The 72,089-nt window shown below is 38.7% G+C and overlaps 1 protein-coding gene, 1 non-coding gene and 1 pseudogene across 2 annotated transcripts; 1 reads left to right on the top strand and 2 right to left on the bottom strand.

Moving 5' to 3' along the window:
• Positions 1-15,822: 15,822 nt before the first annotated feature.
• On the bottom strand, positions 15,823-18,162 carry LOC103967000 (uncharacterized protein C167.05). The gene is made up of 5 exons (XM_048580077.1): positions 17,317-18,162; positions 16,837-16,916; positions 16,096-16,214; positions 15,946-16,022; positions 15,823-15,848 (listed from the first exon to the last, which is right to left on the bottom strand). The coding sequence occupies exons 1-5, from the start codon at positions 17,537-17,539 to the stop codon at positions 15,823-15,825; spliced, it is 525 nt and encodes a 174-aa protein (XP_048436034.1). The 5' UTR covers positions 17,540-18,162.
• Positions 18,163-20,556: 2,394 nt separating this feature from the next.
• Positions 20,557-20,642, bottom strand: LOC125475371. Its single transcript, XR_007256751.1, has one exon. It is a non-coding gene; the product is annotated as a small nucleolar RNA U30 (small nucleolar RNA).
• A 26,814-nt stretch (positions 20,643-47,456) lies between these two features.
• On the top strand, positions 47,457-48,832 carry LOC108866098 (annotated as a pseudogene).
• The last annotated feature ends 23,257 nt before the right edge of the window (positions 48,833-72,089 follow it).

Below are 72,089 nucleotides of genomic sequence, written 5' to 3'. Positions count from 1 at the left end.
TGGGTTACAAGAATGGTTCGCTCGCTTGGCTTATTCTCTTTCAAGAGAGAGCTTTGATTTTGCGCTTGTTTTGCTTTGGAAAATCTGGAATGCTCGTAATGCAGTGCTTTGGAAGGGCTTGGCTTTACCACCATAAGAAATCCAACTGCAAGCTCACACTTGGTTGTTGGAGTTTAAGAAGTGGAATGAGGTGCAATCAGATAACAAGGCTGCCAATGTGCGGAAATGGAGGAAGTCGGAGGAATGATGGATTAAATGTAATTTCAATGGTACATGGGATGAACATGATGCAGTGGGAGGCGTTGGCGTGATCATCAGGAATACAGCTGGGGATTTTATAGCAGCTACGGCTTTGAAGTTGACTGGTATTGCATCACCTATGCTTGCGGAGATTACAGCTGCTCGTGAAGCTGCCTTATTTGCTCACCAATGGCAGACTGAACAGGTGATATTGGAAGGAGATGCACTATTGGTGATAGCTGCAATTCAAAATAATTTGGCGGCTAATCATGGGCCATTTGGGCATTTGATGGATGGCACAAGACGGATCCTGCAATATTTCCAACTGTGGAAAGCTAAATTTGTGCGAAGAGATGCCAATACAATGGCTAATCGGTTAGCTAGATTTAGTTTAACTTTGGAGCATCCCGTTTCTTGGTTTGAGGACCCTCCTCATATAGTTTCTGATCCTATTTTGGAGGATAGTTTTAATTATTAAGTTTGTTGGTGCTCTTTTTCTCTTAATTTGGGTTGTTTCCCGGGAAGGTTTTTATTAAGGCCCACTGTTAGCACCCTTTTCTCTGATTGTACGTTGTTCCCGTTATGAAATGAATATTGTACTTGAATTTCAAAAATAAAAAATAAAAATATCAGTGCAGCTCTAAAAAAATTTGTTTGGAGCTTATCAGAGCTCCCAAGTTTTCTGTGTTTTTCTTAACAAGAGGAATCCAAAACGCTTGCCATGTATAGGACTTCAGGAAATGGTTAACTGTGACAGGTGGATAACGATAACAAATGTGAACACTTAACAAGCTGGTGGAAGATGTTTCAGTTCTCCCCGAAGTTTATATGAATTTACTTTTGTTATCTTGTCATTTGAAAAAACAAGCTAGTGAAAGGCATTTTACTTGATCTCTAACCAGAAGAATAAATCTTTCTAAAACTCCTCTTTTTACTCTTATTTTAAACAAATTATCGCGGAGACTGAATTCTGCACGCTTTTTTTTACCTCTTACACTATTGTATTTTCCCTAGCTATTGAATTTAACAAATAAGATAATCAAGGAACAAAATAAAACATATGAGTGAGTGCGAAAATCACTTCACATTACCAACAAAGCATTTTTCTACGGTGTAGCCCACTCCATTGTTGGGCTTGTATTTAGAGGTCCAAGGTTTGACCAAAAGATGGTTTCTTTTATTTCGTAAAATACCGAATAGGATTCTATCCGAATTATCTTTGTGAGGATCTTGAAAATCACTTCATCGTATCCATTTATCTGTCATTTTGCGGCCAAAAATAATTTTGAATTATTTTATTTAAATTGAACACACACAGTACTTTACAAAAATTGACCGTACGATATACGATGAAATGATTCTCGATATCTTCACAAAGAGAATCCGGAGAGAATCCTCATCCATTTTGTTTACCTATATTTTCATATTTTCATAGAGGATCCTCAGGTTGTAATAATCTACCTGTAGTTTCATATGGCTTTTTATATTAGCATCCCACAAAATGTTGAATGCACCTAACATTAAAATTTAATATTAAATGGCTTATTTATCCTATTATGCAATAACAATTTTGACCTTATTAGGTTTTTAAAAAAAATAAAAATTTCTAAATACACCCCAAATCACTTTAAGCGTATTATTTACCTTTTCAACTATCAAAACCCTCCTACCCTCTATTGTTGAACAAAACCCTAACCAATGAAACTACAAACATGTTGATTGAGAAAAAAACTTTTTGCGCACTATCATCTTCAACTCTTCGTAAGGAAACATCTTCTCTTATATCTGCTATTTGGTCGGTAACATAGCCCGCAAGTTTCAAGCAGCCGAAGTGCAAAACGAGAGATGGCCGTTGCTTTTCAGAAGAATACTCTTCCCCTGTTTCATATCAGAGCTTGTGAAAGCAGATCAACAACTTCTAGCCGGACTCGTCGTCACAAAATTTATGCACACAAATGCATCACTCGGTCTTGTTAATGTTGTGGAGGCTAGTCTCAGTTGGTTTTTGGAGGTGGCGATCCGTGTGCTACATGACCTACTTGATGAGACGCATTCATTGCAAGCATTGAACAATACTGTTTACAGTTTGAGAGGCAAGTTGGAAAATGTGGGGTGTATGTACAAAATATAAGGTGTATATTGAGAATGTGGGGTTGAGGGGGGGTATTATGGGAAAGTATGTGGGTGTATTAAGATAATTTTTAAGTGAAAAGGTAAATGTTGGATGTATTAAGTATGTGATGTTTATTCAACAATTTATGGGGTGTTAATATAATAAGCCTTTTCATATTTTCTATTTTGTTTACCTCCTGGACATTGAATCTTTCCTTTCCACCCCTACTTAGAAACTTTAGTTTTAGATTTTATCCCTATTATCATACACCCCTATTCTATTCACACCCTAATAGTAGGCTTGGCAATTTTTTACATGACTTGTTAACACGACACGTAAATGACACGAAAATAACAGATTTGGAGTTAACACGATAACTAATAGTGTCATTATCGGGTCACACGATAAGAACTCGTTAATAACGGGCCTTTAACAGGTTTACACATGGGTAACCCGTTTTGACACGTTAAGGAAAAATTTATTTTGATGATTTTAATTTTTTAAACTACTAAAAAAACTTACTATAAAATGCGATAGTCATAATGTGTGTGTGTATATATATATTGTATATTAAATATGTATTATTGTATTATTTTTATATAAATTTAAAAAATTAATTTTATTTATTTATTTATTTTATAGTATACTATAGCCAAAGAGTGAGATTAAAAAAAAAAAAATCATAAAGCACATTAAAAATAAAAATATCAAGTCATTTAAAAATACCAAACACATTAAAAAATACCCGTAATTGCATCCTCTACACTTTGAGGATGGGTACATTGTCATTTGAATTTTTTAAAACCATACAAACCCTCATGAATAATATTTTTTAAGGGAGTTCAAAATAAATAAAATTCATAATCATTAATGTACAAGACCGAAAAACATGAAAGCATATATAAATGCTTGTGATTATATCCTCTACAGTTAGACGGTGGTACATGGTCGTTTAAGTTTTTAAAAACCCTCCAAATCTCATGAATAGTGTTTTTTTTTTATTATAGTGTAAAATGATAATAATTATTGTAGGAGTGTGAAAAAATATAAAAAAAAAATATATACAATCACTCTTAATGACAAACTTTACAACTTTCATGAACGGTCAACTCCAAAATCTGACGCCATAATCCATAAATATTATATTTAAATTTAACGGTCGATTGTTGTTTACGCTTTATTCTACTCACCGAATTTCAATTTTAAATTTTCATTATTTATTGATTTTAAATATATTTTCTTTACGGGTAACAGGTCAGATCATATTACATGATAATATTAACGGAAGTTACACGGCACGATTCGTTAAGATATCAAGTATGTTACGAAAACGATACGAATACAAAAAACACGACACAAATGCCAAATCTACCTAAAAGTCTTCGATAATTGCTAGTTTCCTGGCCATTCTGCCCAAAAATTTTGGTCTCCCCAGTTACAAAAGTTACTCCCCGAAACTTTCTCTGTTTTACTTGCATATTTTATTTGAGCATTCTTCAACAATTGCGCACGCAGCTTTCAAATTAGAGACTATGAGCTAAATGGAAAACTTGTAGGGGTGACTGAAGAAAAAAAATGTTTGGAAGGGGGTTTTTATAATTTCCTTATAATATCTTCATAGGCTTGAGGCCTTCTACATTGTAAAACCAGTGACCCAAATTGGGCTAAATCTTATACAGCATTGTTCCTATACCATTCATCACGCCAGTTTACCTAGTTATAAGTGAAGAGTGTATTGGCCAATGGGATTAGCACTGAGCCTATATCGGTTTTTGTGTAAATACTTCTACGATAATATGATGCATAATTTCAAAATAAAACTAGCTAAATTGTGATCTCGGTAATTTTACGTTTGGGTACACAATTGATGAGAGAATCTCATGTATCATTGGGATATATCCCCATGAGTCCGATGAGTCGCATACAAACGGGGATCTATCCGAAGATGTAGGTAAGAATCTTTCCTTGTTGAGGGTAGAAAAGATCCAAGTGAAAGTTCCGAACACAGTGATAAAAGGAGTGACTAGTGAGAATCCCATCTCATCTTAATACTAACATGATTACTCTTCTATATTTTTACCAGTAGAATCTGCTGGTTCACATTGTTCCGTAAAATGAGTTTAAGACATCAAGCAATGAGGCAACACTCGGGGAAAATCTAAATAATCAAAGATCTTGATTAATACCTGCAGCGTAAACATTGCTATGCATTTTTTTAGACAAGTAGAAACATAGTTAGAGTCTAGATATGATTGTAATCCAAATTGTAGTTGTATTTCTAACTTGTAGGGATAATAGCTCGATGTGCAAGGAATGTAATTGTATATATCCTTATTCATGTATCAATGAAATATACTCTTTAGCCCACATATCTTTTTCCACATGGTATACAGAGCAGGTTTCAAAACCCTAGCTTTTCTTTAAAAAATTTCGGCAGCCTTCTTCTACCGTTCCTGTTCTTCCATCATGGGAGACTCTGATAGCAGTACCCCCTTTTACATTCACCATTCTGATCACCTCAACTTTGTTCTTGTCTCCAAAAAATTGAATGGAGATAATTATACAACCTGGGAGCACGGTATGGAGATTTCCTTGAGCGACAAAAACAAACTTTGTTTTATTAATGGTGATATCAAGGAGCCGTCCTCCTCCGAGGATCTTGATACTCATGCCACTTGGCGCTGCTGTAACGACATGATTCTTTCTTGGCTCCTTCATTCTTTGGAGCCTAATCTTGCTGAGTCCGTCCTCTTTTCCACCATTGCCAAAGTCGTATGGGACGACCTTGGCTAACAGTTCTCCCAAAGCAACGCCCCCCGCATCTTCCAACTCAATCGCGAACTCGCCACCATCTCCCAAAGTATTTCATCCGTCTTCACCTATTTCATTCACCTCAAAGGCCTTTAGGATGAACTGTAAGAATATGAGTATGAGATAGAGAAGTTTTGAGAACAGTTGAAGGTATCCAATTAGGGATGGAAAGTCCTATTGATGAAAGGAATGCTGATTCTTTATAGTGAAGGATTTTGGTCAGCATGCGGAAACAAGAGGTTGTTTCCAATTAGGATTTTGATAGGGAATCCTGATCTGTCTTGGAAAAGTCTATATGTATATATATAGTGGCCTCTCTTCTCACAGATATATGCTCATACTGGACCATAACCTATCTGTGAGTCGAGCTCTTAACATTCTGCAAGAGAAGAGAAGGTTCACTGAGAGATTGCTGCGATGGCCTCAAGTGCTGGTGTTGCTGCAGGTATGATTCACTTTCTGGTTTATAATGTGCATATATCTGGATTAGTCCTTTTGTGTTTGTAGTTCATGTTTTGGTCTTGGTGATCGGTTGCTGGATAATTCTTACATGTGGTATCAGAGCCACAAGACATACAAACTTGAGTTCAAATCTGTAAAGGAGAAAAGATGTATGTGTTCAATAAAAAAATAAAAAAACATTAAAATTTGGCCCTGATAGAGAATCGAGGTTGGGTTCTCGAGACCAACAGAACGGCTGTGGAAGAAAACAACGGCTCTTTTTGAAATTAAAAAATTTTGACCGTTGGAGCCACTTAACCACAACCGAAAGGGATTTTCTCGGATTGGGGTTAGGTTTTGATCTGGGTTTTCATAAAATACGAAACCTTATGTTTTCAAATTCTACATTTGATTCCGCTATATTAATCAAGAATTTGAAATCAGTAATTAAAAGGTATGGTTGTGTTTTACAGGTTCTGAAATCCCAGTATATGGTTGAATATGTATAAATATATGTTGCTGCATTCTGTGTTCATAAATTAATCATGATATATGTTGCTGCATTCTGTGTTCATAAATTGATCGTGATAATCGATATCAAACGTAATATAATTGTTGGTTTTGGAAGTAGATTAAAGATTCTAGATTTAACCTTGTTTATTTTGCATCTATGTCATGATTGTGAGGACACCATGCTCAATAAATGTTTAAAGAACACATGGCTGCTGCGACATATTGATTGGATCCTAAGTATATCATTTGTTCTATATATGCTTGTCAACAATTTGTTGATTAAGACTATGTATATGAATCTATGATTATAGTCATGATGTGCAAAGGGATGTTGGAATGAAATCTGGAACTAATGAGTTCTTATTCGTGATTTCATTGTTGCTGCAGCATCTGCAATATCATTAAGGATTATGAACTTAGCCAATATACCTATTCTAACTGGAGGAAGCAATTACAAGAAGTGGAGACGAGAGATTGGCCTCTTGTTGACACTTAATGAATTTGACATTGCCCTTGACACTCCCAAGCCGGTTTTAACTGATCAAAGCACTCCGGGTTGAGAAATCTGATGCAGAGAGATGGGTTAGAGCCAACAAGGTGGCACTTTCGATACTTGAAAGTGCCATGACAGATACTGTCCATGGAGGGATCAAGAAGCATGAATTGGCTGTTGATTATTTGGGTGCAATTGAGAGGAAGTTCAAGGAATCTCAAAAGGCAGAAATCAGTCAAAATATGGCAATGCTTACCACGTACAAGATTGAAGGCACAGGTTCCATTAGAGATCACATCATGAAAATGACCGATGCAGCTGAAAAGTTAAATTCCCTAGATGTTAACATTGGAGAAAAACAACTAGTTTTTATGATTCTCCAAGCTCTTCCAATCAAATTCAGTCAGTTGAAGGTGTCCTATAACACTCAAGACAAGAATTGGGATGTTGATGAGCTAATAGCACAGTGTGTGCAAGAAGAGACTAGACAGAAGCAAGAAAGATCAAAGGATACTGAAGCAGTAAACTTTGTGCATTCAGACAAAGGGAAAAGGGCTTTCAATTCTTTCCCAGGAAACTATGGTAAGAATTTCAATACTAAGCCTACTTCTTTTAAGCCAATTGCATCTGCTAAAGTAAAAGACTCTGTTAAGGGATCTAACAATCTTAAAGTCAAACCTAAAAATATTGCCAAACTTAGATGTTTCTTCTGCAAAACTAAGGGACACTTAAGGAAAGATTGTCAAGTCTTCAGTGATTATCTTAAAAGCAAGGGTGTGGAACATGTCAATGTGTGTGTTGAGTCAAATTTGATTGAGATACTTGTGAATTCTTGGTGGTTTGACACTGGATGCTCAGTTCACATTACAAATTCTTTAGAGGGCTTCACAATGTCAAAACAAACTGGATTAAAGAATTATAATGTTTTTGTGGGTGAAGGTACTAAGGTTCCAGTAGAAGCCATAGGAACGGTATACTTGAAACTGTCTTCTGGTTTTATAATGAGTTTAAAAGATGTGCTTTATGTGCCTAAAATGAGGAGAAATTTGGTCTCTGCTTCAAGAATTGTCAAGGAAGGTTTTTCTTTTCTAGGAGATGATGAAAGCTTGAAAATTTTTGAAAAGGGCAAGTTAGATCATGTATTGGGAGATGCTTATTTGAGTGACAACCTGTAGTGTTTGAACTGTACTTTAGAGTCTCATAATCAATATGTCTTAAACACGAGTACTAAAAGGATGCATTGTGGTGATGATTCATTTATTCTTTGGCACAAAAGGTTAGGACATATATCTAAAGAAAAAGTCCTAAAGTTATCCAAGGAAAACTTGATTCCAGAATTGAATTTTGATACTGCAACTGAATGTGTTGATTGTGTCAAGGGAAAGATGACTAATTTTAGAAAACTAGATGCTAAGAGAAGTCAAGACTTGCTGGAAATCATACACACTGATATTTGTGGACCTTTTTCTACCAAGACCATATGTGGAAACTCTTATTTCGTTAACTTCATTGATGATTTCTCAAGATTTAGTTATACTTATCTGATATGTGCGAAGTCATCAGTTATTGATTGTTTTAAAGTCTACAAAACTAAAGTTGAGAAACAACTAGGAAAGGTCATTAAGATTGTTAGATCCGATAGAGGAGGAGAATACTTTGGCAAGTACACTGAGGCTGGACAGAAGAAGGGTCATTTTGCTCATTATCTTGAGCAACAAGGTATCATTGCTCAATACACCACACCTGGGACACCACAACAGAATGGAGTTTCTAAGAGAAGGAATCGCACTTTGATTGGAATGGTGAGAAGCATGATGACGAGGTCAAAGTTGCCTGGTTTTCTTTGGGGAAAGGCATTAAAGACTGCAACTTACATCTTGAATAGAGTACCTTCCAAAGCAGATTCATCCACACCTTTCGAAATCTGGTGCAAGAAGAAGCCTAGCTTTGATCATTTTCATGTTTGGGGATGTAAAGCTGAGGCTCGAATATATAACCCAAATGAGAAGAAACTTGATGCAAGGACTGTCACATGCTACTTTATCGGATATTCAGAGAAGTCCAAAGGCTATAAGTTCTATTGTCCTCAAAGTCACACTCGGATTCAAGAAACTCATAATGCCAGGTTCTTTGAGGATCAAGATGTTGCAGAATTGTCACAAGGAACTTTTATATTTGAAGAACAAAATCTCACTGAGGTAGCTTCTTCCGAAACTAACTATAAAGCAATCTTGATACCTTTCTCAGCTGCAATTCCATTGGAAGAGAATCAGTCTATTCAAGACAGAATGGAATCAAATCCTAGTTCTGAGCTTCAACAAGAATCAACCACTGAAGCTATCAATGAACCAACTGCTTCATTAAGGCAATCAACAAGAATCAGGAAGACTACCATGTCAAATGACTATGTTTATTTGCAGGAAGTGAGTTTGATTTTGGCGATATAGATGATCCTCTTACATACACTCAAGCTATGAACAGCCCTCAACATGCATTATGGAACACAACAATGAAGGAGGAATTAGAATCGATGTCACAGAATAAAGTATGGACATTGGTGGATTTTAATCCCCAAATCAAGGCTATAGGATGCAAATGGGTCTACAAGACCAAGAAAGATGTTCAGGGCAAGGTTGAAAGGTACAAGGGAAGATTGGTTGCCAAGGTTTCACTCAGAGAGAAGGAGTCGACTACAATGACACATTCTCACCTGTTTCTTCCAAAGACTCTATGAGGATGATCATGGCATTAGTTGCACATTTTGATCTAGAGTTACATCAAATGGATGTAAAAACCGCTTTTCTCAATGGTGAACTCCAAGAAAACATATACATGCTACAACCTCCTGGATTTGTTGAAAGGGGGAAAGAAAACAAGGTCTACAAACTCAACAAGTCCATTTATGGACTGAAGCAAGCATCAAGATAGTGGTTTTTGAAATTTGATCAGGTTGTCACAGGTTTTGGTTTCGTGGAAAATAAATTGTATGATTGTATTTACATCAAATGGTCAGGATCAAACTTCATCATTTTAATCCTGTATGTCGATGACATTCTCCTTGCAAGCTCTACTGTTAAGCTTCTTAATGATACCAAGGCCATATTGAGCCAAAATTTCGAGATGAAGGATCTTGGTAAGGCACACTATGTACTTGGAATTGAAATCATTCGGGACAGATCCAAAAGATTACTTGGACTATCACAGAAGGGTTATATAGACAGAGTATTGCTGAGATTCAATATGGAAAAATGCAATAATGGAGAAGTACCTGTGAATAAGGGAGACAAGTTCTCTAAAGATCAGTGTCCCAAGACGTCAGTTGAGGTGGACAAAATGAAAAACAAACCTTATGCCTCCTTAGTAGGTAGTTTGATGTACACTACAATCTGCACAAGACCAGATATAGCATTCATAGTAGGAATGTTAGGTAGGTTTCAAGCAAATCCAGGAGAGTCTCATTGGATAGCTGCGAAGAAGGTTCTGAGGTACTTGCAAAGAACCAAGGGATACATGTTGGTTTATGGCAAAGAAGAGAATCTGGAGTTAGTTGGTTATACCGATTCAGACTTAGCTGGTGATGTAGATGACAGAAAATCCACAGGTAGCTATGTGTTTATGTTTGGTGGTGGTGCAGTTTCTTGGAAGAGTGCAAAACAAACCATAATAGCAACATCCACTATGGAGGCAAAGTTTATAGCTTGTTTTGAGGGAATGAAACAGGCTGTGTGGTTAAGGAACTTCTTAACAGATTTAAAGATTGTAGATTCTGTTCAAAGGCCGATTAAAATGCACTGTGATAATAATTCTGCAGTATTTTTTGCCAAGAATAATAGAAGAACTTCAGCCTCTAGATTGATGGATGTGAAGTTCCTTAAAGTTTGAGAAAAGGTGAGAGAGGGGGCTATACAAGTGGAACATCTGAGTACTAATTTGATGATAGCAGATCCCTTGACCAAGGCGTTACCCATAGGGGTATTTAAAGCTCATGTTTCGCGGATGGGGGTACATGAATCATTTGATCAGTGGGAGTGATCTCTTGTTGCGTATTAGACTGTCGAGTTGCTGCTGTGAAGTTCAAAGAGCTGGTGCAGTAATGAAAACAGGTTTTATGTATTTTAATAAAGCTTAAGGCTAGTATTTGGTTAGGTAGCTTTATTTTAGAGTTTTTATTTCCTAGTGAGACTTGTTACAATGGTCTATTGTTTTTCAGAAATAAAAAACTTGATAGTTCATTTGATGCTTGAATAACAGCTTATCTGTATAAGCAGTTGTTGTTGAACTATTGTTTCATATGTTGTCTGAAGCAATTAGTTATTTTGCTGTCAATAATGTGAAATAGTGGGAGCAAATTATTTTGCTTATCTGATGAAACTAATTGAAGTTCACAACAGTACAGATACAAATTGGATGTATGTGACTCGTGAAAAACCTTGTTGCATTATGGTTGTGATGAAGATTTTCAGAGTTCTACATTTTGAAATGTATGTAAGATTGGTTGTGATTGAAAACTTTTGTTAACAGGACTTAGTGTACACTTCTGTCTGAGTATGATTGAATAAACTGAGTGCTTAAAACTTTTCTCATACTCAAGTGGGAGAATGTAAGAATATGAGTATGAGATAGAGAAGTTTTGAGAACAGTTGAAGGTATTCAATTAGGGATGGAAAGTCCTATTGATGAAAGGAATGCTGATTCTTTATAGTGAAGGATTTTGGTCAGCATGCGGAAACAAGAGGTTGTTTCCAATTAGGATTTTGATAGGGAATCCTGATCTGTCTTGGAAAAGTCTATATGTATATATAGTGGCCTCTCTTCTCACATATATATGCTAATACTGGACCATAACCTATCTGTGAGTCGAGCTCTTAACATTCTGCAAGAGAAGAGAAGGTTCACTGAGAGATTGCTGCGATGGCCTCAAGTGCTGGTGTTGCTGCAGGTAAGATTCACTTTTTGGTTTATAATGTGCATATATCTGGATTAGTCCTTTTGTGTTTGTAGTTCATGTTTTGGTCTTGGTGATCGGTTGCTGGATAATTCTTACATGAACTTGCCACGTACAACGAGCATTGCACCTATTCTTGTGGCATCTAGAATGAAAGGCAGCAGCTTATGCAATTCCTCATGGGGCTTAATGAGTCTTTCTCCACCGTTTGGGACCAGATTATTTTGATGAACCCTCTGCCCATTGTTTGCCAAGCTTGTTCCTTTGTTTCTCAGGCTAAAAAACAGCACTCGTTGGGCTCCCTTCGTTTTGCAGACCAACCTGCAGCCATGGAAGTTAGTGGCTCTTCCCGTACTTCCTCCGACCGTCCTCCTCTCCACTGCACCTATTGCAACTAAGACTTTCACACCCGCAAAAATTGTCATAAACTTCACAGTTACCCTGTTCGTCATCCCCTTCATGGATAACCATGGCGGCCACCCCGTCGCTCATCCACGCCTACTGCATCTACTGGTTCTTCCCACAGCAATGGAGCTGCCAATCCCGCACGCAGCACCAACAATGCTAGTCCTTGGCCCAACAACAGCCCCCAGGCCCACAATGCTATTGTCCCTCCCTCAGTCCATCACGAGCAAGGACAAACCACTTTGCATGATGTACAGGTTGCAATGCCCCACTTTTCAACTGAACAACATTCCCGTGTCCTTGCTGCCCTGACTAACACTGCAGACTTTTCTTCGTCTCCTCAGGCCCATGCCGTTTTCAGTGATGACTTTGCCAGAGGTTTGTTACCTGTAGCTTCTTGTCATAGTCAATGGATCCTTGAAAGTGGAGCTACATATCATATTACTTCTTCCGCTTCATGTTTAGTTAACACTTCTGCTTCGCATTTGCCACCTATTTCTTTGCCTAGTGGTGCTACCACTCTATTTACTTTAACTGATACTCTTCGTTTAAATTCCTTGGTTAATTTGACAGATGTTTTATGTGTCTCTAATTTTAAAGTGGACCTTTTATCGGTTGGTATGCTTACAGATGGATTATCGTGTTGCGTAACATTTTTTCCTTCTTTGTGTGTTTTGCAGGACTTGGTTTTGAAGGTGATGATTGGTGTGGGTAAGCGACGTGGCGATCTATATTACCTCGTGGCCCTTGCCTCCTCTATCCCCACCTGTCACCCTTTCTGCAACATCATCAACATCCCGTCCTCCCTATGACATAAGCGCCTTGGTCACCTTTCATCTATTCGTTTGCAAGCTTTAGCTTCTAGTTTTCTTTATTGTTCTTTTGATTCTAGTCATGTTTGTCCTTTGGCGAAACAAACTCGTCAACCTTTTGGTTTAAGTTCAATTTAAACGACTTTTCCTTTTGCTTTAATTCATTGTGATATTTGAGGCCCGAATCTTTAATCTTCCCTTTCCGGAGCTCATTATTTTTTAACCATTGTGGATGATTTTTCTTGCTTTACATGGTTCTTTCTCATGAAACATAAATCAGATACTTAACAATTAATCAAGGATTTTTTTGCTTATGTCAATACCCAAGTCCATACTAAAATCGAATGCATTCGTATTGATAATGGAGGCGAATTTTTTTCTCTTCATAATTTTTCTCAAACAATTGGGTCCTTTTTCAAACTTCTTGTGTTATACCCGTCAACAAAATGGCGTTGTTGAACGAAAACATAGGCACCTCCTTGAAATTGGTCGCGCCCTTTGCTTCCAATTATATCTTCCTCTAAAATTTTGGGGTGAATGTGTTCTTACGGCTGCTTATCTAATAAACCGTCTTCCTACCTGTCTTCTCCATAATAAATCTCCTTTTGAGGTTCTTCATAACAAAACCCCAAGCTATGACCACTTCCGCGTCTTTGGTTGTCAAGCCTATGCCACCACTTTATTCCCACCATTAAATTTTCACTCAGGCCCATCATTGCATCTTCCTTGGTTACCTTCATGGACAGAAAGCATACAAACTATATGACCTAGACACTCATTGCACTCTGACCAGTAGGGATCATGAAGATTCTTTCTCTTTTTCCGTTAACCCCACCCCTACCCCATCGTCAACGCTTACACTGCCTCTTCCCTTTCCTTTGGACCTTTCCTATCCACCACCTCTTGACACCACGCCACCTTCCCATACTGCCACCTCACCCACCTCCACTTCCACGCCCTCTTCCCATGCTGGCACCTCACCTGTCCACCCTCCCACCACTACACTTCCGACCTCACCTACTCCTTCCATCGATATTGCCTCGGATTCTACCCAACTACCCACGAACCCCCCATCTCCCAGCCTATGCCCCATCCTGACATTCCCCACACCCAACACACTTTTTCCCGTACCTATAAACCCACATCCTATTTAAAAGACTACGTTTGCTCGCAGGTGATTTTGCCACCACATAAATCCTCGACTTTGCAACTCGATTCTACAAAAGGTATGCAATATCCACTTTGTAATTTTATTTCTTACATCCATTACTCTCCCAAACATCTTTCATATATTTACTCTGTTAGTCGAAAAGTGGAGCCATCATCCTTTGCCGAGGCTGCTAGTGACCTTAATTGTCATCGTGCCATGAATGAGAAGCTTCAAGCTTTACATGCCAATGGTACTTGGACTTTGACTACCTTGCTCCTGGCAAAGTTCCCATTGATTGTAAGTGGGTGTACAAACTAAAGTATAATTTTGATGGTTCCATTGAGCGTTATAAAGCTCGCTTAGTAACTAAAGGTTACATATAGGCTGAAGGTATTAATTATCATGACACTTTTTCTCCTACTGCTAAGATGATTATGGTGCGTTGTCTTCTTGCTCTTGCCGCTAGTCAGTCTTAGTCTCTTCATTAGCTCGATGTTAATAATGCTTTTTTGCATGGTGACTTGCATGAGGAAATTTATATGTCTCCTCCTCCTGATCTTCGGCGATAGGGGGAGAATCTTGTGTGTCACCTTCATAAGTCCCTTAATGGTCTCAAGCAGGCTTCTCACCAATGGTTTGCCAAATTCACTAGTGCCATTCCTTCCGCTGGTTTTCAACAATCCAAAGCTGACTATTCACTGTTCACCAGAAAGTTTGGTACTTTTTTCACAACCTTGCTCATTTATGTGGATGATATTGTGATTATAGACAAAGACATCAGTGCCATTGATTCTCTAAAGTCTTATCTCCAGATAAAAGTCTTCCTATGGATGATACAAATTATCTAATGAATGAGAACTTCTCAAGGATCCTAAAAGTATCGGCGTTTAATAAAACGGTTAATCTACCTCACCATAACTCAGCCGGATATCACTTATCCCGTGCACGTTTTGAGTCGTTTATGCATGAGCCACGTGTACCTCATATGGATGTTGCGCTTCATTTTGTTCATTATTTGAAGTCTACTCTAGGTCAAGGCTTATTATTCCGTTCTAATAACTAGACCAAGTTAGCTACATTTTGTGACTCTGATTGGGCTGGTTGTCCTATCACTTGCCGTTCGACTCTGGGTATTATGTATTCTTGGGAAATTCTTTGATTTCATGGCGGACGAAGCGACAGAAAACTGTTTCACTCTCTTTAGCTGAGCCAGAATATAGGGCTATGGCAGGTGCTTGTGAGTTAATTTGGCTTCAGTTTTTGTTGAAGGATTTGAACATTCCTTTAGATGGTCCTTCCGTTTTATTTTGTGATAATCAAGCAGCGTTACATATAGCTGCTAATCCTGTTTTTCATGAGTGGACTCGTCACATTGAGATGGATTGTCAATTTATACGAGATAAGATTGCAGATAGCACTATAGAAACCAAGTATGTTGGTACGGCATACCAATTGGAGGATTTGTTCACCAAGCCTCTCAGGAAGGAAAAGTTTTTTACTATGTTACGCAAGTTGGGAGTTCTTGACATCCACTTTCCAACTTATGGGGGAGTGTTAGACAAGTAGAAACATAGTTAGAGTCTAGATATGATTGTAATCTTAATTGTAGTTGTATTCCTAACTTGTAGGGATAATACCTTGTTGTGCAAGGAATGTAATTGTATATATTCTTAATCACGTATCCATGAAATATACTTTTCAGCCCACATATCTTTTTCTACATTTTGACCATTTCATCCGAATAACCATTTACGGTAGGACTTGGCCAATTGATTCCTAGTCTTACAACCATACCAAGTTCCAACTACTACTTCCAGATAATCCAGCAAGGTGCTAAAAGAAATTGCACAGCATTAATCAAGGGCCAAACTGTTCTATACATACCACGAGCTCCCCTAGCTATATCATCGACTCATCTCCAGCTTCTGCCAATTCAAGATACAAATATTTATGTTTCAAAAAAAAGTTATGTGCAATCGACTTTAAGCTGGTTCCATTCACATATAAGATGGAAAATAATACCTTTTCCTGGAACGATTACAACCGGAGATGATTTACAGTTGCGCATGCAATACTTACTCACACTTCCTTGTAGTACACTGAAGAAATCCCAGCAATAAAGTGAGTAAATGAATTATGTGAGAGAGAGAGAGAGAGAGAGAGGAAGGGTACCCTTGAATGAATCCTCTGCCTCTGGTACCTAGGATCACAGCTGCTGGCTTTACTCGTTCTGCTTCCTTGCAAATTACCTTACCAGGATCCCCTTCCACAATCCGGGCACTAGTCCTTACCTACTTCCATAAATATTGTTTAAAATTTTGGATGTGAGAAATTCCAAATGCAAGAAAATAACCTACAGTTGGTTCTCATAATTGTCCACATTATTTACCTATAGAATAACAGTAAATACGTTATCTTGACAAATCTGTATCGTCAGATGTTTATATTACCATAATATGAATATAAAAATCAGGCATTAATCGAAAGCTTAGATTCATAGTATGTAGGAACCACACATTTTATGTTCTCAGACAGTTTGGCAAGTCAACATTTGCCGATAAAAGCAGTTCAAGCTGCATTGGGGTATCCATTATTACTGTTATCATGCTATATCGGCATTATCCAATTAATTCGACTAGATTACACTTATTCATCACAACAATATAGATCGAGTGTAGGCAAATAATGGAACTCATTTATTTGATGCTGCAAATGACTACTCATCTTGCCAACTTTAATTGAGAAATTGCAATGGCCAAAAGTTGTTTAAGTGCAATTTTATGTGCAATTTTGGATGCCCCAAATTAGATCATCGACAGTTGACATATAAAATTAGACATGGCTAATGTTCCACACATGATTGAAAGGGCATTAAGTTACGCTTGTGCCAAGTACAACCCTTATTATACTCACCATGGCAACTTCAAAAGCCTCCATAGCAAGCTTCTGCATAAGCCCCTCACTTGCATTGTAAACAATCTCGTTTTTCACATCTAATCACGAAAAAAATAATAAGAGGTTAGCTCAAGATAACCGTCTAGGTGCTGCATGATAGGAGCTAACATACAACATGAGACTCATATGCATTTACGGTTGAAAAAAAAAAAAAAACAAATCTTGAATATGACACGTCCTATGAACTCTCTCAATACTCTCCTTGTAACAATGGGGTGGAACCCACGAAGATGCGTGCCACCCCATTGTTAAATCCAAGTCTCATAGGACATGTCTCACGGAAAAACCTCTTCACCACAATAATTATACAAAAGATTTAACACTCGAGGTGTGCAATTCATATTCAAATCGAATACTAACATAAAAAATAAAAATAAAAAAAAATGTAAAAATACAGAACAATATCAACAAAGTTTGCAAATGAAGAAATGAATTAGCTGGAAACGGCATGAACAAGATGGATGGTATCCGCTAGCCTGCAGAAATGGATGAGAGCCCAATCGAAAGCGTGCTTGCTGTTGGGCCCATGATCCACAGCTATGACAATGTCACGGCCTCGCCTTCTCACCAGCTTCTCTCTCTCCAGCTCTGCGATTTGAAGCAGCTGCACTTCTCTCCACCTGTAAACTTCTTCGTCCTCCTTCACCGTCTCCAGCGCCATTATCGTATGATTAGCAGAACCGAATTAAGGATGATTTTAATGATGTGGGTTTCTTATGGCTTTTGGATTTTTGTTGTCGATTTGTTTGTATAGGGATGTTTTGTTCGGGAAATCATGGGCTACGGGCAGGAGACTTTGGGTGTGGTGTGTACGTGGATTCCCTTCCTTTGCTTTGCGTACTTTTTTTTTTTTTTTTTCCTAATAAACGATATTACACTGGAGGGAGATGATAACTTAGCCTCACAATGGGTTAGCAATAATATGGTTCAAATTCTCTTTTAGTGAGAATTGAACCTAAAGCCTCTCCTTTACATGTGAAGAAGAATATTAGTAGAGTGTAGTACTAAGTGAATTTGCTCTGTGTACTTGGATTGTCTACGTTCACTCACTTTTCTTTTTGTTGCCTCCATTTCTTATGTTTGTAGGATTCTTTACAGTATTCACATTTGGAATGTGGGATGACAAATCTTATTTAATTGTCTTGGTAAAATATATGGTTTTCTCATTAACTCTATGCGTATTGATTTTAGGGTGGTGCTATCCACACTTATCATTTTACTTTTCATACATTCTTTTCAATTATGTGGTACATCGAGTGAAATGAAGGACAAAAAAATAAAAGGTATGTGTGCAAGGTTAAGGGGGTGTGAGAATAGTACAATCCTGATTTTAAACTCTTCTTATTTCTTATAGTTTAGATGAATTTAGTATATATATTATCATTTGTAAAGAAGCAAAATGGTATATAGTCTATATGGGAAGTAAACGTATGGATGTTATGACCCGTCCCTAAGTTTCTATTAATTTCGCCCATTCTATGTGAAATGAGTAAAATGACCCTAGAAGGGTTATTTTGTTTCATGTTCGACCTTTGAGCTCGAGAGATGCTCTGGAATATATCTGTAAGTATTTTGGAGAAAAAAATTACTATGGGATGAAAGTTCCCGTAACACTTTACAGAATATTTTTTGGAGCTCGAATAAATTTATACGAGAAATATCAATGCAATATGGTTGAGAATGAGAAATACATGGGATTTACAGGTATGTGGTCTAATATTCTAATGGATAAGGTGTTAAGTTTCTACCCATGCGTCCTGGGTTCAAAACTCCTCTCCTAAATGATTTTATTTTTGCTCCTCCGGCATCTTAAGGATTTTATGCATATATAGTTTCTAAACCAGAGGATTAAAGCAGGAAATTAGTATGTTCCAAAAGAGAAATTAATTTTAGAAAATTTTCGTTTTTGTCCACTCATTTGTATTTTGCCCCCTCAGGACATAGTAGTGGTAACTACTTTGACATTGAGGCCTAAACGTCGTCGGCCATGAATGCTCCTACTGAGGATGACACTTTTTCTTAATGTAATTCTCTATTATAAACATCTATCTTAGAATGGATCGTATGACTTGAATATATTTGTATCTTTCCTTGATTGTGGTACTCATAACTTAAAACTACGCTATGAGAATGTTGTTGTCCATGTAGTAGAGAGTCCGAGATTGTTTCTTACATGTGTTTAACTTTGGCAATAACTCTATAGTCAGAACGGAATTTTTGGTATATTTAATAATTTGTCACTTAATTTAAGTCATCATGCATGTTATAGTGTAGTTACTATTTTGGTGTACGTCAGCATGCATCAATCTTGGTGTTTATCTGAAAATATCTAGATCGAGGTGTGTCAATGAACATTATGTTTCAAATTTAGTGAATCATCGAAATTTAAATAAGTACAGGGAATTTGAATCAAAGTTACCGTAAGTGGAAAATTCTGTATTAAATAAGGGTGAGCAAAATTATTGAGTATTAAGGTAAAAGAAATAGAGCACAAGTGAACAGAGCCAACTAAACCAAACCAGTCAACCAAAGCGATTAGGTTTCTCAAATCATCGATCCATCCAAATCGAATTTTCCTCTATAAATAATGGAAAGGCTTCAAAAATTGATGCCAAGAGGTACACATAAATAACAAGTTTAGCGCTACACCATTAGCATCTCAACCAGTTGGTGAAAGGTAACGGCAATTGGATGGTAAGGGCCATAAAATTGCCTTTATTTTTTACTCTAAAAGGTAATTGTCTTTGTACAAGTTCATCAATTTGAAAAGAGGAAGGATGAAAAAATTTAAAATTACTAAAAAAAATTTAAAATGACGAAAATTAAAATGACATGATTTTATTTTCTAAAATCCGTAAATTTTCTTATTTAGTTAAACTAAAAAAATCAATAAAATTGAATACAAAATTTGTTATTTTACGCTTTCAATTATAAAAATTGAAAAATAATGCGGATTTACGTCAAAATCTCAAAAACGTGAATGATAGCCTTGACAAGAATGAAGGGGGGCAATCAAAGAAATCACTCGGCTACTCATATTAATCCGACTCTTGAAGATGATCGAACACTTGCCAATTAAAAAAATTAGATGCTTAAGTTGATTCACTTTTTGCAATAAAGTTCCATTCTTTATCAGTGACAAATTATTTAATTTATTATAAATGAATTTTTAAAAAATAATGTGAGATTTCTACAAATAAAAAATCAATGTTCTTATAATAAACACTTATCCCAAAAGCACCTCGTTACAAAGCACTTTCAAACACAACATTATTCTTGTTTAGGGGTTACGATCAAAGTTTAAAACCCCAGATTCTGACTAGTCCAATTCAAAAGACTCATGGCAATTAACTATTGCATAATATTTCTTCCGTTAAGATGAAATTTGTTGCTTCAGATTCTCAACTTCAACTTCAAAAGGGGTTCTGTGAATTAGAAAACAATTTTTGACCTTTTTCCACGAATTTTATTGACCAAAAAAAACACCCCCCACGATTTTTATTGACCAAAAAAAACCCCACGATGTCTGACCTTTTTCCACACAAATTCGACGCATTGTAAAATAAACCCAGAACAAGAAAAACCCAAAAAAAACTAAAACAAAATGAAAACAGAAGTACAGAAAGCAGGAAAACTTTGAGTTCAAATAAGATAAAGGAGAATAAGAAAGAAGAAGGTGCTCAGAAAGATTATGAATGGATGAGATAGTTTCTCCTCATACAAGATCAGATTAACGAGATTATAAATTTCTCATCATCATCGCACCTGCTTGCCTCCTACAAACCATAATAATAAAACGAAAACAGAGATTAGAGGATTTGGTTATGGAGTTTGGGGCGGCGAGAAGTTAGAACTGGGAAAGAGTGAATGAATAGGTTGGAGGGAGGAGACGAAGAAGCAGATTGGTGACATAGGTTTCGCTTCGTGGTGTTAGTATTTATAGCGGGGAACAGTGCCCTTGATTGCCTTCCCCTTGTAGGCTAAGAATTGGGTGGATATGGGCTACAAATGATAAATCTCAGCTGGGATTGTTTTTAATCGAAAAGGCTGAAGTTCAGGCCCATCAATTATTCTTGGCAGTCCTTAATTCAGAGGGTGTCTCCAATGCGGAAGATTCTTTTGGAACTTACTAAATGTAAAATCACCGATAAGTAGGGATGGCAACAGTAGATAACTGCCTGAATGGAACAGATGTGGGTATGAAAATTTGGGAATGGAGAAAAACCTTGAATATTATTTGGTTACGATTTTGGATATGGTTATAGGCCTCTCAATCTGTATCCGTCCTCGAATTCAACCCAAATAATATATAATATAATTTATATATTTTCTTTATTCACCGAATTCATTACCTTAAGAATACAAAAGTTGCATTTTATGAGAAAGTTCAAAAGTTTTGAATCAAATCAATGAGAACTCAATGGTTCTTATGGAAGATATCAAAGATCAACTAATGTCATCAATGTTTTAAATACAATGCTTTAATTTTTATAATCCACAAGATCTGAATTTTTTTTTTAACAAACGATATTTTTACACTGAAAGGGTGGGGTGGTAGTAGACCTGGCAATTTCTTACACGACACGTAAACGACACGAAAATAACGGGTTTCAGGTCAACACGACAACTAATCGAGTCATTATCAGGTCACAGGATAATGACCCGTTAATAACGGGTCCTTAATAGGTTTACACGAGAGTGACACGAAGGTAACCTGTTTCAACACGATAAGAAAAAAGTTATTTTGATGATTTTAATTTTTTAAAATACTAAAAAAATTTACTATAAAATACAATAGATATAATGAATATGTATATATTGTTTATTAATTATTATTCTATATAAATTTTAAAATTTAAGTTTTATTTATTTATTTATTTTTATAGTATATTATAGGCAATGATTGAGATTAAAAATCATAAAACACATTAAAAATAAAAATATCAAGTAATTTAAAAATACCAAACACATTAAAAAATTATAATAATTAATTTATGAAAAAAATATGCAAACACTCGTAGTCGCATCTACGCTTTGAGGATGGGTATATGATCGTTTGAACTTTTAAAACCATACAAACTCTCATGAATAGTATTTTTAAGGGAGTTCAAAATAAATAGAATTCATAATCATTAATGTATAAGTCTTAAAGATGTGAAAGCACAATAAACGTTCATAATTGCATCATCAACGCTTAGATGATTATTACATAGTCGTTTAGATTTTTAAAACCCTCCAAATCTCATGAACAGTGTTTTTTTATTTGAGTGTAAAATTAATAATAATTATTGTAGAAGTGTGAAAAATGTAATCATTCGTAATGAAAAGTTTTACAACTTTCATGAAGGGGTCAACTCTGAAATTTAGTATGTATATACTAATTTAATATGATGTTTTACATTTTTTTGGGTCAAATTATGTTTTTCAATTTCATTTTGGGAATTATTATTAGCAATTTAAAATTCTCATTTTGCACTCCAAACTTTCTATAATTAGAAAAAAAAAATATATATATATATATATATATATTTGTGAGGAGTGTACAATGAGATTATTGGAGTGCTAATAACAGTTCCCTTCATTTTTATTGATTTAAAATATATTTTTCTTAACGGGTAACGAGTCGGGTCATATTACCTGATAATATAAACGGGTTGATTTCGGATCGAGTCATATTACCTGTTTACTTTAACGGGTATTACACGACACGACCCGTTAAGCTATCAGGTATGACATGAAAACGACACGAACACGAGAAACACGACACAAATGCCAGGTCTAGGTGGTAGGCTAAACCTCACAATGGGCTAGCAATAATGTGGTTCAAACTCATATTTGGTGAGAATCGAACCTAAGACCTCTCACTTAGAAGTGAAAATGAATACCACTAGACCGTAGTATTAAGTGGCCATTAAATCATTTTACACATCCAATATTAGATGACGAAATTAATTTTTACTAAATTATAATGCGTAAATAGAAGGAATATATTTTTCGTATTGACGAAGATGGATATAACAGTTAACCGATGGGAAATCCATTGCCTTGTGGGTATAGTCATAGATAATCTCAATGGTTAATTTGCGGTTATGAGTATTGTTAATTTTTGTGGTTATGAAGCAAGGCAGGTCCCGAGCTTTTTGAGGCCCATAACGACATCGAATATGCCTTATAATAACTTCACATAAAATAATTATGTCTTAGTATTTGTATGCTGCACATCAAATATTAAAGAAAATATACCTTTTTCACATTATGGACTTTTTTGACAAATGATGAGATAATCTATACTAAACTCATCAGAACTATGGTGAGGAAATTCGAACGCGAGACCTTAAGTGCAAAGTTAAAAACTCTTAACTAACTGATCTATAATCCACTTGCACATTATGAAACCTCTTAAATGAATTTTTCATATTTAAAACCTCTAATTTTTATATGTATGAGAACAAAATATTGTTACTATCAAAGGCCACATATAGTAATTCAACTATTGTTTTCTTTTTTTAGCTTTCATGAAAAGTTTGCAGTTCATTCCAAATATGTTTTCTTTTTTTAGCTTTCATGAAAAGTTTGCAGTTCATTCCAAATATATAAAATCACAAGGGAAAAATTATACAAAGAAGGATAAAATAATATTTTTGGATTTTCAATAAAAAAAATTAACAACTTTATTATTTAAACATGAAATGATTATAAATAGATAAATAATAATAAAAAAAACCCTAATTATAACCTGATTTTGCAAACAAATTCAAACTGAAAACAAAAACCCCCAATTGGAAATGCCACATTTAATAACCTAATTACTGTTTCTTTGTTATTTTAAGTAGACATGAAAAAATGAAAAGCAAGATTACCCCCTTTATAGCGGGAATTGAAGATGGGTGGGAATGGAAGCAAAAATTATAGAGAACCACTCTGTCGGCTCAAATATATTGTTATCTATTATGAACGTTTATTATATATCTACAAAACCTTATATATACATATACATATATATATATATGTATGTATGAATAGGATTGGCTCTGATACCAAATGGGGTGGAAGCTACTTATTAAAAATAACGATGACGACAATTATACCAAGGACAATGATGATCATAATTGAATGAACTCTTAATTGAATTATTGGAAATTTGATGTGGAGGATAACCAGGATTAAATATGCCATGAAACCAACTGTTATAAACAAATAGAAAGAAATTTTGAATGGGGCAGAAGTGGCAACAAATGGGACTCATAAGAATAAGAATAATTGAACAAATGATGTTTACCTTGAACTTGAGATATTTGATGAATTGACTGTGAGTAAGGATTTTATGCCATTCAAAATCAGTTGTTATGAAAATAATGAATTCAAAATAATGATGCAAATATAGTTTGAAAATAAGTTTTATTGTAAAACTTACACTGTAACTTACAATTGATTTACTGACGATTGAGTCAGCAAATAAGAAAATGATTGATGAAAAGGATATTGGTGCACACAGCCATCCTTGACATTTGAAAATTAAAAATGTTTACAATTTTGATTTCTTTGGGTACAGTGTGAAATCAAAGAAAGTTTTTACTGAAAATTTGTGGAAATTCCAAACTTGAAGTCTTCTCCAATGAGTCCTCTTCATATAAACTTGGAAAAGAGACTTGGATGATTGATTGCTTTACTGTGGAAGCATGGGATAGATGGTGACTTTCTTTTACTGTTGATAATGACTTGCTTTCACTATTGATGAATGATGACTTGCTTTTACTATTAATGAACAGTGAATTTTGTTGGAATAATTGCTGCTTTCACTGTGGAATTGTGCAGATGACTGAATAATTCTATGCTATGTCGGAATTATTGGTGCAAATATTGTCTGAACGCTTCACATGGTGACTTGGAAAGAAGGTTGAATTTTCACATGGCAATTGTCATAGTGTTCACATGGTGACTTGTCATGATGATTGAACTTTTCATATGGCTTTATGCAAATGGGTCCTGTGAATCCTAGTAGTAGACCCACTTATCTGACTGTGTCTTTTGACTCGTTGACTTGGCTGGTTATTATGAAGACGCATCTGAAGATTCGGAGTCTGAAGCTTCTTCTTCTTCTTCAGTGTGGAGCATCGCTACTTCTGCAAGTAATTGTTGTGCTAAATCTTTGAGCTGAGTGGCTTTATTCTTCTTTGAGCCTGATGATTGGGAAGACTTGACTGTTCCTTTGAGGGATGTGGATGGACTAATGTCCGATAATGATTGTTCCGGGATGACTAGCAGTGATGGCTGTGTCGGAATAACTGAAGGTGGAGGTGGAGTAATGGGAAATTCAGTGAGGACCTGATTGATAGTCTTTTGATGGTTGAATTTATCCCACCACTTGACTGATCTGATTCTGTAGACGTCACCTGTTTTGACTTCATAATTCCACTTCATAATCCATTAGACTTTGTACTTGGCCATGAATATTGAGAGAAGTGTAATTCTGTAGTTGAATTTTCTTTTGTCAAATTTCTGTTGGAAATTGGTGGAGAATACCTGCATAAGTTCTTCTGGTAGGAGACTAGCTGTTAGGTTGTGGATTGACAGCCATTTTGGGAACCATGCAGGAAAATTCAATCTGAAACTCTTGTCAAAATTAATGAACCATGAATGACAAAAATCTTCTGTTTGATGGAGAAAGATGTTAATCCATGCATCAATGTAATCAAAGTAATTGTAATGGTTATTAGGAATGTGGACATATTGGGTATGAAGAGTTTTAATTTTGTAAAGGGGGATTCCCTAATCTGATTCGGTTAAAAACCAACCAATGTAAAGAGAATGGTAAAGAATTTTGTTTTCATGGGTTTTGCTATAAAGTGGTTTGAGAGAGATGGACTCTGTTTCGCTGAGAATGGCTTGATAATATTTCAGTATTTTGTGTGGTGTTGTAGGGTGATAATGGAAATATGGTTTTGGCTACTTTATCTAGTGCTTGTTATTGATTGAGATTGAAAGGGATGTTAAAAAGACATTCACTGGGATTTTTCTTGACATACGGTGATGTTTTAGTATAATTGACTGGTTGGGATGATGATGATTGGTATGTAGGGGTTGAATAAGGATCATATTGACTGATTAATGCCGTTTGGTGATTGGGACGTGGTGACTGGTAATTTGGCATATGGTTTCCTAATGTTGAGCCTAAGGGAGTGAAACGATTGGTAATGGCTAAGGCCGATAAAGAATCTGGGCTTAATTCTTGTTTTACTGGTGGTGGTGGTAAAGTGGCTGGAAGCCTCCTCTGATCAGGTCTTTTTGCTATCATTCTTCCCCTGCAAAAATTATCTGGTTAGGAAATCAGGGATGCAATTTTGACTACCTTTGATGTATTCGAATTCAAAATAAAAAATACTTAATATAGCTTGTCATCATGCAAAAATCTATTTGATGCAAAGTTTTGAACATCTTTTTGTAAAACATGTTTTGCAGATTTGCAATCAACTCTAACTAAAAACTTATGATTTAATAAATCATCTTGAAATTTACTAATACATAATACTATAGATAATATTTCTTTCTTAATAGTACTATAATTACTTTGTGCTAGATTCCATACTCCTGAATGGAAACGAACAATTTGCTTAGGAGATCCGAAAGAGATTGACTATTTGAAAATACCCCCGTAACCAATTTAATAGGCATCAGTTTCAACAGTTTTGAAGGAATTAGGAGTTGGAATGCCAAGACAGGGCAAAGTCTGAACATGTGATTTGATTTATTTGACTATGGAAGTATAAGTATTGGACCATTATGAGGGATTTGCTTTTAGATGATCAAACAAGGGTTTGCATTGTTGTCTAAGACGTGGATAGAATTCTGCAACATAATTTAAAGATCCTAAAAATTTTTGTAACTGGGTTTTATCGGTGATTTCATCTGGGAACTTATATGCAAACTGAATTACTCTATCTATTGGCTGAATGGTTGACTGATGGATATTGTATCCTAAAAACCTAATTTTGGTCTGGAATAACTTAATTTTGGTTGTTGAGATAACTAATCCATTTAAACTTAATTATCCTAGCAAACATATTTAAGTGTTTCCAATGCTCATCTATCGATTTGGAATAAATGAGAACATCGTCAATATAAACAATTGAGAAATGACTGTATTGATTAAATATTTCATTCATGATGTTCTAAAATTCTTTTGTGGTTAATTTCTTCTTTTAAGAACTTAACTTGTTGTGATTTTTTGGTAACTAGATTGATGGTTTTTGAGATGCTGTCTTTTCGTAACTGTCTTAATTTTTTGAGATCTGTTTCCATGCAGAACTCAAATGTGATTTTTTGTCCTAACATTTTGTTGGTTATACAGTCATGGTGCACCTTAAAAGGATATATGAGAGCTATGAAAGGGAGCCTTAGAATGACTGGGTCAGAAATGTTTTCGATTAAAACAAATGGGGGTTTAAAACAAACATTGTTTTAACAAACATGAGCTTTTGGAATTTCATATTTTAATTGCACTGAAGATTGGTTTGCTGCACTAAGGATTTCTGTTGATTTATGAAAATACTTAGTGGGAATTAAACCTTCTTGAATACAATTCAAGTCTGCACTTGAGTCGATTAAGGCAATTGTTTCTTACTAGAAGTCTTCAATTATTATTTTTATTTTAGAATACCATTTATGAATCCTAATTTTTTGTAGTAATCCTAAAACTAGGTGTTTTGTTGGGTTTTTTGTGGACTTGGATTCTGATTCTTGGTCGGAGGAAGAACTATTGTGTTCTTCATCATTATTGTTAAGGAATGCTTGTGTTTGGATACTACTAAGATGTGAGCGGATTTCTATGTTTTCTGATTTTAAGGACTTAATTTCTTCCTAAATTTTGTTGACTTCTCTTTGTAGGTCTTTGACCGTAATTTCTTTCTTAGCCTTATTAAAACTTTCCAGGGTTGTACTAAGACTGATTTTTTGGGTTACTTGGGGTTGATTAGTACTGGCTTCTTCTTGAAAGGCTAGCTTATTTAACTTCTTGAGATAAAATAATTTTCATTCAGGGTTGTTGACTTTACTGATTAATTCAATAAGAAGATTTTCTTGTTCTTCTTGCTTATTGAGGACTGAAATTTGGTTACAACAAGCATCTGTGCATCCTATCTTAATGTCAGGGGATGAGACACTACTTGAGGATTGATTGGAAGAAGACGAACCTAAATCATCTTCGGATTGACTATGGTCTGTGTCCCTAAGTTCTAAAACTTGGATTAACTTGGTTTTCTCCTCTTCAGAGATTTTTAACTGGTTGATCATTTTCTTAACTCTACATTTATTTGCATAATGACCGAATTTGCCACACTTGTAGCAATTTCCTTTTTGTTCTTGGTTTTTAGAGTGGAATTTTCTTGAGGGTTTCCTCTTCCACTTGCTGGACTTGGGTTTCTCATAAAATTTATTTGTTTCAAAATTCTTATTTTTGAATTTGTTATATTTGGGATGTCTCCTACTAGAGCACCTATTTGGGTACCTATTGTAGGCTTCTGATTTTATCTTTTTGTTGGGTGGAGCAGTAGGAGGTAATCTGTATTGTTCACAAAATGTTCCTAATTCGTATTTGTCTATTGACTTGTCTTTGTTGACTTGTTTCGTAAATTCATATCAATACACATTTTCAATCCTTCTATCTGGATAAGAATAATAATATTTCCATAAGTAAGGGTATGATATGGTAAGATACCTACTTTGTTAACTAAAACGTTTCTGATTTTATGGGCCAATAGATTTGGTAATCCATTAATGAATTTTTCTTTCCAAAATGGTTGATTACTATCTTCTCTAAGCATGACTCTGGACATGAAAACATCTTTGTACCACCTAAAATCGCTTAAGGTAGGAATGTGGACATGAATTAAACACGTGATCAGGTAGGAATGTGGGAAAGTTAGTTGTCTGGATGAATGTATATTACGTACACTAACTTTACACCTAAATCACATCTCTAACAATGACTACAGGTTTATCCAACCTGATTAAGAGCATTGGCACATTCCTCGTTGTATGAATGGTACCGAATTACCATTTAAAGGACCCTAAATTCTCCCTATGGTTGAGTTTTTAAGGATATTCGAGATGATAATGATCATAAATGAAACCACTGAAGAAAATAGAGTGAATATCTTTGCACCACCTCCAAAATGAGTCTGAAGCTTTGCTTTGGGGCCAATAGGCTGTCTCCCAACTAGGAATACACCACATATGGCCGGCCTGGAGCCTGGTGATTGAGCAGTTTACTTATTTTGGCATGACCATTTGGGACACTTAGGTCAAACAATGATGCTACAATGCATCTCCTTACCCGAAGTAAGGATCTTGTGCCTACAAACATACTTTGCCAAGACCCGCTTGTTTTGGGAAACTTGATTTTTATATCATCCCTGGCAAAGATAGGAAACGACTCATTTTTCACAGTGGATTCAAGGGAATATATGTGGACTAATCCAACCAAAATGCGGACCATATAAATACTTACAGTTTTGGTTGATGAATTGACAAACTGGCCACATGTTTGTCCACACATATTGCTGCTAAACTTCATGGCATATTAAGGGCTTACCACCCTACTTATCCCTTAAGGTCCAGGAGATTGGATAATGTCGGAGAGTTTATATCGACGGTTTTTTGATAAAGTATTGCATGTGTTTTGGGTTTATAATTGAACATCGAATTCCCATGTTCACCCCAAATAGCCTCGCCTAGTGATCATAAAGCGTAATTTAAATGATCGCTAGGATTTTGGTGAACGTACCAAGTTTTCGATTTCTGCCTAGGGCTATGCAATTTGGTACGCAGCTATATTAGTCCGCTTTGAGGCCCATTGCCACCCAACCTATATGACGTTACAGTTCGTTACTGGGTACGAACCTGACGATTTTCATATTTACACATTTGGGTGTGCATTCCATGTGCCAAGTTATGCCGCCGCAACGTACCAACTTAGGTCCTCAAAGGAGGATGTGTATCTTTTGTCGATGATGATTCTCCTTCACACTAGCTCTCTTCGAGCCCATGCATGTGATCTCTTTACCGCTCATTTGTGGGTTGTCACTTTAATGAGACAATGTTCCCGCTGTTAGAGGGAGATGAGAACATCAACGTTCTTGGAGAACAGCACGAATTTGTGTGGACGTTGCCCACTATGTCTCATCTCGATCCCCATACCGCACAAGTATGATAAGCAAGTGTGATGAATTCTAGATTTCAGAATGTTGCTCTAAATGCATTCTTCTGACCTAGCTAAAGTGACGAGATCATATACCAGTTGCAAACATGCCTGCAAGGATAGACGTACTCAACGGACGTCGAGTCAACATCCCTGGAGGGTGTGTCATCCTTGTTGGACGGTCCGGTACACCGGCGGATAGCCAATCAATATGTCTTGGCTTGGAGCATGACAGATCACTCAATTCATAAGATTTACTTCCCTAGAAGAGGAAGACACGGCATAACAATGAATCCATACTTGATCGATGTCTCAAATAATTTCCATCTCATGAGATTAATCTGGATTACTCCTGAGACTTGAAGTTCTTGGTCCAGTATACTTGTTTGGATGAGCTAAATGGAATTGAAATGAGATTACCATCAATGATGTTTTCACTTATATGGTAGTTACCAAGATGAATTAAAAGCGACGATATCAAACCGTGTTCCGTTGATTAAGTGACAACATAGAACTGATTGGATAACCGAAATTACAATCTAGGTCAAATTCCTTACCAAAGTATGTATTAAACCTATCGTTCCTACATTACCCAAGGCAACCCTATTGTGTTGCAAGTGGGAAATGAAGTGTTATGAGATGAATGAAATAGTGTGATATGATGCACGCCTTAAGACACAAGGTTTTTTTCAAACGTCCTGTGATTGATGATAGCATTACGAAATGTGGTTAGTGTTTTCTCCATGAGGATATAGATACGGAGATTTAAATGTAAGTTCTCAAAGAATTACATGAACTGGCTCAAATAGTTCCAAAAACCACATGAACTGGCTCCGTGGGGATATAATGTTTTCTCCGACGGATGTGGTATACCCGTCTAAGTGATTCTTTGATCAGTCAGGGATATGAATTATGCCCTTGTGTGTTAAACTATGAAGTCTTATTCTGAATTACTAGAGTGACATTTTATGTCGTCGACACGAATCTCACTAAGACTCCGGAAGAGCTTGAGAAAATTGCCTCAGACCTGAAGATGGAATTTGAGATGAAGGATCTTGGGAAAATTCTTTTATGCCTTGACCTGAATTTGAAGCATTGTTCTAACGGTATTTTGGTCTACCAATCGAACTACACCCTAAATATGTCACCCTTGAGTATACCTTTGATTGTCCATACATTATATGCAAATGAGACCCTTGAAGAGGTTATGGAATCCGAAATTCCAAATCTAAAATTCAACTTTGCGCTTCGTTGTACTTAGCTCATTGTATTAAGACATGACATCTCATTCACTGTTGATCTTGGTAAAGATGCAGCACCGCGCCTACATGCAACCATTGAATTGGTATTAAAAACGTACCCTGAAGGTACTACGAGGGCAAATCCCAACACATCTCGAGCGAATCCAACCCCCTGATCCTCGAAATGATGCTTGCCTTGTTTGTTATGCTGACGCTGGTTACTTATCAAACTCGCGCAAGGCAAAATCCCCAAATGGTTATGTCTTTACTGTTACGGATATCGCAATATCTTGGAGGTCCACGATATGACCTTAGTTGCGAAATTTTTGAATCGTTCCAAGACTCACCTTACTTCACTATGCCACAAGTGAGACATGGTTAGAAGTTCTTGTTGAGCATATTTGAAGTACTTGCTGTGTTTTCATCCATCGTTGAGTCCCAACGACGATCCATGAAGATTGTGCCGCATGTATCCACCCGACCAAGACATGATACATAAATAAAGTCAACGCCAAGACATATTATGTCTACATTTACATCAGCAATGCATCAGGAGATTGAAGTCATCCAAGCCGATCCCAGACAACCTTGCCGACCTCTACATGACGTCATTGCCGAAGTCAACCTTCCAGAAGCTTGTTCGAAGAATTGGTATGCCTAACTATCATATGCAATGCTTGTAGTTCTCATTTGGAAGTTATGTCAAACTCAGGGGAAGCATCCAGAAGTATATTGACTTAATTTTAATGTACTCTCTTTCCCTACGATTAGGAGCATTTTTCCCATTGGGTTTTTGCTACCTAACTAGGTTTTAACGAGGCACCCATCCTGGGCTGATCATACCCTTATGAGCTATTCTACTTGCATCCAAAAGACTTTTCTCCTTAGACTATGGGTTTTTCTCCCACCTTGGGTTTTACCATAGCAAGGTTTTGTGAGTTTTACTTTTTTATGCATTCTTCCGTTGATCTAAGACTCTTATTCGCACATTGTGTCGATGACTTCATCAACTTTACTTCATTGCTAAGGGCCTGATATGCCATTTACTTGAGTATTTACAGGGAGTGTTGCAGTCCTATTAGATTAGGAATGTGATTGTGTAAATCCTAGTACATCTTGGAATATCTCTTATATTCCTATTAGGAATTGATTCCCTATTAAGTGTAGTAATCCTAAAGGGTAAGGGATTAACCTTCCCTACTACTATAAATAAAGACACAATGGGGTGGAATGACACACGCCCACAATTACACATCTTTCTCTTCTTCTCTCTATTGCTGCCGCACCTCTCTCTTTATGGCCTCTATCATTGTTCAGTAAATTATGGCTACAACTGTTAAAAAATTATTATATGTAATTAATTTATCTATTTGTAAATTTATGATTAGCAAATAATAGATTTTGTAGGTAAATTAGTATTAAATAAAATAATATTTCTTTATTATGTAGGTAAATTATTTTGCATGTATTTTTCATATATTGGGTATGTATAGTATGTAGGTAAATTATTTTTTATGTATTTTACATAGATAGGGTAAATTATTTTGAGCAATATAGCATTTTAAAATTTGAATTGTAGGTGCACCAGTTGAATCAAATAACATTTTTTTAGGTAAATTATTTTGAATGAAATTTTACATATATTAGTTGACACACCCCGACCCGGAATGTCCACAAAGACTCCGAATCGAGCTGTGCTGGCTTCTTCACCTTCCAAGTGTCGGCCAACACAACTCGATTCGGAGTCCTTGTGGACATTCCGGGTCGGGTGGTGTCATTAGTTTTATATATATATATATATATATATGTGTGTGAAATAATTTACCTACATTAAAATGTAAAATCTAATTTTAGTGACTTAATTAAGCATGTCAATACATTAGACATGTTTTATTGTTATTATATATTAGACAATGAATTTATAACAAATGTTTTTTTTTAGTAAAATTAGTAATTCTCCCTTATAATTCGCATGGTATTAATTTGTACATCAAACATTCAAATAGGGGTATTTTAGGCATTCAGAAAATTTTAAATGTGTTAAGTCAAACATAATTAATGAATTTGTTGATGTGGAACCTGACCAATGAGTTTTATTCGAGTAAAAAACTTATGTCGGATTTTATGTGAAGAAAATTAAGTTTTAGGGGCTAAAGTTATATTTTCAGTAAAATATAATGTATAATATCAACTCATCATTAATATTGTGTCTTAATTATATATATATAAACACCTTACAGTAAAAGAATTAAAAAGAGTAGAGTTTACTTGACGTTCCTAAGGGTGGATTTAATCAAGTCAACTAGACTGAAATAGTGGTACAACCTCATAGAAGGGTTTGACCCGGCTCAAGAAAAATACAGCTACTTAAATATTCCAAAATTATTTCAGTAATAAGCATTTCTTCTCATGGCCTTGCAAGCATTTGTTCTCAATAAACAGTATAAGCAACCAGATATTGAATAAAAAATTGATCGCAAAACTTAGAAGCAAGATTCTTGCTTGCTTTACCATATATTAAGGAACTTTAAATTTAAATAGTAAAATGAAAGCTATAAATCTGTGCTGCAAAATTTGTAGCTTTTATAAAATGCTTATGGACCGAGTGTACGTGTGGGAGCCACTTTTTATAGAGGTTTTCACGATTCTGTAAAGATGTATTAGTTGTTCCAAATGATGACAAGTGTAAAGTTCCAGATGATGGCAAGTGTGCGTAGATTAGGTCGCCTATGTGATTAACTTTATTGTTGACAGTTAGCTTACTTAGAAACTAAGAAAACCTTATCTATATACATATACATATATATATATATATATATATCTTTGTAAGAATTCATTGATTCAATATACAAGCTACAATTTCTTCTCTCTAAAACTGTTATTCTCTCTCAATTGTTTCTCTCTCCATCAAGAACTCATATGAAGAACAATCATTTCCCTGCATTCTAATATGGTATCTTCACCGATGATGGATTTCTCTCAATCTTGAGTTGCTTCTTGCTTCCGCATTCATGATATGTATGTTTTGGTGTGATTTTCTGCTCTCATCTTTTTCTCCATAGAACTGCGAATTCTCTTCTCTGTTAAGTTGATCTGTAAAGTTTCTACAAGATTGTGCTCGCCTAGTGTTCGATCAATTGCATGACTACAAGTTTTTTGGATCGATATCAGTTTTCTTCTCACAAATCTATTTACAATTCGAATTCTTCGTGTAATTTTTCAAAATTTGTCCTTTGAAACCCTAATTTTGTGAATCTTTCGCAAACTCTCAATTTCTTGCATACTTTCCTCCACTATTCTAAAAATCTCTGCCTAGAGTCGCCTAGGCACTAAGCGACTGGCCACTGCCCCGATTAATGCTTAGGTGTTTGAAAATTAAGAAAAGGCGCCTAGTCATGTTGAGGCACCCGCCTAAACCGTCTAGTCACCCGCCTAGACACCTGCTTAGGTCACAACTCACTTATACAAAGAATATATAACTTTCGTTGTGTATTTCATTTTATTAATAAATTGTAAGTGACTTGTTGCATACTTAAATGAACACACTTTATATCCTTGTTCCTCATGTTTTCATTACGTTCCAATACTTTATAAAATATATATCATTCTATTTTTTAGTTTATGATGAAATTATATATATTTTAAGTATAAGCAGACACTTATTTACATGGAATATAATAGATTTACTTAAATCCGCCTAATCCTCTTAGGTGCTCGCCTAGGCTATACCTAGCCACCTAGGCGCTACCTAGCCACCTAGGCGTTAAGCTGCAGCTCGCTGCCCGACTAGTGCCTAGTGTCTTTTGGAACCTTGCTTTCCTCTACAAACATGGTGACTACAGCACAATTACAAATTGTACAGTCTCCTATTACAAATCTCATCCTGAATGTCTCTAATTTTGTTATTGTGAAACTTGATGATACAAATTATTAATTAAATTTATCATTAGGGTTTCAACATATTTCTCTATATTCTTCTCTCATAGGAGGCAACACATATATATACATACTCAATCCTTGTACTACAAGGAATATTAAAGACATAAAAGGAGAGTTATACCCAAACTAGGAAACACAATTACATTCCTTTTTTATTATTGTTGACTCACGCCAACACTCCTCCTCAAGTTGGTGCATAGATATCACCTAGGCCCAACTTGTCGAGTGAGTCTTGAAACCTTCTTGCAGAAACTGCATGAGTTAGAATATCAACCAACTATTCTTCTGTCTTCATAAACGGAATGTCAACCAACTTAACATCCAACTTTTCTTTGATAAAATGTCTATCCACCTCAATATGTTTGGTCCTATCATGCTACACCAGATTGTTAGCTATCTCCCGTGCTGCTTGATTATCACAGTACAACAGCATAGAACCTTTTGGTTTAAACCCTATCTTCGTGAGTAGAACTCGAAGCCATAGAAGCTCACAAATACCATGTGCCATTCCTCTGTACTCAACCTCGGCCGAAGACCTTGCCACCACATTTTGATTCTTACTTCTCCATGTCATAAGATCACCAGCTACAAATGTGAAGTATCCAAACTTAGACCGCCGATCAGTGATATTTCCAAGCTAATCTGCATCGGTATACCCTTTCACCTCCATATGCCCATGTTTTCTATACATCAACCCTTTTCTTGGAGCTCCTTTTAAGTAACTCAGAATCCGCATTACTGCTACCATATGATCTTCATTAGGAGTATGCATAAATTGACTCACCACACTTACTGCATAAGCAATATCTGGCCTTGTAAGCGACAAATAAATCAACCACCCTACCAATCTTTGATACCTTTCCCTATTCACTAGGACTTGATCCTGATAAATTGCTAGATGATGATTCTACACAATAGGTGTATCCACTGGGTGTATCCACTGGTTTACACCCTAACATACAAATTTCAGACAAAATATCCAATACGTACTTTCTCTGAGATAAGTATATTCCTTCCTGAGACCTAGCCACTTCAACTCCTAAGAAGTATTTAAGTCCTCCAAGATCTTTCATCTCAAACTCAGAAGATAAATGCCCTTGCAGACGTTCGATTTCCATGTATCATCTACACATATGATAAGCAGAGTTACCTTAACATCCTTGCGTTTGATGAACAACGTATGGTCTACGTTTCCTTGTCGATACCCATACTTCTTCATTACTTGGGTGAACCTCCCAAACCATGCTATGGGTGACTGTTTAAGGCCATACAGTGCCTTCCGAAGTCTACACACTTTCCCACTGGAGTTCGCAGCGCCATAACCTGGAGGAAAATCCATGTATGCCTTTTCCTCTAAATCACCAAGTAGAAAAAGCATTCTTAGCATCAAACTGTCTCAAAGGCTAGTCATGGTTCACAGCAAGAGATAATAAAACTCTAATAGTATTCATCTTTGCAACAGGAGCAAAAGTCTCGTGATAATCAATCCCAAAGGCTTGGATAAAACCTTTAGCCACTAGCCTCGCCTTGTATCTATCAATCGTTCCATCTACCTTATGTTTAATAGTGAACACCCACTTGCACCCCACAAATTTTTTTCCTTTGAGAAGTGGGACCACACTCCATGTATTATTCTTTTGTAGTGCTTTTATTTCAACTTCCATTGCTTCTGCCCATTTCGAATCATTCAAAGCTTCCTTAACTCTAGTAGGTATTTTGATGCTTTCCATTTGCTGAACAAATGCACAGTATTTCGGTGAAAGTCGATGAGTAGAGACATAGTTTGAAATGGAATACCGCACATTTCCTTTTGGTAAGTATATGTCTGGTGGTTTTCCTCGATTTTGTCAAGAAGGCAACATATAAGATGGTTCAATAATTTCAAAGTGGGTACTTACCTCGGGAATATCCGTTAGAGTATGAGGGAGTTTGTTACTGTCTTCCCTCACTGGAACTATTACTTAAACTTGGGCTAGCAACTGCAGATGGACAGACAACAGCAACAACGTCATCATGCAACCTATCATTATTCTGATTGGGTACAACATGTGGCCCACTTGGGCAAGCATCACACGGTCTTAACCCATTCCCTCTGCCATAGTCAGCACGACCATCAAGGCAATCACAATTAGCTTCATTTGGACTAGTTTGGTCAGTAGCATCTGGGCCAATTTGGTATAAAAGCCTATTTGGGCTATTTACAGAAGCAGTAGGCATAATATCGAACAAGCCATAATCTTCAAATAAGGTTGTCTCCCCCTGAGAAGTATGGCTGGGAGGAAAAAATAATTCATCTTCTAAGGAGGTAACATCCATGAGACGTACGTATGTCAAGTGGATGGATGATAACATCTATAGCCTTTTTGTTAAGGATTAAAGCCAAGGAACACACACTACACTGCACACGGATCAAGTTTGCTTCTTTGATTTTTGTGAAGATGAACATATGCCATACAACCAAAAACTCAGGGTTCGAGATGAAGAGTGGAAATGAGCAAAACATGATCAGCAAGCACGGCTAAGGGGGTTCTAAAAGAGAGAACACACAATGGCATTTGATTCATGATATAAATAGCATAAGTGACTGCATCAGCCCAATATGTCTTGGGTGCACAGCTACCAATAAGAAGGGCATGAGTAATCTTAAGGATGTGCCGATTTTTTCGTTCAACAACTCCATTTTATTGTGGGGTCTGAGGACACGTAGTTTCATGAAGAATGCCTTTTTCTGTAAAAAAACTAAGAAAGATCCTAATTAAGATACTCACCACCATTGTCTGACGGAAGCACTTTAACAGGGAGTGAATACTGATTATAGACCATGTGATAAAACGCTTTGAAGATGTCACCCACATCACTTTTATTTTTCATGAGGTACAACCAAGTCATCCTAGTGCAATCATCAACAAATGTTACAAACCAACGCACACCATGCTGAGTAGTAACCGAAGATGGCCCCCACAACATTATGCTCACTAAGTCATCCTAGTGCAATCATCAACAATTGTTCTCTGAGTCAAACTTTGAGAATAAAATGCCCGATGACTTTTAGCTAATGTGCAAACATTACACTTTAATGAAGAATCTGGAATATTACGAAATAATGACAGAAGTAATTTTCTTAAATAACCAAAAGAAGCATAACCAAGATGACGATGCCATAACTGAACAATCTTCAACCTTTAAGTATTGCGACCTTGAACTTGATGTACACGTCCTTGTGCAACATCATCAACATAGTACAACCCTCTCCATTTAGTACCACGCCCAACGATTGCTTGAGTCCGGATATCTTGAAGTAAACAAAAAGATGAAACTTAAGCATAACACATTCTAATTGTTTAGTGACCTGTCCCACAGATAACAAAAGGCTAGAGAGTGAGGGAACAAGTAAGCAGTTGTGTAGGGAAAGAGTAGGAGTGAATGTTATCGAACCCACCCCTATAACTGGAGCAATACCACCATAAGCAATGACTGTACTATCTCGTGGTGGTTGTGTTGTCGAATTAAAAAGAGTACAATCATAAGTCATATGATCAGTGGCTCCGGAGTCAATAATCCAACCTGTGTCAAGATCAATAGATGCAATTAAAGTTGTGCTCATGTTACCTGGATCACTGGATTGCCCTTAAGAATTAATTAAATTTAAAAAGGATAGCTCCTGGCCCAGACTGTCTAAGTCAAATTCTGTACACGGCTGGTATCTGTCAATAGCCAATTGGGCCTACACCCATCTTGTTATTCTTGTCCATATTAGATCGCTGCTTTATTGGATATTGGGCTCAAAGCTCTACAGGCCCAGCCCATTGAAGATCACTGTCGCATGGTCTACTGGATGATTCATTCAAGGGAGTTGCTGACTCCAAGAAGGTAATCATGGCTTGGTTGTCTGTCATGGAAGAAAACTGTTGGTGCTTTAGTGTTTTAAATTTCTAGGTTTTTATTTCCTTCTTCTTCTTCTTTTTGGCATTGTCTCTTGCTTCGAGACAATGAGATGAAGATTTCTTCCTTCTTTTAGTAGGGTGAGTGGCGTCTCTTGCTTCGAGACGTTGCTGGAAATTTTTCCTCTTTTTTTGTTTTTGGGGTTTTCAGAGATCGGTAGCTAGGATAAGGGAGAAAGAGACAGGCTGAAACCAGCTCTGATACCAAGTTAAATTTATCATTAGGGTTTCAATATATTTCTCTATATTCTTCTTTCATAGGAGACAACACATATATATACATACTCATTCCTTGTACTACAAGGAATATGAAAGACATAAAAGGAGAGTTATACCTAAACTAGGAAACACAATTACATTCCTATTGTATTATTGTTGACTCATGCCAACATTATCTTGTATGGAACTATCAAATTCGTTTGCTTCTTGAAAGTCATGGGATTCTTAACTTTGTTGATGGCACTCGCACATATCCTACAAGATTTAAAGATGATTCAGATGTTGAAGGTGTTGAAACTGAAAAGTTTCAGATTTAGAAAATGCATGATCGTGCTCTCATGCAATTGATTATTGCAACACTGTCTAGCACAACCATGTCTTGCATCATTGGTTGTCTCAATTCTCATGATATGTGGACTAATTTGAAGGATAGATTTTCCACAGTTACAAAATCAAGTATCTTCCAATTAAAAACTGAGTTACATAATATAAAGAAAGGTTCTGATTCAATTTCTCAGTATCTTCAAAGGATCAAGGATGTTAAGGATCATCTCTCTGCAACAGGAGTGATCTTTGAAGATGATGATATTGTTATTTTGGCACTTAAAGGCTTGCCTGCTGAGTACAATACTTTTCGAACATTTATAAGCGGGAGAGAATTTCACTAAAGGATTTTAGGTCCCAATTATTGGCAAAAGAATTTATTGTTGAAAATAACTCTGTGAGTGAAACTTTTGTGTTAGCCATGATGACAAATGCCATTAAAGACAAAAGAAAGGCTCTGATGCTTGGAGAATGATCCACTCAATCTCAATCACATAATTACAATGCTAGTGGGTTAAACAACACTGGCAATTATAATGGTGGATCTTCTAACTACATAGGATACAGTTCTAATTACTGAGGTAGAGGAAGAGGCAAAAATAACTACAATTCCAATACTAGAAACAATTCTAGTTTCTCAAATTCAAGTGTAGGAATTCTTGGTCCAGGAAAGCCTCATGTATCTACATGTCCTAATCATGGTTATGAAATTTCAACTTGTCCAATTTGCAGCAAAATAGGGCACATTACTCCTAACTATTTTCAAAGACACTCATTTACCTCTACTTCATCCTCCAAGCCATAGTGTCCAATTTACTAGAAATTTGGACACACTACTTTGCAATGTTATCACAGGGTTGACTTTTCATATCAAGGAAGGGCTCCATCTCCCAATCTCTATGCCATGCATAAAACCTTTCAACCATCTTCACCTCAGGAACAATTTTAGGTGGTTGATATAGAAGCAACTTCTCACATCACTTCTGACTTGGCAAATTTTAATCTAGCAACCCCATTTCCTGGCATAGATACAGTAACCATAGCTAGTGGTTCAGGTTTGCAGATTTCACATATTGGTTCCAGTACCTTAAAGACACCTAAATATGCATAGTGTTCTAAAAATTGGCATGGGCGCTGGGTGGCGGAGCCTTGACTTGATTTAGGCCAAAGCGTTTACTTAAGGCGAGAAGGATTTAGGTGGCTACCTAGGCCCTCTAGGTGGCGCTATGCGGCGGTCTAGGTGGCTGCAAATCCCAAACTTGCTGCAACTTTCGCAATAAATTTGAAACTTTCGATGTCGTAAGTAGCAGCAAAGCCTCGGTGATCTTCTATAGATTGCCGTCTATGAACAAATGAGAAAGATAGAGAGAGAGAGAGAGAGAGAGAGAGAGAGAGAGAGATGAGGGGTATTTGACATTTAATCTGAAGTAGTGTGAGCTGCAAATTCACAGATTTAGTTTGAGGCTCTAAAAGGGCTAAGGAAGAAGAAGAAACGAAAAGGTATAATAGAAAGGGTTTTTTCAATTTTCAAGGGGTCAAAAGCTGTGATGATCTGGGGACTCCACTTTTAGGAATGTGAAAGAGGTGGAGTGGCACACGGTTTTGAATTATGAAACCACCCACTATGTGGGCTTTTTGTCTTTTCAAAAGTTTGAGATTTATAAATATAATATATATATATAAAATTATCTAAATCTGCCTAGCCTACCTAGGCGTCACCTAGGCCCCGCCTGGCCACCTAGGCACTAGGCCCCAGCTTACTGCCCAACTAGCGCCTAACGCCTTTTAGAACCATGAATATGCATTTGAATTGAAGAAAATTCTGCATGTTCCCCATATATCTCAGCATTTATTACCCATTTATAAACTTTGTAAGGATAACAAATGAAGATTTATATGTGATAAGTTCTATTATTGGATTCAGAACAAGGTCATGGGGAGAATCCTCCTCCAGGGACTGTGTGGAGCTGGCTTGTACCCCATTCCCTTCTACATTCCACAACATCTCATAAATCAAGCACAACAACCATCTGCATTCACTGCAAAACAATTATGTTTTCTTGGATAGCAAGTCAAAATAACTTTGTGGCACCACAGGCTAGGACACCCTTCTAACATAGTGATATTTGGAATGCTAAAACGATCCAATATACCTATGCATGTTTCTCATGTGTCTTCTGTTTGTAAATCATGTTTAGAGGGAAAGTTTACAAAACTCACTTTTGTTTTTCTTGCAAATAAAACTGTAAAACCCTTGGAAGAGATACATAATGATGTTTGGGGGCCTTCATCTACTATTTTAGTTGAAGGTGACAAGTACTATGTTACTTTTGTGGATGAATGTACCAGATTTACTGGATTTTCCCATTGATAAATAAAAGTGACGTATTCAGTGTTTTTGTTCATTTTATCAGTTTCTAAATACTTAGTTTTATGCACATGTCAAAGTATTTCAAAGTGATGGGGAAGGTGAATACTCTAGTGACAATTTTAAACAACTTTTGCTTAACAAGGGTATGATTCATAAAAAATCATGCCCCTATACCCCTGAGCGAAAACATAGAAACATTTTTGAAACAGCCATCACACTTTTACAAAATGCTTCCATGCCCTTTAAGTATTGGTTTCATGCCTATGCTGCTTCTGTGTACCTTATCAATATAATGCCCTGTCAAACCTTACACATGTCCTCGCCATACAAATGCTTGTTTGGTAACCCTCCTCGGATTTCTCTTCTTAAAATTTTTGGTTGTGCATGATATCCACTTATAAAACCCTACAATACCACTAAGTTGCAACCCAAAACAACTCAGTGTGTGTTTACAAGATATGCATGCCAATATAAAGGGTATTTGTGTCTTAATCTTCATTCTGGCAAGATCATGGTCTCCAGACATGTCTTGCTTGATGAATTTAATTTTCCATATTCAAACTTTAAACATTCATCCACCATATTTCATAACATTTCATCTCAGCAAATGGTATATGTCAATATACCACATACATTACCACCATTAGTAACTTCACAAAACACAGTCATTCCTCCTTAACCATCTCATTCACCTGCTTTATCCCCTACAACCTCAGTGTCCTCAAATTCCATAACCACTAGAGCCACAAAGTTGTTCAATCCCCTTCCTTCTAGTGCCTCAGAGTCTTTGGATTTCTCTAACCCTATTCTACCCTATGAGCCAGCATCTCAAGATTCTACACAGTCTCCAATTCCTATTGATCTACATTTTCAACCAGAAGATCTATCTATTGTCGCTACCCTACCTTCAGTAAGTTTGCATCCCATGCAAACTAGGTCTAAAAGTGGAATTTCCAAAAATAAAGTATTCTCTGCAACTCTTCAACCACCTTTAAATGTAATTGAACCTACTTCTTACAAGTCTGCTAGTAAATTTCCTTGTGGCAAGTAGCTATGCCAGAAGAGATAGATGCTCTTCATGTTCAAAAGACTTAGAGCTTAGTTCCCTTACCTTCTGGGAAGAATTTGGTTGGTATTAGGCTTGTATTCCACGTCTTTGTTTTCTATTTCCCCTACTCCTGAATAAGAAAAGAATACATTGATAAGAACAGCTCTTTCTATAACCTTTTGTTTATTTGCAACACCATTGTCACCCTAACAACAGCTATCAAATAACTACTAAATAGGATAGCTATTGCTCTCTTTCTTTGTAGTACAAGTAGGAAAGTTAGGAGAAGCATGAAGGAAAAAGCCTCACATCGATCTGTGATGGATCAAATTTTGCAATAGCTTATAGAAGTTGGCTATTACCCATATTGTCAGTTAGTGATGGAACCTCAACTTTCTTTTTAGTATCAGAAGAGCTGGCTCACCTGTGAAGCTCAACGGCCAAATGTGTTTGACTTGAAAATTTGTTACACGTGAGGAGGTATGAGAATGCGATGGACAAAGTGTCGCATTGGTGATGAACAAACTTTGCAAGGACTTGTGTGAGATTTTGAGCTACTTCTCACACTACAATTTTTTTTCTTCCGGTAACACACTTCTCGCATTACCAATCAATTTTACAATGGAACTTTAACATTTGAACTTGCCATCCACATGAGTTGAACCTAAGACCTCTCACATACAATTGAAAAGGAATACCATTAAACTATAGTACTAATGACAACAAAACGATTATATTAATAATCTAAAGGCCATCATATTTCTTTATTACTTACCTAAAATGCTAGGAGCATGCAAATAATTAATGGGTAATGCTAGCTAGGGAGACCAAATTTCTAAACCAAATTTTGTAAACCAAATGATGCAGATATTGATGATTGGATTATTACTTAAGTGTTGATTAACATGCTTGTGGTAACACATTATTTGGTTTGCAAATTTGATTTAAAATTTTGATATCTCTAGCATTATCCATAATTAAATAAAATTATGATCCAAATGAAAACACTACGACACACGTCGACCCGGAATGTCCACCTGGACTCCGAATCAAGCTGTGTTGGCCGACACCCGGAGGGTGACGAAGCCATAAAGTGTTGATGTGGAAAATGTGAATAAATTTAAACCCAAAACTGCCTAAATATAAGAGTGCGCTAGTAAGCGGGAATGAACCCATTTCTCATGTCATGTCAGAGCATACGTAAAGTACAGTAGAGTAGTTTGAGAGTTATACCATCGAAGGTAATCACCAATACCAAGATTTGCCAAGAATCCTCATCGATACAAAAACTCAGCCACTACAACCTGGAGGGGCGAAAAACAAAGGTAAATGGGCCTGAAAATAAAGTTTTAATAAAACCTTTCTGAAAACATTATAACCTCTCACCTAAAACAAGTATAGTTTCCAAAATATACATACTATGTGAGTGGGCCTGAAATTAAAGTTTTAATAAAACCTTTCTGAAAACATTATAACCCCTCACCATAAACCAAGTATAGTTTCCAAAGTATACATACTATGTATACTTACATAGTCTGCAAAATCTCAAGAATTCAATACGGCACAATAATTCGTAAATAAGTGCATGATGTCAGTAATCGTATATTCTCGCATAAGCAAACATATCTTATCAAGCGCTCATCGACACATGCTGACACACGAGTTCATGTAAAGGTATTCTGACATGAACATGACTAGGTGTAACCATGATATATGCTCTAGTACTACAATCACGTGAAGACTGGCGCTATGCACAACACATACGAGTCCTAATTACCTATAACAATCTAAGACAGGACTGGCACCTACAATGGATCCAAAGTGAGCGTACGGTGCGATGTGCACATACAAGTGAAAGACTGGCCTAGGCCCGAGCAAGTACTAACACTGGTGCAGCAAACAATGAGCAGATAACACAAATATAGTCATGCCATAGTGATTCGATAGTCTTAATCAACATAATATCATTCATAGCCATAAATATAATTATGGCATCAATAATAATACTCATACCTGTGCATCCCATAGGATGTAGCATAACTTCATAATTTCTATCAATGTGCTAAATCTTATGAGCGTCATGCTAATCTACACGTATTGCAAAAAACTCTTTATGAAATGTATGAATGGAAACTAACAATTACACACACACACACACACACACACACACACACTATATAAAAGAAAAGACCCACTCACAGATAATTGCGAGGTCGCAACCATTCGAACTAAGGAAGTCAGAGTCTCCAATAATAATCTCACCTAAGCATAATATTGAAAATCATTAGTAAAACTCCACTAAGACAATTAAATTTGGGAAAACAGAGTGTGGATTTGGAATCAGGACATCGAAATATGCTAAGGAGGGTCCCCAGTAAATTTTGTAAAAGTCAACGGAAAAATCAACGGTTAACCCTAAAAAGTCAACCGAGATGCCCTGGTGGTCAACTACGTTAAAACTTTAGAATTTCACTACATGGATGATAAAAACGGACTCGGGGCATTAAAATTAGCCTACGAGTGTTTCCGAGAAAATTTCTAAAAAGTCAACATAAAGAATATTTCAAAGAATATTCTTAGAATATTCTAAGCCCATTTCAAACTGGGCCAAGCTGGAAATAGTGGCCCAATTGTTGAGGAAGAACACCGGAATTTGGCCAGGAAATTCTTCGATTCTGTTTAAATTCAAAATTTACTAAACTTAGTCATGTCATATACTAAAATGAAGATCAAGGAACAAGGATTTGAATAGTACCATTAGTTGCCTTAGCTGTGGTCGGATTTCGCTGGAAAATGGCTTGAAAACCGTCGGGTTCTCATTGGAAAAACTGGGTTTGAGTTCTAGGATGCTTCCTGCACTAATCGTCACTAGATTTCTTGTGTAAGCTCAAAATCAAGCTAGGGATCGGAAACTAAAATAATAAGGAAATTTGAGTCCTTACTGAGTCGAGAATGGGAGAAATCGCCAGGTTTTTCTCCAGCATCCATATGCAACGCGCACAGAGGGGGAGAGAGAGCGTGATGACGTTTTCGATGAAGGGAAGGGGAGGTGTAGGTCGATGATGATGGTGGTTGGTAGTGGTGAGACTCGTCGGAGCAACGAAGGCCGGTGATTGAGCATCTCTGCACTTCCAAAGAGGGAGATAGGTGGAAGAGCTGAGGGAGAGAAGGGGAGAGTTAGAGAGAGAGTGTGATGAGGTGGCGACATTTGAGAAGAGGTCGGGAAAGTACGGGGACACAAGATAGGTGGAGTGGAGTGTAGGTGTGGGACCCACAACATAGAAATGTTCATAAGAAAATAATAAAATAACTAAGGGTCAAATATCTAGAATTGTGAATTTACCACAATGCCCTTCAACTTTGTAAGTCCGTAAATTCTTCTTCGTAACTCCAAATTCGATTCTGCTTGCGCCGACGTGTTCAATAGAATAGTAGCTCGTACACGTCTCGAAAAAATGGTCAACTAACTTTGCCTCTGGGGCATTTTCATCGAATCACTCTTTTAAAATTTATAAAATCGTAAAATTAGGACGGGTAGTCACAATCTACCCACCTTAAAAAATTTTGTCCTCGAAATTTGAAATCATTTGCTATATATAATATACTCCAAAAGATAGGAAGAAAGTATATATAAGGAAGAAATCAGGCTAAAGCGGTTGCATAAAAGAGAGTGTCATTCCGTCACGATCAGATTGCAATGATTCCTCTTTCAAGCCAGACCTTGTATCTGTGGCAAAGGCTTTTTTTTTCTGAATATATGCCAATCAGCGTTCTTGTGAGCCCAGAAGTTTCAGATGTCATACACTCTCAAAGCAGCAAGCTTGGTTCTTTTTCTCATGGGTTAACATATTCTGAACACCCCATAGCCTGTGCAGTTGCGATTGAAGCACTCAAGATCTACATAAGTAGTTGAAAGGCATTGAAGAATATGTGAAGGAACTCAAGTTTAAGCACAAGTAGTTGCAACTTGTAAATGTATTGATAGCTGATGGTGAAAAAAATATGTAGACTTTCATGTAAAGCAAAATCCATTCCCCATTTTGTTTATGAGATGAATAATATTTTCAATAAAGCATCTTTTATCTCTTAAAAAAAATTTAGACAAGAAAGTGGAAGTTTTCATAATTAAATAAAAATAAATAAAAAATTAGTCCTGGCTAGTCTGGCATTACATCAAACACTTCACAATTTTAGTACTGCTTAGTCCAGGCCTAGCCAATCCAGCTTAGTCACTAAAGTTAATCCAGTCTGAGTTAGTCTGGTGCAACAAACGCACCCTCAAAGTTTACGCAGAAAATAAATGGTATTGTTTCTTGAAAATGGTGCAGGAGAATGGTGGAATAATGACGTCGAAGAACTTGTTAAACAAGGAAACAAACTGGGATTGCCACCAAACATGTCGGATGCACACACCATCAATGGGAAACCAGGTCCGCTGTTTCCATGTTCTGAAAAACGTAAGCTAGTGCCTTCGAAAGAGAAATTTTTTACACTACACTTTTGAGGTGATTCGTATATATAATTTCGAGTTTTATATGCTATCTCAGATACCTATGCATTGGAGGCTGAACAAGGAAAGACGTACCTACTACGAATCATCAATGCTGCACTCAATGATGAGCTATTCTTCGCCATTGCTGGCCACAACATGACAGTGATTGAAATTGACACAGTCTATACCAAACCATTCACAACTCAAGCAATACTAATAGCACCAGGCCAGACTACAAACGTACTTGTTCAAGCAACCCAAGCGCCTGGCAGATATTTCACGTGGCTGCCAGGCCATTTATGGATGCACCCGTGTCGGTTGACAACAAAACTGCCACCGCAATACTACAATACAAAGGCATCCTGAATTCCGTACAGCCAGTCCTTCCTCAACTTCCAGCACTCAATAACACCGCCTTCGCATTAAACTACGATGACAAGCTAAGAAGTCTAAACACAGCACAGTTGCCAGCCAATCTACCTCTCAAAGTTGATCGACATCTCTTTTACACGATTTGCTTAGGAATCAACCCTTGCCCTACTTGTCTGAATGGAACACAGCTCACTGCTTCTTTAAACAGTATCACTTTTGTGATGCCAAAAATTGGGCTGCTTCAAGCCCATTTTTTCAACACCAAGGGAGTATTTACCACAGATTTCCCAGATCGGCCTCCAACGCCTTTCAATTACACTGGTGCAACGCTCACTACCAACCTTGGAACGAAACAAGGCACGCGGTTTAGCAAGATTGCCTTCAATTCGACGGTAGAGTTGGTGCTACAAGACACAAATCTTCTCACAGTGGAGTCGCATCCCTTCCACCTTCATGGTTACAATTTCTTGGTTGTTGGATCTGGAATTGGGAACTATGACCCAAAAAAGGACCCGACTACATTAACTTGGTTGACCCTCCTGAGAGAAACACAGTGGAAGTTCCCACTAGTGGTTGGACTCCATAAGGTTCAGGGCTGATAATCCAGGTAAAGACATCAACATAATAGTGTTATGCACATTAAACTGTAAATTTACTAAATTAAGCAAGACTGCGATTGTTTTTAAATATATTTTACTAATCTTTCGGACTGTAATTTGATCATCTTTAGGTGTATGGTTCATGCACTGTACTTTGGAGCTGCTCCTAGCTGGGGTTTGAAGATTGCATTTGTGGTGCAAAATGTTGGATAGTGGCCAAATTAGGCTAGGAAACAAAACAAAATTGATGAGGGAACATCATGATGAGGATTATGTTTCCTTGTTTTGTGGCTTGTTTTGTTCCTTGTTTTGTGGCTTGTCTTGTTCCTTGTTTTGTGGCTTTTTCAAAGCCATAATTATTTGGCTTTCGGGTGGAAGAAAGGAGGAGAAGAAAAGGGGCTGATTTTTATTTAAAGGCTTGCCGAGTGAAAAGAGAGAAGAAGGAGGAGAACAAAAGAAAAAATTAGAGAGTGAGAGTAAGGAACTCTTGGGGTAGAGTGAGGCTCTTGGGAAAATTCTGTGAGTGGGTGTACAAGGGATATGGGATTGGGTTATGTCGATTTAACTCATGTGTAACTTGTACTGTTTTTCTCATAGTGAAGAGCAATATCTCTCCGAGGACGTAGGCAGGTTTTTGCCGAACCTCGTAAATTTCTCGGTGTCTTTATTTCTTGTATTTTAAACTATTCAACTGTGGGTTTGTATGTTGGTGAGATAATCAGCCAAGGCACAACAATTAGTATCAGAGCTTTGTTGGAAGCTTTGGTTCATTGAAGGTTCAGATTTATTATTCACCATGATGACTACAAACATGTCGTTTTCAGTTGAGAAGTTTAATGGGAAGGGCAGTTTTACTCTCTGGCAGATGAGAGTAAAGGATGTCTTGACTCAACAAGGCTTGGTTAGAGCTTTGAAGGGAAAAGATGGGAAGCCTAAAGAAATGACAGATGACCAGTGGGAGGAGCTGGAGTCGCGTTGTGTTAGCACGATTCGACACTGCATAGCTGATAACATTATCAACAATGTTATGGATGAAGATTATGCGCCTGCACTGTGGGAGAAGTTGGAAAAACTCTATATTGCTAAGAGTTTGACCAACAAGTTACATCTGAAGAGGAAGCTGTACAAGCTGAAGATGGATGAAGGCGGGAATCTCATGGACCACATGAATGTGTTCAATGGATACTTGGATCAATTGAGGAAAGTTGATGTTAAGGTTGAGGAAGAAGATAAAGCCCTCTTACTTCTTACCTCACTTCCAGATTCGTATGAGAATATTGTGACAACCTTATTGCATGGAAAAGATACAGTAAGTTTGGAGTAGGTGCAGGCTTCTTTGGTGTCTTATGATACACAAAAGAGGAAGACCATTGTTGATGGTGGGCACGAGACTGCTTTAGCTGTTCAAGGTTGGAATCATGGAAGAAAATTGGGAGGAGGATTTGAGAGAGACAGCAGGTTCAAATCAAGCTCCAAAGGCAAGGGACCACAATGCTATGACTGCAAAGAATTCGGGCATAAAAAGATAAATTGTCCTTTGAGAAAAAGAAAGGATGATCTTGGTCCATGTAAACACGAAAAATTCCTGAAACAAGAGACAAGAATATGTGTACAAAATAATATTTGTGTTTAAAGATTTTGGGGTTACAATCTTTTTGTAATTTGGTCCTCTGATTCTATCTTCGTAGGGTGTAGGTTTGTGGATGAGTTGTTGATCCAAAGGGCCGTCGGGGCTTGATCTAAGGATGAACAGTTGATGAATGGATCTTCAAGGGGCGTTGGACTTGATCTTGAAGAATGGGTGTATGAGTTTGTTGAGGTTGTTGATCCAAAGGGGCCGTTGGGGCTTGATCTTAGGATAAACGGATGATGAATGATGAACACTTTCTTCAAGGGGCCGTCGGGGCTTGATCTTGAGTTGGTGGGAGTTCTTCAAGGGCCGTTGGGGCTTGATCTTGAATTGGTGGTTGTTCTTCAAGGGCCGTTGGGGCTTGATCTTGAATTGGTGGGAGTTCTTCAAGGGCCGTTGGGGCTTGATCTTGAAGGAGGATTTGACGAAGAACGAAAAGTGCTTTCTTGGTCCTTCGGGATTCGCTTGAGAGCTTTAGAGTTTCAAGGCTTCAAGGTTTTTGTGTAACGTAAATTTCTCTTCCTTTCCTTCTTTCTTCCTTTCTTCCTTTCTTCCTTTCTCCTTTTTTTTCTTCCTTTCTTCCTTTCTTCCTTTCTCCTTTTTTTTCTTCTCCAAAAGGAATGCCTTGGCTTCCTATTTATAGAATTCCAAAACTTGATTTTTGGATTTAAATAATCAGATGAAATAAATCATTTCTGCCAAGTATTGACACGTGTCCTATTTGATGACTTTTCCAATTTATTTCGATTTTTCGTTGAGTCACACGCTACATGTAAAATTTATGTGATACGTGAGCGTTGAAATTTTAATTATTGGTCAACATTCATTTCACCGAAATTTTGATGTCTACAAATGCCCCCACTTCAAGGCGCGTCGTAGACATGTGCTTGTCACGTGTAGAAGATGCGTTTTGAAGTCCCTTAATGTAGATGTCAACCCAAGGGCCGTCGAGGCTTGATCTTGAATTGGGCTGGAAATTTCTTCAAGGGCCATCGAGGCTTGATCTTGAGTTCGACTTGAAGATTTTCTGGTTTCCTCCAATCGTTGATTTTCCACAGGTTACTCTTGAACTGGGTGTAGGATTCTTTTGGTCTCCTCCACTCGTTGATTTTCCTTTGTGCTACTCTTGAACTGGGCAACAGGATTCTTTTGGTCTCCCCCGAAGGTCTGAGCTTACTCCTTTTTTCTGTTTCTTTGTTCAATCTCTCCAATTCGTATTGAAGAGGGTTAGAGGATAGTTCAGCATATGCAGTTGTAGCTTGTCTCCACATGCTTCAATGTATCATTTTCACTTGCCTTACTTGCTCCCCTTTGCAGAAGTGGTCCCTTCTCTGGAAGTGTATCAACCGTTGAAGATGACTACTCGAGAGCAACGCTAGGTAAGCAATCAGGGAAGGGATTCCAGGCAGTCGGAAGACTGACTCCAAGTGCCGGCTGATTGCTCCTTTCACTTTGCTATGCGAGTAATAACAAAGACAAAGGAAAAAACAGGGAAAGAGCATGATATGAGATACCTTTGCTTTTGACCTTGATGATATGAGATACCTTTGCTTTTGAAGAAGCGGTGAATGAATCAGCACATGCTTCCATCTACCGTTTTCTCCTGGGTCATCTGTACTCCAGGCATCTGGTATCATCTTTGGGGAAGAAGAAAAAATTGAGTATTTCAAAAGGCTTTGCTGGGAGTGCGCCCTCAGAGGTGAGGAAGAGTTGGGCATTATCTTCAGGTCTGCCTTGCCATAAAAGATGAAGGTCGACATATATAGGGATTTCCCAATAACAAGTGGTGGTACTGTTCTTTTACCCTTGTCGACAAACGTTTTGATCCCGCAAATCCGGCTTTTTGAAATAGTGACGACTCTTCGATCTTTGAATACGCCTCTTTGATTTCTGAACGACGCCTCTTCGATTTCTGAACGAGTGCCTCTTTTGACAAAGCTGCACGCGTTTTTTGAAAAACAGAGAAAGCGTCGCCGAACTTTGTGTTTGTCGGCTAAAGATGTGTAGCTGCGATGATGACCTCCACGTGATCTTTTGACAAAGTGGCACCCATGCTCTGAAAAGCCGAGAAAGCGTCGCCAACCTCCACGTGTTTTCAACTTTGTCGGAGATCTTTTGACAAAGTTGAACGCGTTTTCTGAAAAGCCGAGAAAGCGTCGCCTAACTTACGCCGGAAAATCCAGCTTTTGAGATTTGCAGAGCGATGTCTCTTCACTTTTGAATAAGCAGACCTTCGATTTCTGAACCAACGCCTCTTTGATTTCTGAGCAAGCGCCTCTTCGATTTCTGAGCAAGCGCCTCTTCCTTTTTATAGAGGTATTGATCACCTCTAACATGCACACTTTGAAGGTTGCTCATTCCCGAAAATCATCTCCGGCCTTTTGAGTTTTAACTCCATCCACCCATCTCTTTTAACACCTTTGAAAAAAAATGGCTAACCCATCGAACTTTAGCTTAGAATTGAGTCTCAGCAGTGATACGGGCGCGCCGCGTCAAGGTAACGTATGGCGCCCTTCTTTCTTATCTTCTAACGGTCCTCTTACAGGTGAAGACTCAGTGATGCAGGATGCAACAACAGCTACAATAGTAGCTAAGAACCTCCTCACACCAAAAGATAGTAGGCTGCTTTCAGGACGGTCCGATGAGTTGGCCGTTCAAGAGTCCCTCGCTCTCAGTGTTCAGTGTGCGAGCTCTGTGTCCAACATGGGCCAACGCCTGCTTGCTCGGTCTCGTCAAGTGGAATCATTGATGGCAGAGGTGGAAGATCTTAAGCAGGAGATTAAACAACTTAAGTACGAGAATAGAAGTTTGCATGTGCTTGCAAATAACTATTCGTCGGGCATGAAGAGGAAGCTTGATGAGATGCAAGAATCTCAAGGTCGAATTCAAAGTGACCGTCAAAGGCTTGCGTCTTTCTTCCAGAGGCACCTTTTTCCTGCGTCATCTAGCGTTCCACCCAGTATTGGGGCCTCGAATGATCTATCTTCGGTGCCTCCCGCTCCTGGAGTTTGGCCAAGTAGTGGAGTTTCACGTGAACAACCTTTGTGAAAGCTCCATCTTTTTTTTTTTTTTTTTTTTTTTTTTGTACGCACTTGTAATTTCTCGGAGATTAATGGACATGCTTTATTTTATTCAGTGTATTGTGCTAAATACAGATAAAACATATAAATCACCAAGATTTTTTTTTTTTTTTTTTTTCGGTGGAGCTGATCCACCAAAGATTTTTTTTTTTTTTTTTTACTTTAATCATTACTTCCTAACATCATCATTTCATTTTACTTTATTTTATTATTTTTTATTATTTTATTTTATATATATATATATATATATTTTTTTTTTTTTTTATTATTATTATTTTTCTTCTTTCGGTGGCGCTGAGCCACCAAAGATGCTTTTTTTTTTTTTTTTTTTTTTTTTTATTCTTTACTTTCATCATTACTTCCCAACATCGTCATTTTTTTTTTCTATATAAAGGATCTGCAAGAGGCTGCCAAACCATCGAAAAAACCAGGAACGCATAAATTGTCTGCTTTGCTTGACTCAGTCTCCACGGGCCTCAAATTGCTACAAAATTCCATTGATGGCACATGCGAAAGGCGGTTTGGTAGCTGGTGCTGTCTTTGAAAGATGCTTCCCAACATCATCATTGCTACCTCTTTTTTATTAAGGTGCTTCCCAACATCATAATAATTTTTTTTTTTTTGTATTTATTTATATATATAGTGATCTGCAACCCAACATCATAATTATTATTTTTTTTTATTTTTTTTATTTTTAGGTGGTGATCAAGGCTGAGGCTGCCAAACCGACGAAGAACCCAGGAACGCATAAATTGGTGGTGTAGAAAGAGTGGTGTTGTGCAAAGATTGCAAAGGGATTTTGCTGTGTAATGCCTTTTGGTCATAGTCTTCCCTTGGTAGTGACGTTGCCGTGCCTCTTGCCGCTGCTTGGAGCTTGTTGCAGTGTGTCACTTTTACCGTGTGGGGTTATGCAAAAGACTGCAGCGAGTTTATGCTGTGTAGTGCCTTTTGATCATAATTTTCCTCGGTGGTGACGTTGTTGTGCCTCTTGCTGCTGCTTGCTACACCGTCATCGCTGCACTGTTCGCTGCACACCTATTGCACTGTCTGTTGTCCTGCTGTTCAAGTTTTGTGGCTGTTTTTGCTTTGTTGCGGTCATGGTATTTTTCAAATGTTTTAAGAGCAACACCATCACCATTCTTGCGAAGGAAGGTGATTCGCAAGATAGGGGAACAACGCTGAAGATTTACACCCCACTGACTGGCCTTAAGGCGCTTGCTCTTCCTACAAAAGACAACTCCATGCATATTAAGTCGTGGTCTTCTGAAGTATCTTGGAAGGTGGCAGACTTTGTTCGATCAAATACGGAGAAGGAGGCGTGCACACTGGGGATTCTTATCTTGAACCCTTCGCACCATGCTCGTGACAATCATCCGGCTTCGTTTAAGCTTCTCGGAGATCACATTCGCAGCGGAGCTATGGCTTGGAATGATGTCTTGTCGACTACCGGAGAAGCTGTTTTTGCTGAGTCTTATTGGGAATGGCTTGAAGATGTCTTGGGCCGATCTAAACATGTGCTTACTAGCGTGGGCCTTTACCATGCCGTGTACGCATCTTTGTTTAGTTATGATCTCCATCATTCTGTCCTTCATGCATTCTTCGAGCATTGGTGTTCAGCGACTAACACGCTTCATACAGCTCAAGGAGAGATGTCAATTTCACTTTGGGATCTCCACAAGATAGGGGGATTGCCAATCCAAGGCAAGTTTTATTACGAGGTCGTTCTTAGTGCGGAGGAACTTTCTCTCTGCAACAACCGAGGATTGCCTGCAAGTTGTCGCTGTTTATTTTGGGCATATCACAAGCTTTCCCAAGATGCTCGAGGTGAATCAGGCGTGAAGATTTCTTCATGGATCCGCTTCTGGTATTGGGAGGACGCAAGGTACAAGAAGTCCTCGAAGAGAAGAAGTTGCAACAAAACCACTAAGCCAAAGGGAGACCCATATCCGTCTGGTGCCATTGGTTCAGCTAGGCGCCGTTCCCCTGCCGAGTTGAGAGCGTTTGAGGACCTTGGCATAGCACCAGAGCATGTGGAAGAATCTTACCTAGCTGCTTTCTTAGCTTGTTGGCTTTGTAAGTTTGTTTTTCCAATCGGCGACGTCAACTTTGTTCGTCCTGGGGTTTTCAAAGTTGCTAGCAAGATGGCTGCAGGTGAATCTTTCAGTCTTGCTATCCCGGTTTTGGCCAATATTTATAACGGCTTGAGTGTTGTTTCGAACTCGGCAAACACTGAAGATCGTGATGCGGTTCTTCCCTACCACTATGTGTATGGTTGGTTGGGTGAGTACTTCGGCACTCATTTTGTTTCTTCAACTCTAAACAAGTCAGGGCCTTTGATGACGAAGTATTCTGGCGTGCTTTCTTCGAAGAGCCTCGATGATTCCCAGGCGCAAGCACTGTTTAGAAGCTGCAAAGGCTTGAAGATGGACTATCTGGCGAGAGTTGGCTCAGTGCGGCGAGACATCATGGACGATTCGCATCTTCGCTTCTCAGACTTATCTTACCTTATAAGTCTTCGCTCAGGGTATGTTTCTTTGCGGCAAGAAGATCGATGCATTGTTCAACCGTATAGTCCCCACCGTTTCAGCAGGCAATTTGGTTTTGTCCAACATGTGCCAGGCAAGCTGAAGGGAAAAAACCAATTAGACTCCTTGCAAGCCGTGTATATGCATTGGGAGTCTTGTACCCGTGCATGTACAAATGCTTCTATCACCCTGCCGGCCAAAGACGAGTTCAAGAGCAGTCCAGTAACCCGCGCTTACGTAAGTTGGTGGTCAAAGGTATATTATGAGAATTTGGGGATGGCAAGTGGTACCAATTCTTCTCATTCACACCTTAATGTATTGAAGGAGGGGTGCTCTGTGGTTCCTACACAACTGATATCTTTTGATTGCGCGAGTGCTGCTACTTTGCAAGATAGACCAGTGGTTTTAGCCCTTCAACGCCCACGGTTGTCTTCTCAACATCTGGATGTATCTGAAGAGGCTGGTGATGAAGTTGATTCGCACGAAGATGGACTTGTTTTGCGACAGGGTCAACAAGTTTTAAACAAGCGACGTCTTGAAGGCGCTCAGGCCGATAGCGATATCAATTTTCATCACAAGAAGAAAGAAGTGTTTAGGCTCCCTCAACTCGATGGCAGTGTGTCGTTTGAGAAAGACGTATGCATCTTCTTCTCTCTTATGACTTCTTCTGCTTTCATTGTTCTAGCTTTTGTTTCTAACAGCTTTCTTTGTTTTCTTTAGGTTGGGCCTTCTTGTTCTTTTGACTTGGTAACCACATGTATTTATTCTTATGCGGAGATGCTATTTGGGGGTGACCTACCTACAGGCGAGGAGATTGGGGATCCACCAGGTACAGAGCTTATCCCAAGTTTGTCAAGTTTCCCAAGTTTGCCGTGTGTAGGTGGAGGCATGCAAGATCCCGTCATGCATTCTATACCTTTGCCAGCTAGCTCTGAGATCTCTCTGAGAGGGCCAAACCTCAGTGGTACTGAGCAGCTTATTCATCGCATCAATCTTCATGCGGCAATGGATATCAAGAGCCATATTGAGGGGAGGATTTCGAAATGCCCGTTGGAGGACCTTGCGTTGCTTAAGGAGGACTTGTCGAAACTTATTTCTGCAATTGACAATCTTAACATTGATTCTTCATCCTTAAAGATCAAGATTGCTGAAATTATGGCCGCCTCAACTGAGTATTCTTCCTTGCGTGTTATTTCCTTGAAGAAGTTGAGTCCAGATGTTAGAGCTCACCAACTTGCTGCAATAGACTTGTCACTAACCCAAGCCCGGTCTTCTCAGCAAGCTGCTTCGGGAGATTATCAATCTACAGAGACTTCTTTAGCTTCCGTCCGGGTACGTCTAGATATGTTGATGCGAGAACAAGAACAGCTGGGCATCGAGGCATCAAAACTTGAAAGTGTTCTCGGGGAGCAGGGAGCTACACTTTCTCAATGCCAATAGGAGATTTCACGCCTAGAACAAGAGAAAGACATGGCTATAGAGTTGCCCATCATATCTCTCACCGAGGTAGAGACTTTGAAGGCTTTGGAAGGCTTGCTTGAAGACCGCCTTCTTAGTTTTAGGGACATAGTTTTCGAGTAGTGTCTTCTGCCCTTTTTCTTTTGTAATCAGACTTTTTTCCTTTAAAGAAATAAAATGTTTGCTTTCTTGAGTTTGCTCTTTATTCTTCAAAGTTTTTTTTTTTTTTTTTTTTTAATAGAGAACATATATTTTTTTTTTTAATACATAGTAACATATGTTTTTTTTTTTTTTTTTTTTTTTTTTTTTTTTGTAATAAAATTGACTTTCTTTAATGAAACATTTATTTTTTTATTTTGATGTGACTGTACTTGAAGTTTTGAAGTTTCAAGTTGCCTACGTACTCTTCCAAAGAAGAGATCAAGTCATAACGTAGTTCAAATGAGTGATGGTTTTGATGATGATTTTGCCGTACACAGTTTATGCTCTTGCGGGCCAGGAGCGTGGTGCGTTTGCTTTAGGGGTAGTAGCGCTTCAAAAATCTGCCGTTGATGGGGCCGATCTTCAACCCGTCTTCTGCCATGATTAAGTAGGCGCCATTGGTGTAGATCTCTTGTATCACGTAGGGTCCATCCCACTTTGATGTGAACTTGCTTTTTGTCTTATGAGTTGTAATGATAGGCCTACGCAATGCCAGCACGAGATCTCCGGCTTGGAAAGACCTTGGGCGGATTTTCTTGTTGAATGCCTTGGATAACCGTGCTTGGTAGCATTCCAAGTGTTGTTGAGCTTCGAGCCTTCTCTCATCCAGCGCTTCCAACTCCTGAAGGCGCAACTTTGCATTTTCTTCATCAGTCAAGCCTTCTTGTATAGCCATCCTTAGTGAGGGGATTTGACTTTCGAGCGGTAGAACAGCTTCTACGCCATATACGAGAGAATAAGGTGTAGCTCGGGTAGGAGTCCTATGTGTAGTCCTATATGCCCAAAGTGCTTCACTTATTCTTTCATGCCAGTCTCTCTTTGTTCGGTCGATTACCTTTTTCAGGAGGTTGCACAACGTCTTGTTGAATGCCTCTGCCAGGCCGTTGGCCGGAGCATGATACATGGAAGACTTGTGCTGCTTGAACTTGTATTTGTCGCAAAGCTCGTCCACGAGTCGGTTGGAGAACTGCTTTCCGTTGTCAGTGATAATGTAGCGAGGCACCCCATATCGGTGGATGATATGCTCCTTGATGAAACGAACAACAGTTTCCTTTTTTACTTCCCTTAAAGGTATGGCTTCAGCCCACTTGGAGAAGTAATCTGTTGCAGCTAGGATGTAAGCTTCCCCTGCAGATGACTTTGGCGTAATTGGTCCTACAACGTCCAATCCCCATGCGTCGAATGGCCATGAAGCAACTGTAGGGTGTAATGGTTCAGGCGGTTGATGTATGAAGTTGGCGTGGAATTGGCAGGCTTGGCACATTTTGGCGTGTTCCAGGCAGTCCTTCACCATACTTGGCCAGTAGTAACCCATTCTTTTAAGCCGGAAATGTAGCTTTGGTCCAGACTGATGTGCCCCACACACACCTGAATGTGCTTATTCTATGGCTTGATTAACTTCTTCCTCACCAAGGCATCTCAGGAGCACTCCTTCAAAAGAGCGTCGGTAGAGTGTTCCTTTGTAGTAAAGGAAGCGAGGTGCTCGTCGGCGTATTTCGGAACGGTGTCTAAGATCATCTGGAAGCTTTCCGTGCTCTAAGTAGTCGATCAGCGGCTGTCTCCACTCTTCAGCATCAACTGGAAGTACTGAGATGACATTTGTATCATCTAGTGACATTTCATTAACGAGCGGAATCACCCACCTTTGGCAAACTGGCACGTCTGCAACTTCATCTTTTCCTAGTGTCATACTCGAGGCTAGCTTGGCGAGAGCGTCTGCCATTTGATTTTCCTTTCTTGGCACATGTTCTAGTGTCACAGCTTCGAACTTTTGTAGCAGTTGGGTCGCTAGCCGGAAGTATGGGATGAGATCATCTTTCCTCACCTCATATTCAGTTAAGAGTTGATTGATTATGAGCTTGGAATCGCCATACACCTCAAGAGCTGTGACTCCCATGTTGATCGCCATTTGGAGCCTGATTATCAATGCTTGGTACTCAGCAACATTGTTGGAGCATAGCTCATTCAGTTGGAAGGAGTAAGGTAGTATTTGCCTTTGTGGCGTCATGAATACTACTCCTGCCCCCGCTCCGTCTGCTCGTGCGGATCCATCGAAGAACATCGTCCATGTCGGGAAAATATTGATGTAGAACACCTCTTCGTCAGGCAAGTCGTCTGAGATTTTCCAATCAGCCGGGATTGGATGATCGGCAAGGAAGTCTACTAGCGCTTGTCCCTTGACGGCTTTAGCTGAGACGTAGATGATCTCATATTGATTAAGAAGCAAAGCCCATTTAGCGAGTCGCCCCGTCAAGACTGGCTTAAACATAACGTATTTGACAGGGTCGGCTTTAGCAACCAAGTGGATGGTGTAAGCATGCATGTAATGTCTGAGTTTCTGAATGGCAAACACCAAAGCGAGGCACATCTTTTCTATTGGGGAATAGTTCAACTCAGCGCCGGTGAGAGTTCGACTGAGGTAGTAAAGTGCTCCTTCTTTTTGGGATTCATTCTCTTGCGCCAAGAGTGCTCCGATTGAATTTTCCTGAGCAGCAATATACAATATGAGTGGTTTCCCGGGCACAGGTGCCCCTAGGACAGGTGGACTTGACAAATATTTCTTTATGCTTTCAAAAGCATTATGGCACGCTTTGTCCCATACGAATGGGACATCTTTCTTCATAAGGCGACTGAACGGTTGACAACGCCCTGCGAGGTTGGAGATGAAGCGTCTAATGAAGGCTAGCCATCCTTGTAGACTTTTCAGCTCGTGCAGGTTTCTTGGCTCGGGCATGCTTTGAATGGCCTTGATCTTTGATTGGTCTACTTCAATACCACGGTGCTTGACGATGAAGCCGAGGAATTTTCCAGAGGTGACGCCAAACGCACACTTTAACGGGTTCATCTTGAGGTTGTATTTTCGCAGCCTTTCGAACACTATTCGCAGATCCTTCAAGTGGTCTGATCTTTTCTTCGTCTTAACCACCACATCATCTACGTAACGTTCTACGTTTTTGTGTAGCATGTCATTGAAGATTTTCTGCATTGCGCGTTGATACGTAGCTCCAGCGTTCTTTAGACCAAAGGGCATCACCTTGTAGCAGTAAATACCTTTTGGAGTACGAAAGGCTGTTAGTTCCTCGTCTTCGAGGGCCATGCGAATTTGATTGTACCCAGAAGAGCCATCCATGAATGATAATGCCTCATGGCCAGTGGTTGCATCCACCATGATTTCAATGATTGGCAAGGGGAAGTCGTCCTTTGGGCAAGCATCGTTGAGGTCCCGGAAGTCTACGCAAACACGTATTTGTCCTGATTTCTTAAGGACAATGACGATGTTGGAGATCCACTTGGGGTATTGCACTTCTCGAATAAAGCCTGCTTCGATTAGCTTGTCGATCTCGACCTCGATTTGTGGGATAAGCTCAGATCGATAGCGTCTTTGAGTTTGCTTTATCGGTCGTGTTCCAGGCCTGACCGCAAGATGATGAACAGCGATGATAGGGTCCAGGCCGGGCATTTCTTTGTAGGTCCAGGCAAAGACGTCTTTGTACTCTAACAACAGCTGATAATACTCCTCTATCTCATCTGTACTTAATAATGCACTTACGAAGATAGGCTTTGGTTCCTTGCTTGTACCTAAGTTGAGTTCCTTGAGATCATCGACCGTGGCTTGCCCCCCATCTTCGAGCTGTGGTGGTGCAGCAGTGACATCTTCCTCGGGGATTTCGTCTTCTTTACCTTCTTGAACCGTGATGTGGAAAACATCTTGGATCTCCTCTTCAGTGCTGTCTTCTCGAGCTTGTTGGCATAAAGATTGTCTGGTGTGGATGATAGTACGCCTTCTCACTTTCAGTGGTCCCTTTGTGTCGACCTCTAAGATTGCTTGGCGCTTTATCCTTGAAGGAATCAAGCTTCGAACGTCATCTTTTTCTCCTAACCCATCGAGCTTTACTTCCTTTGGTGTTGTCTTCCTCTTTCCAAAAGGCTTCTCATTATCTTCAAATTTTTCTGAAGCTGATCGTCGCAGAGGAGAGATAACTGTGCTGCTTTGTTTCTTAAGCTTTAACAACCGTTCAAAAACAGAGTTTTGGGATGTTGGCGCGTTAAGCCTCTTGAAGACAGAGGTTTGGTCTTGACCACCAATGCGATTAAACACTGAAGTTCTGGAGCTTGAATGGCTCATCCTATCGAAGACCAACGTCCGAGGGGAGGGTTTAGGCTCTTCTTGGTCTTGTTCAATGCTCACGCTGATGTGTTGAGCGCTAGTGTTTTTCGCTTTGTTTGAAATCATCACAGGTGCATTTGGTGTGAAACCAAGTCCAGCTTTGTTGTTGTCAACTCCGTAACCATGCTCCTTCAACTTCTTTTGAGTTTTGGTAAGGTTACGTTCTTCATCATTGACGGTGTTTGAAACCTTCTTTCCAGCCACCACAGAAGAAGTGAAGTCGTACCCGGCCTTTGACATGAGTTTGTAGGCGTTAGGGTCGAAACCTTCCTCGGTCCTTTTGGTTGGAAAAAAGCTTGATTCCACCTTCTTTGGTAGAGCTTTTATGAAGCCTTGTGGTAGTCTTGCGACCTTAGCATCCCCTAGCTGTGTCAAAGGCAAAACTGCATTTGTCTTGAGCAACTTCACATTATCCGCGTGCCACTGTGTGTCGGCTTTTCTTGTTCCAGTTTCGAATGGAGATTCACCATTCTTTCTTCTTGACATCGGGATATATCGGAATATGGGTGCGTTCAGTCCCTCTGACGGCATCCTACTCTCTTTAGTTGTTGCAGGTTTAGCAAACTCGTCATCGTCTTTGCTTGAAGATGGCACAGTCTGCTCTTTTTGCTTTTTAGGCATGACTTGCCACTCCTGCTTTTTAGGTGCTGCTTTGCCCATGGATTTGATATCTTCCGAAAGGGCTTCGGGTACCACGTCTTCATCCATGTAGAACTTGGCGTCTGCAAAGTGTGATTCGGCTTCGGTGAATGGCTTGGTATCACCTTGGATCACCTTCACTCCTTCTCGGTAAAATTTTAGGCATTGGTGAAGGGTGGATGGCACTACCCCATTTGCGTGGATCCAAGGTCTTCCTAAGAGCAAGCTATAGGAAGTTCTTGCATCAATCACGTGGAATATCGTGCTTGATTTGAGCTCACCAATGGTCATCTCTACTCGGATCATGCCCATCGCCCTTTGTCCTCCTTGGTTAAAACCCTGGATCAGCAGACGGCTCAGGGATAGTTCATTCACCTTGATGCCGATTATGGTCATTGTTGATTTTGGCATGATGTTTATGGCCGACCCACCATCCACAAGCATGCGGTTGACTTTGTATTCCCTTACGTACCCTGAGACGAAGAGAGGACGGTTGTGAGGCTTTGATCCCAGCAGTAGGTCTTCGTCAGTGAAGTTAATTGTGTCATGGGTGGCACAACATGTGACACATTCATGTGGCTGAAGCTTCAAGCCTTCGTCGTTACTTTCTCGCACTTCGTGATCGCCGGGACCTGCCAGGACTGCTGCTAGTGCTTTTCGTATCTTTTTTGGCAATGGTAGCGCTTCCTCGATGCTAAAGTGTGTTGGCAGACCTTCTTCAGGTGTGAGGGTCTTTTCTACCTCAGTGGCGATAGCTTTGCCTTTTGAGGGCTCTTCTATTTCTACTTCAACCATGTGACAGGCCACGGTAGCGCACTGTTGGAAAAAGTCATTCGGGAAGTACTCACGCAAGGAAACGGGAATGCGTGGCTCCTGCTCCATAAGTTCCCTAGCATATGTTGTTTTATTATGCTTTATGTTTCTTTTAGGCTTCGCATTGTTGCGGCCGTGGTGATTTCTTCTTTGTTCCACATTTGGCTGTATGACTCGTGGTCTTGGTTTCCTTGTCTTTTTGTAGGTTACCAATATCCATCCTTCTTCATTATCAGCATGTGCATCTTGGTCGCTTCTTTCCAGTGATGGTTGTGTAGGGGGTGCCGTGCAACTTGAGCATTCACGGGAACAGTCAGGTGTCGTTTGGAGAGGCACAGGATTAAACGATCCAAACGCAATTGTAGTGGTATGCGTTGCGGCCGTTTCCTCAAGATCGAGCTCAATTTGCCCTTGTTGTGCTAGCTTCATGATGAGTTCTTTAAGAACGAAGCACTTGCCAACAGGATGGCTCACAATACGATGGTACTTGCAGTACCTAGGATCGTTTGTGCGATTCATTTCTTCAGGACGCTTGCATTCGGGTAGCTCAATCACCTTTTTTTCCAGCAAGTCATCTAACATGGCAGCCATGTCAGAGTCAGGAAACGGGTACGTTTTCTGTTCTAACTCTCTCAAGGTGCTCTTGTATCTGTCTTGGGTGCGAGGAGGCTCACTTGTCTTTATCTCCTTCGCTTTCTTCTTGGAGGAGATCTTGATGGGCGCTGAGGAAGTCTTGATGGGGGTAGTGTTGACGGTGAAAGCTTCCTTAGCGGGCTTCTTCCCGGTCTTGTCTACATTTGGGGCGAATACTTTATCCTTATTGAAGTTAGTAATCGGCTCCTTTTTCCCGTGATTAGCGATACTCAGCTCCATGTCGTGGGAACGAGTTGCTAGTTCTTCGAATGTTCTTGGTTTTATGCCTTGGAGGATGTAATGCAACCCCCAGTGCATGCCTTGAACACACATCTCAATGGCAGAGGTTTCAGAAAGCCGATCTTTGCAATCCAGACTTAAGGAGCGCCATCTATTTATGTAGTCGACGACAGGTTCATCTCTCCACTGTTTCGTACTGGTCAGCTCTAGCATGCTTACAGTACGACGAGTGCTGTAGAAACGGTTGAGGAATTCCCTTTCTAGCTGGTCCCAACTGTTGATAGACTCAGGTTCGAGGTCAGTGTACCAGTCAAAAGCGTTACTTTTCAGCGAACGCACGAACTGTTTGACGAGGTAGTCTCCCTCTGTCCCAGCATTGTTGCAAGTTTCAATGAAATGGGCAACATGTTGCTTCGGGTTGCCTTTTCCATCGAACTGCATGAATTTTGGGGGCTGATAACCCCTTGGCATCTTCAAAGCATCAATCTTCTTGGAGTAAGGCTTTGAGTACAGTACGGAGTCATGCGAGCTTCCTTCGTACTGTGTCTTGATAGTGCTTGCAATCATCTCCTGTAGTTGCTGGATAGAGAGAGATCCCATGGACGCCGTTGCTTGGTCTAGTTTCAGCTTCTCTTCGACTTTCTCTGCTGGAGGCTCCTCTTCTTCGTTGACTTCTTTCTTTACTAGGCCAACATTTGGGTCGACTTTCACGTCAGGCTGCGCATCTAGTTGGTTGACGAGTGCGGCAATCTGCAAGTCCTTCTCTTCCACAGTCCGTGTGAGCTTTGCAATTGCTTCATTCATCTGAGCTAGCTGCTCCTCAATTGAAGTTGCGCCGGTGGTCATGACTTGCATGGTTGTACTGCCGCTCGAATCAGCGTCGGAGAGTAGGGACTCTGAGTATTTCCTCGGGCTCTCCCCTTTTGATGCCCTTAGCGAGGCTAGGGTGATCACAGGCTCGTACTTCAGGTGCTCTTGTTCCTTTTACAGAGTTAATGCAGTGGCGGAAGCTGCGGCAAAAAGATCTCTTGCCTTACTTCGGGTTATGATGCCCGAAATATCACCACTTGCGGCGATGATGTTCTTGTTCTTTGCTTTGATTGCAGGAACAGCTTGATCCTTTCTTGATGCCATTTGCGGTTTTTCGATGATTTGAGGACAGAGATGAGAGGTAGAGATTGTCCCACTAGGCGTGCCAAATTTGTAAACACGAAAAATTCCTGAAACAAGAGACAAGAATACGTGTACAAAATAATATTTGTGTTTAAAGATTTTGGGGTTACAATCTCTTTGTAATTTGGTCCTCTGATTCTATCTTCGTAGGGTGTAGGTTTGTGGATGAGTTGTTGATCCAAAGGGCCGTCGGGGCTTGATCTAAGGATGAACAGTTGATGAATGGATCTTCAAGGGGCGTTGGACTTGATCTTGAAGAATGGGTGTATGAGTTTGTTGAGGTTGTTGATCCAAAGGGGCCATTGGGGCTTGATCTTAGGATGAACGGATGATGAATGATGAACACTTTCTTCAAGGGGCCGTCGGGGCTTGATCTTGAGTTGGTGGGAGTTCTTCAAGGGCCGTTGGGGCTTGATCTTGAATTGGTGGGAGTTCTTCAAGGGCCGTTGGGGCTTGATCTTGAAGGAGGATTTGACGAAGAACGAAAAGTGCTTTCTTGGTCCTTCGGGATTCGCTTGAGAGCTTTAGAGTTTCAAGGCTTCAAGGTTTTTGTGTAACGTAAATTTCTCTTCCTTTCCTTCTTTCTTCCTTTCTTCCTTTCTTCCTTTCTCCTTTTTTTTCCTTCTCAAAATGAATGCCTTGGCTTCCTATTTATAGAATTCCAAAACTTGATTTTTGGATTTAAATAATCAGATGAAATAAATCATTTCTGCCAGGTATTGACACGTGTCCTATTTGATGACTTTTCCAATTTATTTCGATTTTTCGTTGAGTCACACGCTACATGTAAAATTTATGTGATACGTGAGCGTTGAAATTTTAATTATTGGTCAACATTCATTTCACCGAAATTTTGATGTCTACAGTCCAGGTAGCAGCAATTTTGTGGCGGAAGACTTCGAGTATGCCTTCTAGGTACTCGAAGCAACACATCTCCTGGTGATGTATAGTCTCAAGTGTTGCAGGGGTTTTGCAGCAGGTGGAGCTATGGGATTCACAGGTGATGAGATGGTCCTGAAATATGAGAAGTGTGAGGAATGTTTGTCTGGCTCGACGGGTGTTGATGGAAATGGGTGCACTGACAAGTTTCCAAGTTGCAGACAATGAAGAGGAGGAAAACCTGCTGGAGGAGACGAGGATGTGTCGAGATCCTGTCTGAAGCTAAATGGTTTTTTTTGCTTGCAGCAGCTACACATGCATTGGCAGTGACTGAATCGGAACAGGACCAACGAGGTTGATTCAGAGTGTGCATGCTGGTACGTAAGGCCAATGGACTTTGGTACAGTTTGAGTCGAGGTGGAGATCATTATGAGTACCGGAAAGTTTGGGGAATTTGATTTAGTTACCGTTGTCTTTAGTTTGTACTTTGGGTGCTTATGGTGATTGTTGATTCGAGTCTCTGTGATGTTTTCGGAATTTGGCCAAGGTGGAGATTGTTGGATAGTGGCCAAATTAGGCTAGGAAACAAAACAAAATTGATGAGGGAACATCATGATGAGGATTATGTTTCCTTGTTTTGTGGCTTGTTTTGTTCCTTGTTTTGTGGCTTGTCTTGTTCCTTGTTTTGTGGCTTTTTCAAAGCCATAATTATTTGGCTTTCGGGTGGAAGAAAGGAGGAGAAGAAAATGGGCTGATTTTTATTTAAAGGCTTGCCGAGTGAAAAGAGAGAAGGAGGAGAACAAAAGAAAAAATTAGAGAGTGAGAGTAAGGAACTCTTGGGGTAGAGTGAGGGTCTTGGGAAAATTCTGTGAGTGGGTGTACAAGGGATATGGGATTGGGTTATGTCGATTTAACTCATGTGTAACTTGTACTGTTTTTCTCATAGTGAAGAGCAATATCTCTCCGAGGACGTAGGCAGGTTTTTGCCGAACCTCGTAAATTTCTCGTTGTCTTTATTTCTTGTATTTTAAACTAATCAACTGTGGGTTTGTATGTTGGTGAGATAATCAGCCAAGGCACAACAGAAAATGGGAAAGACTCTAATCTCTGTCTTGCCTCCACCTGCGGACCTACCTTCATGTTAGTTCCAAGTTCCACATAATGGAGAACTCACGGTGGAGTTTCTTGGAGAGCACAAACTAGTTAGTTTTCAGCCTTTTTGGCTGACAACTTCTTGCAAATATTCCTGCAAACTGCAGGAGTTCAGCAAGCAAAACTCTTGTTTTAAGAACAAAAAAAACCGTTCAATATATACGGATTCTTTTAAATGTAAATCCTGTTTCGTTCAACAAACTTCTGGGAGGACATTTACCCGAAGGTTTCAAGTTTAATCTTGAGAACTTAAAACACATGCATAAAATATATTTTAGGAATTTCTTTCGAAACTCAAACACAGAAAATCGTTACAGAAATAATATTTTATGGACCGAGTCACCTGAAAGTATAGTTCGAGAAAGCTGAAGTTGTAACAACAAAAGAAAAAATTAGTTCAGATCATAACTAGGGCTTAACCATGAAGATCAAGCTTCAAAGCATTAAAACAAGAAAATCTGTGAAAATTTTAAGTTTGTTTGAATGTTGTTTTCATAGATTGATTGAATGTACAAGGGGGGATATATAATGAGGTAGAAGGTTACAAGCAACCCTACCTTGGCAAATCCTACTAACCTGGTAAACCCTAAAGCTGTCACTTCTTAAATTAAGGGAGTGCAGCAAGTAGCTAGCACACAACTATCAACAAGTCATCTAGATGTCAATCTTCCTCAAATTAAGGGATTAGACTTAATAAAGAATCCCATGGAAAGAGGGAACATAAAATCTAGCAGCATCAATCACCCCATATCGTCTAATATCCATATGCAGTATCAGTCACCCCATATTGTCTAATACTCCCCCTCAAGCTGGATCGAGGAGATTGATCGAGCCAAGCTTGTCAAGGAAACGCTGAAAAGGAACTGAGGGAAGTGCTTTTGTGAATACATCTACCCGTTGATCATGACTGCAAGTATAGATGGTTTGAATAACTTGGGATTGAACTTGTGCCCTAATGTAGTGACAATCCACCTCAATATGTTTGGTCCTTTCATGGAACACAAGGTTAGCAGCGATATGCATGGCTGCTTGATTGTCACACATGAGTGACATTGGAGTAGAACTAGAAAATCCCAAGTTTAAAACCTTTTGAGCCAAATTAACTCACATGTTGTTGATGCCATTGCACGATATTCAACCTCCGCACTAGAACATGCAATAGCCTGTTGTTTTTTGTTTTTCCATGTGACGATGTTTCCTCCAACAAACGTACAATAGCCAGTGGTAGACTTCCTATCGATTGCATTTCCGGCCCAATCTGCATCAGTGTAGCCACTGATTTAAGTGGATTGGTTGTTCTTTATAAGAATACCTTTACCAATAGAGCCTTTGAGGTAACGTAGAATTCTTTTGACAATGAGAAGATGTTTCACAGATGGTGCATGCATGAATTGGCTAACTAGGCTCACAACATAGGTGATATCCGGTCTGGTTATGGTAAGGTATATAAGCTTTCCAACTAACCTTTGGTAGTGACTCACATTGGTGAAAGGTTCTCCATCCATCTCAAGCCTTAGCTTACTATCAAGGGGAGTGATAGCAAGCTTGCAATCAAGTAATTCAGCCTCAATGAGAAGATCCACAACATACTTGCACTGATTTAAAAAAAAAAAAACCATTTTGAAATGTTGACATTTCAATGCCAAGGAAGCATTTTAGTCTCCCCAGGTCCTTTATGGCAAATGTGTGATTGAGAGATTTCTTGAGAGCTTCAATTTCAACTTCATTTTCACCTGTGATGATGAGATCCTCCACGTAGATGAGAACCACCAATTTACCAGCTGATCCTTTATGAGTGAACAAGGATGAGTCCGCATTACTGCAAATAAAACCAGCAGCTTCCAACACTAAACTCAGCTTGTCATACCATGCACGTGGAGATTGTTTCAAACCATAGATTGCTTTGTGCAATCGACACACCATATCATTTTTACCTTAAGAAACCTGGTGGAAGTTGCATATATACTTCCTCTTGTAAATCCCTATGAAGGAACACATTTTTTTACATCCATTTGATACAATGGCCAATCACAATTCACAGCCACTGAAAAAAGAACCCTAACAGAGTTCATTTTGGCTACTAGAGCAAATGTCTCCTTGTAATCTACCCCAAATGTTTGAGTGAAACCACTTGCAACCAATCTTCCTTGTGACGTTCAATTGATCCATCAGGCTTGAACTTTGTTTCATAGATCCATCTACTCCCATCAGCCTTCTTTCCTAAGGGCAACTTCACAATCATCCATATTTGAATGTTTTCCAAGGCATGAAGTTCATCCTTCATCACATTTCTCCACTCAGGAATTAGTTGAGCCTCTTGAAAGGTTTGTGGTTCAATGTGATGAGAGATTTCAACCAGGAATGTGGCATGATTAGGGTGAACACGATTACAACTCAACACCTCAATGATAGGGTGTTTGGAAGCGAATGTGACATAGTCTCGGAGCCTTGCTAGAGGTTGTCGAGCACGCACAGGATTACACTTTGTAGGAGGTAAAGTGGGAGCCTCTTCGTGACCTTCATCTTGAGTAGACTCAATACCATCCTCCAGGTTTCTTGGTTAAGAAGACACATAAGTAGTTTCACTCACAATCTCTGCTTGTTCATGACTGTCAGTGGCTTCTGGATCCAAGTGCACTGAGTGATCAATGCACGCAAGCAAGGGAAATAAATCACACATTAGCTCCCCCTCTCGGGAGTGAGCAGCCTCCTTGGAGAAATAGGGAACTGTTTCCTCAAATCTTACATCCCTAGACACAAGCATCTTGTTAGATGAAAACATTTGTAACCTTTTTGGGATGATGAATATCCCATGAAAACACACTTTGCAGCCCTAGCATCCAATTTGTCACAGTGCAATGCTTGAACATGAACAAAGCACATGCAACCAAAGACTCTCAAATGTGATAAAGTTATATGTCCTCCTTTAAGAGTTTCATAAGGAGACTTAAACTCTAAAACACGACTAGGAAATCTGTTGATTAAATAGGTTACAGTGAGAATGGCTTGTGACCAAAATTTATTTGGTATGTTCATATGCAACATCAATGCGCGAGTCTTCTCAAGTAAATACATGTTCTTTCTTTCAGAGGTCCCATTTTGTTGTGGGGTTCCCACACAGCTTGTTTGGTGAACAATACCATGAAAGCTCAAATATTGACTCATATTGTTGGATAAGAACTCAGTGCCATTGTCGGTTCTTAGGTTCTGAATGGTTGACTGAAATTGAGTTATGATAAGTTGATGAAAGTCTCTGAACATAATGAAGACATCCTTTTTTTATTTTAACAGATATAGCCATGTTGTTCTAGAAAAATCATGAACAAAGATAACAAAATATTTATATCCATCAAAAGATTCAATAGTTGGACCCCAAAGATCAGAGTGTACACGTTCAAAAGGTTTGCTAGCCCTAGACATTGAGGAACTAAAAAAGGAGCCTAGTAAACTTAGAGAACTGACATGTATGACACATTACTGACGATTGATATTTTTTGGGAAAAAGTTTATGCAAAACAGTCTCTGATGGATGGGCTAATCTTTGATGCCAGATTTGTTGGTCCTTGGAAGAAATTGAATCAACTTGGAAAGATTTGACTAAACGAGGTTCCTTGCATAGATAGTAAAAACCGTTCAAGAAAAACCCTTCATTAATTGTCTTCTTGGTGAGAGAATCCTAAAACATAACACTGCTTGGTGAGAAAGTGACAAGATAATTTAAGGTTCCAGTGATCTTTCCTATTGACTGAAGTTGAAAAGGAAAGGTAGGAACAAACAATGCAGTAAACTTAAGGTTGTTTGAAACCAACTTTACTTTTCCCACGCCCAAAACCATGGCCTTTTTTCCATTAGCAACTGACACATGAAAAGGTTTTGATAAAGTTCAAAAACTATGTAAGTTTGAGGCTTTGTTTGTCATATGCTTAGTGGCTCCTGAGTCTATAATCCAACAATCATGTTCAATACTAGTGTGAAGAGCAGTTGAGAATGCACTAAAAATACCTGGAGCTTTGCTTCTTAGTATATTCTCATTTTTAGCAAGGAAACTTGTAAACTGTCCCAATAACGCCATGGGATTTTCAATTATACCCCTTGAGCTTTCTGCAGTTTCTCTATGTCCTTTGGTTTGCATGTATATTGCAAAGTCATTTATGAACGAGACAGGATTTGAAGTGAAGTCATGAATGCTCTCAGGGAATGAGGTATAGCTATGATTTAGTGCATGCTGAGGTTTGTATGAGCCAATATGGAACTGCCTTGAAGGAATCATTATGTGATCCTTGTTAAACTTAGGTTTCAGTCCAGGGTGCAAAATCAAGCACCTTTCTTCCACATGACCTACAGCGTCACATTAACTGCACTTCAAGTGTGGATTTTTACCCTTGTAAGGCCTGCTGTCTGAGGGTTTATGTTTGGCAACATAGACTCTTGACTCAGAAATCTTGGAATTCTTTTCCAAGTTCATCACCCTTCTTCGAGCTTCCTCACGTTGAACCGTGGCACACACCGTTTTGAAGGAAGGAAGTTCGACATTCATCAAGATATGACTCCTGAGATCAACATAGTCCGAGTTCAAACTCACAAGCAGCTGATATATCATGTCTTCTTCATCCTTTTTTTCAGAAGAACTGCAGCTTTAATGGTGTAAGGTAGATAAACATCTAACTCATTCCACGTAGTCTTAAGACTTCTGATAGGAGCATATTTATGCGACTTAGTTAGCTTATTTCCTTGCATTTATGTTATTAGTTCCAAGTTATTTTAGTATTTTAAGCTATTTTCGTGTGTTTGTAGGTCCAAAGGGCTAAAGAGGCAAGAAAGTGCATTTAGGTGCATTTTGGAGCAGTTTTGGGCTTGGAATGGATAGCATATGCATAGA

The sequence above is a fragment of a genome, unplaced genomic scaffold (assembly GCF_019419815.1).
Source record: "Pyrus x bretschneideri cultivar Hongxiangsu unplaced genomic scaffold, Pyrus_bretschneideri_v1 Contig142, whole genome shotgun sequence".
Lineage (NCBI taxonomy): Eukaryota > Viridiplantae > Streptophyta > Magnoliopsida > Rosales > Rosaceae > Pyrus > Pyrus x bretschneideri.
This window is presented reverse-complemented; position numbering and strand designations above follow the sequence as displayed.

Bases quoted from the DNA above. Each gene is read 5' to 3' on its own strand.
- LOC103967000 (XM_048580077.1), bottom strand. From the start codon at position 17,539: ATGGCGCTGGAGACGGTGAAGGAGGACGAAGAAGTTTACAGGTGGAGA. The intron at 16,917-17,316 runs GCTAATTCATTT...TTTCGTGATTAG, and splicing joins TCTTGTTCATGCCGTTTCCA to ATGTGAAAAACGAGATTGTT. The intron at 15,849-15,945 runs GTATTATTTTCC...TTGAATTGGCAG, and splicing joins TGTAATCGTTCCAGGAAAAG to AAGCTGGAGATGAGTCGATG.